At 45.7% G+C, this 72,089-nt stretch overlaps 1 protein-coding gene and 1 long non-coding RNA gene across 2 annotated transcripts; one reads left to right on the plus strand and one right to left on the minus strand.

The window, feature by feature from the left end:
- The first annotated feature begins 1,602 nt into the window (after positions 1-1,602).
- On the plus strand, positions 1,603-9,985 carry LOC122933894. The gene is made up of 4 exons (XR_006388567.1): positions 1,603-1,654; positions 5,509-5,701; positions 8,819-8,939; positions 9,868-9,985. It is a non-coding gene; the product is annotated as an uncharacterized LOC122933894 (long non-coding RNA).
- Positions 9,986-30,004: 20,019 nt separating this feature from the next.
- Positions 30,005-39,605, minus strand: LOC122928556 (olfactory receptor 6N1-like). Its single transcript, XM_044281524.1, has 2 exons — positions 39,234-39,605; positions 30,005-30,604 (listed from the first exon to the last, which is right to left on the minus strand). Exons 1-2 carry the CDS (start codon positions 39,603-39,605, stop codon positions 30,005-30,007), a joined length of 972 nt encoding a protein of 323 aa, XP_044137459.1.
- Positions 39,606-72,089: the final 32,484 nt, after the last annotated feature.

Here is a 72,089-nt window from a genome sequence, read left to right on the forward strand (position 1 = left end):
CTCTAAGACGCAGACTGTCTGTACGCAGGCGTGATGTGACCCCGGCCGGGCGCATGCGCTGAAGATTAGACGGAGGACGTGCCCAGAGGATTGAATTGGGCATGCGCAGGATCTTGAGTCGGGGAGAGTTGTAGCCGCCGCCCAGCAAAGTGAATATTGATGAGCTGGGCGGGGCTTCAGAACGGCAGTTGGGAGCGTCTGGCTGGGCGCATTTTGAGATGAAACGCCGCCCCTTGGGCAGATTGGTGAGGAGACAGGCAAGTTATAAAACTTTAGTTTTCGGTAGTTATAAGGTGGACAGGGGGGATACTTAGATGATTTTAACACACTTGATAAGACCTGTACTGTCATATATATATACCTAAATATGCTTATTGGGCCTGTCAGTGTCCCTTTAAGCTCAAAATTGTAAAACATGTGCTTTATCAATCAAAGGAGTGATAGAATTTGAAATCTCAGTGAAAACGCATGAAATACAATCCCAAAATCTGTGTCAGGGTTTCCCGAACAGTTGCTGTACATTTCTTTTGTAGGGGGCAGGGGGTTTAGAAAAATAACAGTATGTGTGTGTCTTACAATACAGAAGGTAGCGTTTTAAATCTCTGAGTAAAAATATTAAATACTAGTTTGAAATTTTTGTCAAGATATCTCTAGACAGTTAATTTTTGGGGGGAAGGGTGTTGTGAAAATCTGTAAATATATCTTACAATACAGAGGGTAGTGTTTTAAATCTCTTCACTGATAACGTGAAATACTAGTCCAAAATCCATGTCAGTGCAAGGCATCAAGGCATCTCCAGACAGTTAATTTTCTTTCTTTTTTTTTTGGGGGGGGGGGGGGGGGGAATGAAAGTATCAATATGCGTGTGTCTTTAAATACAGAGGGTACAGTTTTAATTCTTGGAGTGAAGTCGTGACATATAAAATTGATATCAAGGCAACTCCATACAGTTCTTTTTTTCCCGGTATTGAAAAATAGCAAAATACATGTTCGTTACAATGCAAAGGGTAGCATTTTAAATCTCTTAGTGAAAACTTTAAATACTAGTATGACATTTTTGTCAAGATATCTCTAGACAGTTAATTTTTTTGGGGAAGGGTGTTGTGAAAATCACAATATATGAGTTTCTTACAATACAGAGGGTAGTGTTTTAAATCTCTTCACTGATAACATGAAATACTAGTCCAAAATCCATGTCAGTGCATCTCCAGATAGTTATTTATATATATATATATATTTTTGTTGTGCAAAATATAGGCATACTAGAGTGCAATTTGAGTCTTACAGTGGGTAGTGATTGAAATCTATGAGTGAAAACTGGTGAAATAGTGACATAGTTTGTAAGGCAGAAAAGAAAAAAAAAACATTGGGGAGAACTATTACTGTGGGGGGGGGGGGGGCATCCTGGCACAGTATCAGCTTAGCACAGTAATTTTTGGGGGACATTAATCTGTCAGCGGCACAGTATTGGGAGTGGTAAGATGATTTGTCCAGAAGATGGGAGGATGATGGAAAAGTAGTAAACCAAGATTTTTATTTTGTCAAACTGCAGAGATGAGAGATGGCTGAAAAATTATCATAGTGGTCTGGTCTGAAAGGAGAGGATGAGGAAAGAGAACATCTACATCAGAAGAGACATCACTGGATGTAAGAGGTATGTGGCGCTGTATTACCCTGTGTGTTTTGTAGTGATAAATGTAATGTTAGGAGGGAAGGGGTTAGGTTGAGAATTTGGAATTAGGAGGCGCTGTTTCAATTTTCACCTCATGCAGCAGAAAAGCTAGGTGCACCCGTTTTTATATCTCCCCCTCAGTCCTCTTTTTTTCTAAACTGAATAACCCTAATTTTGATTATCTTTGTGGGTACTGTAGTTCACTCATTCTATTTATTACTTTAGTGGCCCGCCTCTGAACCCTCTCCAGCTCTGCTATGTCTTTCTTGTTCAAAGGAGCCCAGAACTGTACACAGTACTACATGTATGGTTTGAGTAGTAATGTATAAAGTGGCAGGACTATGTTCTCATCATGTTTATCTTTTCCCCTTTTGATGCACCCTATAATCTTACTGGCCTTGGCAGCAGCTGTTTTGTACTGGTTTCTACAGTTAAGTTTGCTGTCCACTAAAATCCCTTTGTCCTTTTCCATGTCAGTGTTACCAAGTGTTTTACCATTTATTGTGTACGGGTGGCTTGCATTATTCCTTCCTAAGTGCATAAACTTACATTTGCCAGTGTTAACCCTCATCTGCCACTTCTCTGCCCAAACTTCCAATCTATCCTGATCCACCTGTAGCAGTATACTGTCCTCTATCGTCTTAGGGCTCTTTCACACCTGCGTTCTTTTCTTCCGGCATAGAGTTCCGTCGTCGGAGCTCTATGCCGGAAGAATCCTGATCAGTTTTATCCTAATGCATTCTGAATGGAGTGAAATCCGTTCAGGATGCATCAGGATGTCTTCAGTTCCGTAACGGAACGTTTTTTGGCCGGAGAAAATACCGCAGCAAGCTGCGCTTTTTGCTCCGGCCAAAAATCCTGAAGACTTGCCGCAAGGCCGGATCCGGAATTAATGCCCATTGAAAGGCATTGATCCGGATCCGGCTATAAGCTAAACGCATTGCCGGATACGACGTTTAGCTTTTTCTGAATGGTTACCATGGCTGCCAGGACGCTAAAGTCCTGGCAGCCATGGTAAGGTGTAGTGGGGAGCGGGGAAGCAGCATACTTACCGTCCGTGCGGCTCCCGGGGCGCTCCAGAGTGATGTCAGGGCGCCCCACGCTCATGGATCACGTGATCGCATGGCACGTCATCCATGCGCATGGGGCGCTCTGACGTCATTCTGGAGCACCCCAGGAGCCGTAAAGACTGTAAGTATACTGCTCCCCTGCTCCCCGCTCCTACTATGGCAACCAGGACTTTAATAGCGTCCTGGCTGCCATAGTAACACTGAAAGCATTTTGAAGACGGATCCGTCTTCAAATGCTTTCAGTACACTTGCGTTTTTCCGGATCCGGCGTGTAATTCCGGCAAGTGGAGTACACGCCGGATCCGGACAACACAAGTGTGAAAGAGGCCTTAATTACACTACAGTTTAGTGTCATCTGCAGAAATTGATATTTTACTGTGCAAGCCTTCTACAGGATCATTAATAAAAATATTGAAGAGAATAAGTCCTAATACTGACCCCTGAGGTACCCCACTGGTGACTGTGACCCAATATGAGTATATAATGTTAATAACCATCCCCTGTTTTCTATCACTGAGAGAGTTGCTTACCCACATACACAGATTTTCTCCGAGTCCAAGTATTCCACAGTCAGGGCATCTCCAAACAGCTTAAATGTTGCTGGTGTGGGGTAAATAATCTCATAGTAGGTTGAAACTTGTGTTTTACACAAGAAAAACTTTTTTTTCTGAATATGCATATTTAAACCCATGTAAGACATTAGACCCAAATTTGTAACTGGCAGTGATACTGCATTATTTTCTAAGTCAATTTTCATTAGCAGTATCTTCAGTGTCTTTGTGGAAAGGGAAAGGCATTTTATTGTACCTCTTTGTCTTAAAGTTCCATAAAACATTTTCATAGATTGTGTAACTGTGCACATATATACCCAAAAATGTCAGGAATACAGAAGAGTTCCAAATGAAAGTCCCAGAGCCAGGCCTTGTTAACCCAGAGCTAAAATGTGGGTTGCAGTAGCACCAGCTATCCGGCCAGAAATAGCAGTAGTCGTACTAGTAGTCTTCAGTTGTCCCTTGTTTCGGAAAGGCAAAGCATTATCATTGAGGAAAAAGAGGATAAGATTGTGGATTGGATGGCTCACTCCTCCTCTCAGTCACAGCAGGATGATGTAGAAGTGTCTTCTGAGTCTTACACCGTGCCATAGAGCTAGGGATTCACAGTAGTCCTCCTGCTTCTCCTCCTTGCATCCCCAGAGAAGATTTCAGTGGAGTCCCCTCAGTCTTTGTGGGGTGCCTTCCTTTTTCTTAAGAAGTGTCAAGAAAATTCCACCGGGAGTTTCAGGAGGATGCTGGGGACCCCATCGATGGCTGTGGTGGTAATAGTGGCACCCGTGGGAGCTGGATCGGGGTGCTGAAGGGGAGACTGTATCAGAGGAGGAGGGTGGTGGCACAGGCAGCAATAAAGAGTTGGCATGATGTACCTCCCAATGATAGCAATGCCACTGGCCCAGTGGGTGCATTAGGCCAAAAATGTGCCAAAGCTAAACCAAGCTCAACTGCCTCTAGCTGTACATGAGTATCTCTCACCTAGCAGTTCTTCTCCATTTTGCCGGAAGACAGAAGCATTGCTATGCCCAATAGTGATGGACGAACATCAGATTTGACGGTTCACGAACGCGATCACTCGAACTCGCTCAAATGTTTGCAACCCGCAGGTTCGAGGCGGGTGCTATTCATTTTAAAGGCATGCAAACATGAGAAACCTCCAGGTCATATTTGCAGCCACAAAATAATTAGTAAATGCGCACACATAGTCCCACAACATGGACACTGACATACCAGAAGTATTAAGCGATTTTACGATCTACAAGCATTATTTTTCTATCAGCGAAATTTCGGCAAAGTATTAATCGCAAGATCACATGTTCTGAAGGCGTGGCGTACAGGAACTGGTTTACACACCAACTAGCAAATGGATGGATGCAATGGTTGGAGCGAAGTTAAACGAGGAAGAACTCCTGGTGACTAAGTAATCTTACATTAAAGTAGTGTATTTGATTACATTTCACCTGCATGTCTGAACAATCGCTTTATATGCATAAAGAGTGCTATAAAAAAAAATCGCCAGTACGAGCTTCTGCGATTCTAATTTTTCTTAAGTGCACCAAACGTCACATTTTATAAGGTCTCACTCGATATTATTGACTTTTGCACTAAGTATTCCTGTGACATTAAACCAACTATGTTAGGTGACCCTGCAGAGTGGCCGAGCGAACAGCATCATTGATTGCTAATGCTAACTCGCTATGACGCCGTGCGCTTCATGCCTCCACCACTGTACAGTAATACACTTGTATAGATCATACAAGTGTATCACAGTACAGCGGTGGTGGCCTGGAAGCGCTTGTCGTCATAGCAACCAATGCGCTTATCAACTCTGCAGGACGTCAGGACAGGTCTGTACGATCCGTAGTTTTGAAAAAAACACACCCGTGTGCGTGCGGCCTTACTGTTACGGTTAGAAGATGGGATTGTATTACGACTGTATGTGGGTGGGGTCTGAGCTATCAGATATTGTCCAGCTAAGCAGAGATGTACCTGTCTAGTAAAGTGACGGTACGGTATGATGTGTACAGCTGGTTCGTCTCCCCAGGATGCACCCTGGGTAACTGTAAATTAACCATCAAATACTGGCGGTGCATGCGGCCTAAATCTAATATTTCCACCTCAAAGCATTAAATACTTTTTGCAGTTTACTTGAGTAAATTATTTTCAATAATATTATTGTTAAAAATGGGGATTATATGCTTGCATTTTTCTCTTGCAGCGGATGTTGGTTCGGGGCTACGACCGCACCCGATCCCACGCCGAGTAACAAAGTATTGTATGGGAGTTGGCCTATGAAATTTGGAGGAAAATGGGTCGCAAACACCGCCGTCTGGCCATTATAAAGAAATGGTCAGACATGAAGAGAAGGCAGCCTCGTTTCATTAAAAGAATCCCGGACGAAAAATGCCCAGGTACATACGTAAATAACTTTTGTATGTTTTGCCAACATTCTGTAATGTATACAGTGCTAACCAAAAGTATTCACCCCCCCCCCCTTGAGTTTGTTCTTTTTTTTGTTGCCTTACCCCCTGGAATTAAACATGGATTGTTTAAGGATTTCCATCATGTAATTTGTAGAACATGCCCACAACTTAGGCCTTCTTTTATATAGGTTAATTGTAAAGCAAATAACTAATAGGACACAATAACAGAAAAGGTCAATGTGCATAACTATTCACCCCCCTAAAGTCAATACTTAGTAGAGCCACCTTTTGCGGCAATCACAGCTCCAAGTCGCTTTAGATAAGTCTCTATGAGCAACTTGCCACATCTTACCACAGGCGTTTTTGCCCATTCCTCCTTGCATTACCGATTCTGCTCCTTCAAATTTGATTGGTTTGCGCTTGTGATTGTGAACAGCAATCTTTAAGTCTGATCACAGATTTTCTATTGGATTGAGATCTGGGCTTTGACTAGGCCATTTATATGAAGTGTTGCTTCAGCAGTGTGTTTGGGGTCATTGTCCTGCTGGAAGCTAAGCCTCCGTCTTACCCTCAAATCACGCACAGAGTGGTACAGGTTTTGCTCAAGAATATTCCTGTCCATCTTTTCCTCAGCTCTGACCAGTTTCCCAGTCCCGGCTGCTCGAAAACATCCCCACAGTATGATGCTGCCACCACCATGTTTCATTGTAGGGATGATGTTCTTTGGGTGATATGATGTGTTGTTGGCTTTGTGCCAGACAAGTGATGGACTGAACCATCACTGTGTCTGCAGTAGAAGCCTGAGGCCTAGCCTCCTTCCTACAGGCTTTGTACACAAGACTATGGAGACCCCCACTCTGACATATTTGGGTTAGAAGGAACTATAAACCATGAATTTTTTGTTGAGTTTATCAGCCACATTTTTCGTATTCCCCATTAAAGTAGCATGGTGTGAATCCATAAACGGAATAAGGGTTAACTCTGCTCTGAGACTCCAAATGAATGTGTTGGTTTATTTGTCCCTTTGTCCTATTGTGTTAGTGATGGGATTAAGAAGTAGCCGTCCCTGGTGTAGAGAATTAGATCATCCTATGATACACTGAGGAGATAACCCCATCCTATGGGTCTCCTCTCACCCTATTGTTCCATCAAGACACTGTGGAGGGGATGTATTTTTTCATACTGTTAATTTTGGATTGAGTTATGCGTCATAAAGCTGGCAGCCACTGCAATTATATATAGATCCCTGCATATTGGAATATCTTTATATCAAATGTTCTTAAGATTTTGGAGTTATCTAAAATCTAAACATTTTGTGATCACAGACGTTCCTATTCCCTCCAGTCGGAGAAGGCGACCGGTGGAGGTTGTGGAGGTAGAGGAGGAAGAGGAGGTGGAAGCCGGACCATCCCACCCTATTGAGCCATAGTGTTGAGCGCAAATATTCGAATTGCGAATTTTTTCTCGAATATCGCGATTTTGAGATTTTACGAATATTTAGAATATAGTGCTATATATTCGCAAAATCTAATATTCGTTTTTTTTGTTGTTTTTTTTTAATGCTCCAGTCAGTGCCAGTTGCCGCTTCTGTCGACCTCCGTGCTCATGGAGCGTCCCCATCACCATGGGAACGTCTCAATATACTAGAACGTACTGTCGGATTTGAGAATTACATTGAAATCGCAATTCGATTAATTCAAGTTATAATAATCGAATTGCGATTTCAACTTAAGCACTGCTATATTCCATATTCGTTAATTCTAGCCTAATATGGAATATAGCAGTGCTAAGTTGAAATCGCCATGCGATTATTTCGAGTTATATTAATCGCATTGCGATTTCAACTTGGACCTGGTTTACTATGGTTGGCTTCAATGGCTTGGTAGAATTTGCGAATATGATGAATGTATTCGTCATATTCCACAAAACGAAGATAACAAATGTATTTGTCTATTCCACAAAACGAAGATATTCTCCATCTTCGTTTTAGCTACCTATTCATCAACTTTGCGAATTCTAGCAATCATATAGGAAAGTTTACTATAGAGACAGCTAAGTTTAATTCGCTATGCGATTATATTACTTAGCTTTTTTTTAAAAATAAATAGAATAATTATAATACCTGATAATTATTATAATTATTCTATTTTTTTTTTTTTTTTAAATTGCATAGCGAATTAAACTTAGCTGTCTCTATTGTCAACTTTCCTATATGATTGCTAGAATTCGCGAAGTTGATGAATAGGTAGCTAAAGCGAAGATGGAGAATATCTTCGTTTTGTGGAATAGACAAATACATTCGTTATCTTTGTTTTGTGGAATATGACGAATACATTCGTCATATTCGCAAATTCTACCAAGCCATTGAAGCCAACCATAGTAAACCAGGTCCAAGTTGAAATTGCAATGCGATTAATATAACTCGAAATAATCGCATGGCGATTTCAACTTAGCACTGCTATATTCCATATTAGGCTAGAATTAACGAATATGGAATATAGCAGTGCTCAAGTTGAAATCGCAATTCGATTATTATAACTTGAATTAATCGAATTGCAATTTCAACGTGGACCTGGTTTAGTTGAGACCCAGCAGCAGCATCAAGTTGAAATCGCAATGCGAGTAATATAACTCGAAGTAATCGCATGGCAATTTCAACTTAGTACTGCTATATTCCATATTCGTTAATTCTAGCCTAATATGGAATATAGCAGTGCTAAGTTGAAATCGCAATTCGATTATTATAACTTGAATTAATCGAATTGCGATTTCAATTTTTTACGTATATTCTTAATATTGCTCTAACTTCGTCTTTTAGAATATTCGTAATATTCTAAAAGACGAAGTTATAGCAACATAACTAATATTCTAAAAGACGAAGTTAGAACAATATTACGAATAGTCTAAAAGACGAAGTTAGAGCAATATTACGAAATGTCGTAAAATTCACAGATTGTAATTTAGCTAATATACTGCTATAGTATTTTTTTTAATAGTGTACATCTTTAACAAAACTTTAGTTCAGAAGAGGCAAAAAAAAATTAGAGAAAAAAAAAAGATTATAGCACTATATTAGCTAAATTACAATCTATATGTGTATTATAGATTGAGCCACCCCCACCAGGTGTGAGAGAAGTGAAGGAGGTGTAAAGTGCCGTACCCTCCAGCACCACCCCATCTGAGAACTCGGAGGAAGAGGGGGTGATCACCAGCCCTCGGCAGGAGGGTAAATATGAGCACATAGCAATATGATTATGTATCCATAACATGTACATAAACATTAAAAGGGCCGACAATGAGGCGATAACATACACTATAGTAATTCAAAAAAAGAACACTGGAGAAAAACTCTTTAATCTACATAAAAACTATTGATTTAACAAATAAATAATATTAAACTCAATTGTACTATCATTAACTAACAAACAAAATAAAATTATAATGTACTGAAATATCACTAACTAATAAACCATTTGATGATTATAAAGATCACTAACTAACGTATTGAGATTTAAATCGTCAAAGTGTATAAAGATTTTAATAAAAATAAAAAGGTAAACAATAGACAAACAGACATATTTTGTACCGCCGCCTTACATATCAACCATCTCTACAAAAATATCCTATGATATCATATGATCCTGAACAATTTAAATGTAAAAAAATTAAAAAATTAAACGAAAATATGAATTTATTCAACCTAACATCACTAAAAGTGCAACATCAAGCTATCAAAATAGGCATATGCCCCCCCAAATAGTCAATGCATTCTGCTAAAAATGAGACCCAATCGTTATACAATTGCCACTTAAAGTCAATAATTTGGCTCTCAAAATATGGAGACAGCTAAACATGATTTTTTTTTTGGTTCAACAATGCTTTTATTGTGTAAAAGACATTTAACTATAAAATAAGGAAAAATAGTAGGTTTGGCCTCACCTGTAACAACCAGCTGTCTAAAAATATCATACCAAATAACCCCTTAGTTGGACACCTTTAAACAAAAATTGAAAACTGTTGAAAAAGGCAATTTTATGGACAGCTTTTCTCACAAAAAGGTGTAATAGCAAGTGATCATAAAGTCATATGCACAACAAATTAAAGGTTTAATAAGAGTTGCAAATAATGTTCATTTATATATTCTTTTCATACAGGAATGAAGACATTAAAGGCAAAATTGGTGAAAATGCAAAGGGCGCATCTCAATCATATGCGGGCCGTTCATGAGCGCTTGAAGGCCATGGAGGAGAGGCAACGCCAGGCCATGAAGGGGGTGCATGAGATGATCATGCTTTTGAAAAAGTTACCATATTTTTTTAAAATTTAAATCGTTTGTACAATTATAACGTGTATTGTATTTTATTTTTTTATATTGCTCAGTTTTATTGTAATAGCTCAGCCTAAATCAGCCAGTACTGACAGCAGCCGGTAAATACATGTCAAATACATATAGGGTCCATTCACACGTCTGTTAAATGTGTCCACATACCACAATTGGGATGAATGTTTACAGACCCATTTATTTTAAATTCCAGTTTGAAAAATTTGGCATTCACAGGATACAGAAGTAAGTGTTGGCCATTACAGGCCCCAAAAATTAGCAGACAGACGTTCCCCTGACAGCAAATAACTGTGCATTCTGTTGCTGGTGGTACGTTCGGCATTCACAGAATACAGAACTAAGTTTTGGCCATTACAGGCCCCAAAAATTAGCCGACAGGCGTTCCCCTGACAGCAAATAACTTTGTATTCTGTTCCTGGTGGTACATTAGGCATTCACAGTATACATAAGTATGCGTTGGCCATTACAGGCCACAAAAATTAGGCATTCAACGGACATAAAAGGCATTTTATGCCGCTGTATTTACCGTAGACAGGGACCATAAATTGTTATGGGTGGTGGCGGATATGGGATGTCATGAGGAATTTTAAACAAACATGGTCTACTGTTCACATGTGTTGAATTCCTCCGAGATACATGCCTCATTTATTTTTAGAAATGTGAGGTAGTCAACACTGTCGTGAGCTAGGCGAGTCCACTTATCGGTCAAGATCCCCCCAGCTGCACTGAACACAGGGCCGTCTTTAATATTGATTGGACCCTGGGCAAAAATTTACTTGGGCCCCCTGGATCCCGCCTTCCCACACCTTAGCAGGCATATCACACCCTCCACCACAACACACACACAAAAAAAATCCACACATCTGGTAGAGTCCAGTGAATGACTGTAAATACTTCCAGTTCTGAAGACTCCAGCGGCTCAGGATCAGTGCTCTGGGCAGCTGGGCTCAGGCTGGAAGTGGGCACCGCTCTGCAGGAAGGAGACCATAGCACCCTATAGTATACAGCACCACACAGTATGCAGTTTAGCACCCCACACTATACAGTACCCCACAGTATATAGTAGAGCAGTATAGCAGCCCACAGTATACAGCACCTCACGGTATACAACACCTCACTGTATACAGCACCCCAAACTATACACGATACAGCCCCCCACACTATACAGTACAGCAGTATAGCACTCCCCCCCACTATACAGGCCCCCCCACACTATACAGGCCCCCCACAGTATACAGACCACCACACAGTATAGAGCCCACCACACAGTATACAGCCCACCACACAGTATGCATGCCACCCCCCCCCCCCCCACACTACAGTATACAGCCCACCACACAATATACAGCCCATTACACAATATATAGCCCACCACACAATATACAGCCCACCACACAATATACAGCCCATTACACAATATATAGCCCACCACACAATATACAGCCCACCACACAATATACAGCCCACCACACAATAAACAGCACCCCACTATACAGTAGTTTACAGTATATTAACATAACAGCCCCTGTCACCTTTTTCTGATGTAATCTTTACACAAAAAAGCTCCACAGTTAACTTCTGCAACACTCAGTAGGACCTGTGATGACCTCATAGCCATGTGACCAGTAATTGCTAGGTTACTGGTCACATGGTAATGATGTCATTAAGGTCCTAGAGCAAAACTCATTAAGGTCCTAGAATTAAGATCATTAACACAGTACGATCATGATGCCTGTGTAGCGGACAGCCTGACACCCGGGGCAGTAGCTAGCAGGGCTCAAGAGGCAGCTGCCTTGGGCCCCCCAGGAGCAACTGGGCCCAGGGCAGCTGCCCCTTTTGCCCCTTGGTAAAGACGGCCCTGACTGAACATACTTTCGGACAGGACACTTGATGAGGGGCAAGCCAACAGCCTGCCCACCCAGTAGTCTAGGGGTTCATCACTTCTCAGAGCGTCCAAATCGGCCGTTAACCCGATGCAGTCGGACACCTGCCGGTCTAGGCATTCCGTGTGGCTGGATCCGTAGGACACCTGTCGATGGGTCGGCTGAAAGAATATTCTCATTTCAGAAGTGACCGACACATCTTCAAACCGCCCTCTTCCTGCAGGCGCAGTTGGATTGGTACCCACAACAGTTTCTCTGTGAGTGGAAACTCCTCTGCCAGCGCCTAAAAAAGCAGAATGCAGCATTTCTCGTAGCAAGGCCTGGAAGTGCTGCATTCTTACAGCCCTCTGTGATGGTGGTAACATTTCCGGCATATTTTGTTTGTACCGGGGGTCTAAATACGTTACCACCCAGTACTGGTCCTTGCCCTTGATGCTTTTCAGACTGGAGCATAAAGGTCCCCATTTGCACTAAACTGAAAGCATTGTAGTGGCCTTGCTCCTGCTCATCATCCAGGATAATGTGTCCTCCTTCTCCTCCCCCCATTCACGGACAACACAAGGGATCCCAGAAAGGTTTAAAGCATGCTCTTCTTGATCCTCCTCCTCCCCGGCACCATCCTCCTCTGACTCCTCTTCAGACTCCTGTTGTTGACTTGTCTCAGGTGGAGTAGCCCCCCTGGGAATTCATCCAGCATTGCTACTTCCTCATCTTCCTACTCCTGCTCCTCGACAGCTTGATCAATGACACGGTGCAATGCACGCTCCAGAAAGAAGGCCTAAAGTCACTGATGGCGCCCTGGCTGCGACTGACCATTTTTGTGATCTCTTCAAATGGCCGCAGAAGTCTGCTTGTGTCACATATGAGCAGCCACTGGCGCAGTGGAAAAAAAACAAGCTCCCCAGAACCTGTCCTGCCGCAGAGTTCGTACAGGTAGACGTTAACTGTATACTTCTGCTGGAGCAGCCTACCGAGCATATACAAGGTTGAGTTCCACCGCGTCGGGCAGTCACAAATAAGACGTCTGACGAGCAGGTTGTGTCGCCGCTGGATTTCAGCAAGGCGAGCCATGGCCGTGTAAGATTTTCTGTAATGGCCCGCAATTTTCCTGGCCTGCCGCAAGACGTCCTGGACCCCGGCGTATTTGACAGCACACGGCGTATTCCCACACTGCGGAGCCATGTGCCAGCGTCCTGGGAGCGCCAGATGTGACTGTACATCGTTGATGGCTCATTCCTGATACATTAGTAGTCTGGTTTGTTCCTCCTGTGCAATGTAAGTTCGGCCTGCTTCTCCTCCCTATGTGCTGGTCCATCTCTCCATCTGAACTCCCCTCCTCTTGGGGCACCCATGTTGCGTCCATAGACACGTCATCATCGACGTCACCTTCCCCACCACAAACATTAGAGATCTCGGAGTAGGCAACAACAGCGGGGACCAACCTCCTTGTGCTGATCTGGGTACAGTCGTCAGAGTGCTGAGTGGTGGCTGTTGCACTTGCTACCTGCTCTTCCAGATCGGATGCCAAGAATGGCTGTGTATCGGAAATGTCTTGTGATGGATCGGAAAATAATTCCAGTGACTCAAGAGGAGGGTATAGGGTGGTGGTATTGGTAGTGGTGTCTTTGGGGGTGCACACAGCAGAGAGTAAAGAGTGTGCAGATTGAGAGGATGAGGAGGGTACAGAAGTGGAAGGCTGAGTGAGCCACTCAACCAAGTCTGGTGCGTCCTTTGACGAAATTGAACGCACCTTCTGCAACTTCCCACTTTGGCTCCGGCCTGGAGCTCCTGCCCTACCACCCCTGCGGAAGGGCCTGCCTCTTCCTCTGCCTGTTATTATTTAAATGACCCGGTGACAAAAGTGATTTTAAATTCTATCACTGTGTGTAGCAGAGGTAACACAGTAAAAGCGGATACATTTGTGCAGCACACAAATATACTATTTGAGTAGTATATTCTTGGATAACACCCCACTTCTATATGTTGTGTTGGGGGCCACTGGTCTTTCACACCAGTTTAGGTGTTCCTTTAAATTTTCTCATTGTGTGTAAGCGGATACATTTCTGCAGCACACAAATACACTATTTGAGTAGTATATTCTTAGATAACACCCCGCTTCTATATGTAGTTTTGGGGGCCACTGGTCTTTCACACCAGTTATAAAAATGTTTTCCTTTAAATTCTATCACTGTGTGTAGCAGAGGTAACGCAGTGAAAGCGGATACATTTCTGAGGCACACAAATACACTATTTGAGTAGTATATTCTTAGACAACACCTCACTTCAATCTGTTGTTTTGGGGCCACTGGTCTATCACACCAGTTATAATATTTTTTTCTAATTGCGTTTGTCACTTTTTGTAGTTGTACAATGCTGCACTATACAAATCCACTATACTATGCTTTCTATATTAGAAAGTATATTATAAGTGTATTACATCCCTCTGTACTGCACACCAATCAATAGCACACCTTTACCAGTCCTTAAAAGGACTTTTATGGACCTATTAGCTAGTGATTTGTGTCACTATTAACACTCTAATCTCCTGTCCCTGCTCCACACAGCAACCTCTCCCTACACTGACAAAAGACAGAATGTAAAATGGCAGCCAGATCAGGTCTATTTATAAGGTAGGGGTTATGTCCATGTGCTGAAACGTCTTAATTGGCTGTCCTGTACCACCTGATGGATGTGTCATCGGTCAAAGTTCTCACAATGTAAAAAAATATGGCGCCGGCGAATATCTCCATATGTTCGCATGTTTGGCGAACCGCGAATGTGTAAAGTTTGCCGCGAACCAACCGCCGGGCAAACCGCAAGGCCATCTCTAATGCCCAAGCTCTGTCATGAGCAGCCAAATGCAAATATAGGCACCACAGCTCTATTGAAGCACATGAAGAGGCATCATCCCATCCTGTGGGCAAACACAGGTGGCAGCCAGCTACCACAACATGAGTTTCCTCCTTCTACCGGTTTTCTTTGCTGAAGCCAAGTCACATCCACGGGAAGTACGGTGTCTTTGATATCATCTTCCTTTCTTTCTGCCCCTCCTGCTCCGACTCCTCCTTTCTCCACTCCATCATAAGGCATCGAAAGGAATGCGTGGCCAGCAAACTTCTTATGTATTACACATACAGAAATCTACATGCCATCGACCATCATACACTTTTAGATACTCTACACTTATCATTGTCCCCAATCTCTTCCCTCTCCTGCCCTACTCTGGTGGTAAATCACTATAATGACACCAGCAGACGCACCCTGCATTAAGTACTGTAGCGCCCTCTACCCTCAGAACCTCCAAACACAGAACAAAGCAGCCCTGTCTTACACTGCAAACTTGCTTTCTCCAGTGTTCCTCAGAAGTGCCGAACGCCTTTATTATAAATTTATGCTAAGCACCTGTAAATCTGCCCTCCATCTCACCAAACAGACCTACTTCACCACCCTAATCTCTGCACTGTCCAGAAACCCCCAAAAAACTCTTTGATACCTTTAACTCCCTTCTCAGTCCTTAAGTGCAGGCATCTATCACAGACCTCTGTGCTGATGATCTGGCCTTCTACTTCACAGAAAAATAGAAAACATTCAGCATGGAATAGGTACCCAGCCACTAAGTGTCATCAATCTGCCTCCCCCAGCATCACCTCTGGTTTATCGCCCACATTTGAACCAGTCACGGAAGAAGTCTCCAGGCTCCTCTATTCTTCTCATCTTACCACATGCACTTTTCACCCCATTCCGTCACACCTACTACAGTCTCTATCTCTGGCTGTCACCACTTACCTAACAAAAATCTTCAACCCCTCTCTCTTCTGGTATATTCCCCTCCTCTTTCAAACACTCTATCATTACTCCATTATAAAAATAAAAATAAAAATTAATTTGACTTGTCTTGCACAACTAACTACAGACCAGTCTGCACTCTTCTCTTTATCTTTAAAATCCTGGAGCATTTGGTCTACTCTTGCCTCTTCCGCTATCTCTCTCTCACTCTGCTCACTCTCTCCTCGATCCATTAAAATATGGTTTCCGCACCCTACATTCTCCAGAAACTGCCCTCATCAAAGTGACAAATGATCTACTGACAGCAAAATGCAATGGCGACTACTCTATGCTCATCCTCCTTGACCATTCTGCAGCCTTTGACACTTTAGACTACCATCTACTACTCGCCATGCTCCAATCTATTGGCCTAAAAAAAGTAATAGAAAGGGCTAGAGGGCTGCAAAAAGATCCAAAATGGGGGTAAGAGCAGTATAATTGCCCTGCAAACAAATGTAGATAGGGAAATTACTTAAAACAACATAAAATACATAAAAAATAAAAATAAAAAACCCTTGATCGATTTGGCATGTCGCGACCCGGCGGGTAGGGACCCTCGCTCGGCCGGACTTTGGAGTCCGTGCCGGCATACGGCGAGCGTGTCCTCTCTCCCTTCTAGCCCGGGTCCGACGCTGCGTTTTCGCAGCTCTCGTGGCGGTCCCCTCACCCGTTCGACCCCGTCGCCCAGCTCCTGCTGCCGGCGGTGGGTGCTTGGGGGGGAACCCCTCTGGCTGTCCTGTCGAGCTTGCTCCGAACGGGCAGAAAAAAGGTGTCTGAAGTCGCGCGGTCTCGCCACGGGAGGACCTTCCGGGCCTAAGGGACGCGTGGGTCGTATGCCCTCCGCCGCTCCCCAGCGACCCGATTTGTTTCGGGCCTAAGGGATGCGTGGGGTGTCTGCCCTCTGCCTCTCCCCAGTAACGCGAGTCGTTCCATTCCTGCGGTGTGCCCTGCGCGGCGGCACATCTTCTATTATTTTTTTCTAAAAAAAAAATGTATAAAAAATAAAAACTTAAATTTACAAAAAAAAAAAAAAAAAAAAAAAAAAAAAAATATATGAATCAGGAGGTCCAAGTGAAGTAGGACATTGAGGAGGCTGTGGACATGGCGGTGTAGGTGGAAGAGGTGGAGGAGGTAGAGGAAGAAGCCAACACTGTTTCTTTTTATTATTATTTTTTTAAATGTGTGTGTTATTTCTGTGTGTGACTTTTAGCGATTTTTTGAGGGCATGACAGATACACTTCTCTACTCTGCCAATATAAGATATATCAATCTTGAGCCAGTAGGTGGAGGACCAAGTGGAGGAGGAGGCGGACATGGCGGTGAAGGCGGAAGAGGCTGAGGTGGGGTGGGGGGGGTGAGCCAACACTGTCTCAGTTTTTTAATTTTTTATTTGTGTCTGTATGCAACCGTTAGCCAGTTTTTGGGGTGCGGCAAGTATACCTCTCTACTCTGCCATTATAAGGCATAATATTCTTGAGCCAGGAGGTGGAGGTCTGAGTGGAGGAGTGGAGGAGGAGGCGAACATTGCGGTTCAGGAGGAGGAGATGGAAATGCAGCTGCAGGAGGAAGAGGCGGATGAGATCACCAACCTTTTTTTTTTCCGATTTTTCTGTTGTTTCTTAGTTTTTTGGTTTGTGGAGGCCCCAAAACATTGGGAAATAGCAAAGAGAATGCACAAACTGTGCTGGAGTATAACAATAGATTGGTCTGGCTGGGATACTTCTCTACTCTGCCAATATAAATCATAATAATCTTGAGTCAGGAGGCGGAGGTCCAAGTGGAGGAGGATTAGGCAGAAGAGGTGGATGAGACGGAGGAGGTCACCAACCTTTTCTTTTTTGGTTTGTGGAGGCGCCAAAAGATTGAGAAATGGCAAAGAGAACGCAAAACAATGGCTGGGTGTGGCCGGTATACCATTCTTCTCTGCCCAAGGTGCGGACAAGTCCTGTGGGATCCATGCCTGGTCCATTTTAATGAATGTGAGATTGTCCACATTGTCGGATGAGCCTGTCCATTATCAACCCCCCACCGTGCTAAACAAACGTTCAAACAATACACTTGCCGCAGGGATGGTCAGCACTTTCAAGGCATCAAGGCCAAGCTCAGGCCATTTGCCTAGTTTGGAGACCCAGAAGTTAAATGGGGCAGACCTATCAGTCAGTACGTTCAAATGTGTGGACACGTACTGTTCCACCATGTTGCGGAAATGCTGCCTCCTGTCCTCATCAGATGGTGATGCTAAAAATTGCGGTGTGCTGACACAGCTTTTCCACAATTTAGCCATGCTAACCCTCCCTTCTGAGGTGCTGACGGTGCCTCATCTGCATTGGCCAGAAAAGGTATGAGATCTGCACACCCTAGATGTTGGGTGCTCGTGAAGGACAACGTCAATTGATTCACAGAGGAAATCCACAACACACCATTGTAATTTCATCAATTAATGTTTTTTTAATTCATGATAGTTCATACATCAACTTTTTGTTCCATCCAGAGTAATCATTCAAGCATTATAATTGATTAAGTAGTACACCCAACGTTTCGGTCGATGTCAACCTTTATCAAGGGATCTGTGACTTGGATATGTAAGGGATGCTCTGGAGGTGCAGGTATTGTGATCACATGATGAGGAGGTGGTTAGGGTGGAACAGGAGGAGGAACAGGAGTAAGAGGCAACAGGAGGCACTGATAAACATCCAGCAATACTTGGTAGTGATGGTAGTTATGGACGAACATCTGCCGGGACGGTTCGCAAATGCGATCGCGCAAGCGCGATCAAATGTTCACGAACCGCAAGTTTGCGGTGAGTCCCATTTATTTTAATGGCAGGTGAACCTAAAAAACCTTTAGCTCATATTTGCAGCCAAGAAATAATTACTAGAAGTGCACAAATAGTCCCACAACATGGACAGTGACATACCAGATGTATTATTCGAATTTGCGATCTCCATTCATTAATTTTTTCCAATGCGAAATATCGGAAATGCACTATACAGTACCCAAATGCACTATAAAGAAAGTATATTGGTATATAACACCCCACTTCAATCAGTTTTTTTGGTGGGCGACTGGTATATCACACCAGTAGAAATGATTTGTTCCAATAACGCTTGTCCCTCTATATACTTGCAGTATCGCAGCAGAACCGCACACAACTGCCACACAATACAGATGCACTATAATATACTTTCTAGCATAGAAACACGGAAGGTAATCCATTAGAATATACATAAAGATAAAATGTAACCTTAAATAATGTTACTATGAGGGTCCATTCACACGTCCGTAAGCGTTTTGAGAATCCGCAAAACACAGACATGGGCAATGTGCATTCTGCAATTTGCGGACCACACATCGCCGGCACTATTATAGAAAATGCCTAATCTTGTCTGCAATTGTATGCAAGAATAGGACATGTTCTATTTTTTGGGGGGAAATGGAAGCACAGATGCGGAAGTGCGGATCCGCAAATGCAGTTGCGGACAGCACATTACGGCCCCATTGAAAATGGGTGGGGCTGCACCCGTTCCGCAAAATTGCGGAACGTATGCGGACCCATTTTGCAGACGTGTGAATGGAAAAGATCCCTCAAAATGAAAATATCCCTCAAAATGAAAAAAAATAAAATTATTAAAGTTAAGCAAAAAACATATATGTGGTAGGAAATAACAAGTGCTCGGTGGCACCAAATCAGAAATCATATGTCCTACCACAATCCGGGAGGTTCCAGTGCACATCCATGAATCCCGGAGGGAAAGCAAAAAACATCTATCCCTGGGCTAGATGATGATGTGGTATTGAAGGACAGGGTGGGCAAAGAACTGTCCCTGATATTGCCCTACAGGGGAGTGCTATTCTGACCCTGATAGCCTAACCACAGACCACCCGCCCTGATAAAAGCGACCCCGTCCGGAACCTTACCCTATATAAAAATGGCGCTAGTAAGCCCCTAGCCCCCTGATTTCCAGGTGATCACTATATAGATCTATGTGTTTTTGACTCACTATAAAAGTATATTATAAGTATACCGCACCCCTCTGTGTATCACACCTATCGATAGCACACCTATACCTGTCCTTAAAATGACTTTTGTGGCCCAATTACCTAGCGTTTGGTGCCCCTAACAGTTTGTACCTGCTCCACACAGCAACCTCTCCTTACACTGGCAAAACACTGAATGTAAAATGGCGGCCAGATCAGGTTTATTTATAAGGTAGGGGGTAGGGTACGTCCATGTGCTGAAATGTCTCAATTGGCTGTCCTGTACCACCTGATGGATGTGTCATGGGTCAAAGTTCTTTACAATGTAAAAGAATATGGCAGGCGCAAATATCTTCATATGTTCGCATGTTCGGCGAATCACGAACACGCAAAGTTCGCCGCGAAACGACCGCCGGGCAAACCGCAAGGCCATCTCTAATCCTTAGATGTAGGACATTTACCTAGTGGGCAGTTATGGAGATAAAGAACCAGATTTGTGTCCCTATAGGGCCCTCAGGAGATTGTAACAAAAAACTAAAACTCCTTTTAGGGGTCCTATCTATATGTTAAAACTTTAACCTTTATTATTTACTTTTAAAACAAAAATACTCCAAAAAATAAATACTACAAGGTAATTTAAAAATATCAGGTTGCAGTTACGGGCTAAGTCAGTTAATTTATGCATTTTTTGGGCCGCTGTCGCTTGCTCTACATTCTATTTAAGAGGTGGTTTACCTCATGGATACTGTGTGGCCATGTATCACCACAGATACATGGCCACACAGTATCCATGAGGTAAACCTCCTCTTAAATAGAATGTAGAGTGAGCGACAGAGGCCCAAAAAAGACAAAAATTAACTGACTTAGCCCATAACTGCAACCTGATATCAGTTATGGAGATACAATTTCCCTGCCCTTACTTACTGGTCCATGTCTCGGTGGTTATGTGGACATTGCCACTGATGGTGTGTCGCAGCATGTGCCTGATTTTTTTCTGCCACTTGTTCATGCAGAGCAAGAACGGCCTGCCTGGAAAAGTAGTGGTGGCTGGGAACCACGCACCGAGGGACAGCTCCCGTCATGCCGTTTTTCAAACTGTTAATCTCCACCAGACGGAATGGCAGCATTTCAAAGGCCAGCAATTTTTAAATGCTGGCATTCAGGACCAGGGCTCGATGGTGGGTAGGGGAAGTACTTCCTCTTTATCTCCAGTGTTTGGGGGATGGACAGCTGAATGCTTCCATGTAACAGTGTGGAGAAGCTCGCTAACAGTGGTGGTGGTGGTGTTGTTGTGATATCCTCTCTTTATGGGATGGCAGGTGCTCCTGTTACTCCAGAGGGGGAAGAAGAGGCCAAGACCGCAACAGAAGAGGAAGCCTCTGATCTTTTGTGGTTCTTAAGGTGTCTACTTCACTGCAGCTCGTGCTTTGCAGTTAGATGCCGAGTCATGTAGGTGGTGCTCAGGTTTAGAACATTTATGCCTCACTTCAGGCTTTGATTGCACAGTGTGCAAACCACCTGTGTCTTGTAATCAGCCCACTGCCTGAAGATCTGCCACGCCAGGGAACTCTTTTGTGATAGCTTTGGTGTGCACTGTCTCTTAGAGCATTGGGCAGTAGCAGGCATACTGGCTGGGGGGACCTGCCGCTCTGCTTTTGCACCCTGCTACCTCTTTTGCTGTGAGGCTGCTGCTGTGTGACCCCCATCTCTTCCTCCGAACTGCACACGTCACTGGCAATACCTGGATGTGAGGTCTAGGACCTCATCATCCTACCCATCATCTTCCACTCCCTCCTCACCCCTGCCCTCCTGTCCGGTCTGTACACTGCAGAAAGCCATAGCAGTTGACACCTGTGTTTCGTCATTGTCATCAGAGACGTGCTGCAGTGGTTCTTCCACGTCCTCATCCTCAAACATAAGTGGGTGGGCATCAGTGCACTCAACCTCTTTCTTTTCTGGGGCAGGACTAGGTGGATGTCCCACGAAAACCCCACCAGCAGAGTCATCACAAAGCATACGGTAAGTGACTGCTGCATGACTTGGGTAGCTCAGAGTGCTACTAACGCCTCTACTTGCTCTGTCCTCACCATTCTTCGAGCAGTATTCAGGCCTCCAAAGTGACGCAGAATGTCCTGTTGCCAGCATGCATCAGAGGAAGGTGTTTCATTTGGACTTGTAGCTGGCACAGATCGACAACGCCCTCTCTCTGCAGCAGAAACTCCACCACCACCACCAGCAGCACCATGACCATGGCCACATCCCCGAGTTCATGTTCCTCTCATGTTTTTACGGTCACCCACAAAATTGGCTGACAGATGAACAGTTGTTTATCTGTGTCACAGATGCAAAGGATGCAAAGAATAGGATTATGTCACCCACAGAATTAGCAGAGAGATTAACTATTGGATTTCAGTGTAATTGATGCAAAGGATGTGTTTAGCACCACAAAAAAATAGGTATGTCTCACTGACACAAATAATAGACTGATTAATTATTGGATTTCCCTGTGACAGTGGCAATTAAAGGGTTTTGCACCCCAAAAAAATAGGTATGTCTCATCGACAGCATTAACAGAGTAATTAACTATTATACTTCCCTGTGATGGTGGCAACTAAAGGGTTTTGCAGCAAAAATAAAGGTATGTCACACCGACACAATTAACAGAGTGATTAACTATTATATTTCCCTGTGACGGTGGCATAGTAGTAGGATTGCACCAAGCAAATATGCCTACAGGTCACCCACAGACTGAAGAGCCCTATTAAGTCTTCTATTTCTGTGTCACTAGTGCAAATGCAATACGGACGGGAGCACTACTGGGGGGCCCTTAAAGTGAAAGTTATTGCTGTTATGCCAGTTGCAGTGAAGCAACAGGGGCAGAGGGCCCCTTTTTGTAGATGGTGGTTGGTGATGGGTACCCAGGGTAGGAATGCCAGAGTGGTGTGGAATGGCCTAATGTCCCTGAATGGTGTTGGACTTGTACCCGTCCGTTGAAGAAAAAGGGGTGGTTGAATGGCGGATGATGAAATAAATTGAGTCCAGACCTTGTGATAAACTTGACAACAGCTTTACTTGAATAAACTTTCATCAGAGAAGCAATCTTCCAACTTTGTCTTGGTTATCAGCAGGCTTTGGTATGAATTCTGGCAGGCAAACACATTCAGCACTGCTACATCTGTTGCTCTCAGGCTTGCTGTGCTAACAGGGTTAAATAGGAACTTTTTCTTTCTTCTGTACTTAGATTTCTGTAGTCTGACTCTCTCTCTCTTTATCTTTATCCAGGGAACTTTTACTCCTACCTCCTGAGGCTTATAGCTTGGGCCTCCAGGTCCAGCAGAGCTGATGGTGCTCTGTTTGATTTAGCAGGGCTCGTCTGGCAGGGACGAGCTCCTGCAGCACAACCTCCCTTGGCAGGGGGTAGGCTAGACACTGACCTTCACTAACTAAACTCCTCCCTCACTAGAGAGGGCTAAAATGGAAAGAAAGGCTCCATTCCAGGTAAACTAGCTCTACCATTACTACCGCCATCTGCTGGTGCACCAGGCACATTACATCATAACAATTGCATAGAAATAAATATATAAGGGTGCTGCATGGAAATATACTGACATACGTGGACTAACATATAATACGGCTGCCACTAGGTTCCTGGGTAGGGTGTCTTTCAACGGTTCTCCCTCTCGCAGTGAACCAAACCAAATACATGTACTTCACTAAGTACTACTTTATTGCACTAAGCGCTCAATACTCCGCAACTTGGCCATAGTCACATATGGAGCATGGAGGGTGCTATATACTGTAATCCCTCCTCATTCTTTGATACGCCCGCAAAAAGAAGGGTGGATTCATACTGTAATCCCTTCCAAGCACCAAGGTCTGAAAATAGCTTTTCACACGTTCACCTTGATGACCAAACTCGTAGCTAAAGACACATTTTCCATAAAGCAGGACACCTTGCTTTAGGACACACTAAACAAGAAGGAGGAGCAGATTCTCTCTCCATACACATAATAGCAGTGGGACCATCCTTCACGATGTTAGACCTGCTTTTGACGTATGTTAACTTCCTCAGAGGCAGTCTATAATGAGCATCAGCGTTGTTAGATCTGCTTGTGACATATGCTGACATCCTCAGGGGCAGTCCATAATAACTAAGCAATACATAAGATGCTGACTATCTGGTTAACTATGTACAGTGCAGAGTCCATACAAAAAATGCGTTTGGTGCTCTGCTGGTTTTACACAAACCAAAATGAAATGTGTAATGAATCTAAAATATATGAAAGTCTAATGTTTATCAGTACATTACAGAAAATAATGAACTTTATCACAATATGCTAATTTTTTGAGAAGGACCTGTATACACAAACCAAAAAAGACAAGGTGGCATTAGCAGGAGGTGCTCAAACCCACATGCAGTCGTGCATACATATAGGGGAGCAAATCCTGCACTTATGGCCCGTTGCTAATGGCGATCCCCAGCAAAATGCATACGGTGGAGGATGCCCGCGGCGAACCACAAGTACCACAATAGACATCTCACACAAGGTAACAAGTGCGGATGTAATAATCAATATAACAATATAACAAAACAACAACAAATACAGGTGCACTCTGCGGTCTCACTAAACCCTCAAACTGATTTTAAAATTGAGAGATTAGTCAACATGTCCTACGGTGTAGAACATGTCTAAGCCCGGGCACCACGTCAAGGTTTCTCAAGTAGCCCGGGACCTAACGCTCTCCTACCTGCGCCGTATGGGCGATACCAGGAGCCAGTGGGCAAATTACAGGAGCATGAGGCCGACTCGCAAACAGCTCACCAGTTACCTCCAGCATGTAACCAACAATGGGAGGCGGGAGGAGTCTGTGAGTCCCACTCAAGACTGACTGATATGGCCCAGGCCTCACAGGTGCACCTAAATGTGGCCTGTAGATGGAAAACAGGCACATTTAAATTGGAGTTTATACACCTCCAGGAATCTATATATACACAAACCAAAAAAGACAAGGTGGCATTAGCAGGTGGTGCTCAAACCCACATGCAGTCGTGCATATATATAGGGGAGCAAATCCTGCACTTGTGGCCCGTTGCTAATGGTGTGAGTCCCACTCAGTCAGTCTTGAGTGGGACTCACAGACTTCTCCCTCCTCCCATTGTAAGCATGGTTACATGCTGGAGGTAACTGGTGAGCTGTTTGCGAGTCGGCCTCATGCTCCTGTAATTTGCCCACTGGCTCCTGGTATCGCCCATACGGCGCAGGTAGGAGAGCGTTAGGTCCCGGGCTACTTGAGAAACCTTGACGTGGTGCCCGGGCTTAGACATGTTCTACACCGTAGGACATGTTGACTAATCTCTCAATTTTAAAATCAGTTTGAGGGTTTAGTGAGACCGCAGAGTGCACCTGTATTTGTTGTTGTTTTGTTATATTGTTATATTGATTATTACATCCGCACTTGTTACCTTGTGTGAGATGTCTATTGTGGTACTTGTGGTTCGCCGCGGGCATCCTCCACCGTATGCATTTTGCTGGGGATCGCCATTAGCAACGGGCCACAAGTGCAGGATTTGCTCCCCTATATATATGCACGACTGCATGTGGGTTTGAGCACCTCCTGCTAATGCCACCTTGTCTTTTTTGGTTTGTGTATATATAGATTCCTGGAGGTGTATAAACTCCAATTTAAATGTGCCTGTTTTCCATCTACAGGCCACATTTAGGTGCACCTGTGAGGCCTGGGCCATATCAGTCAGTCTTGAGTGGGACTCACAGACTCCTCCCTCCTCCCATTGTAAGCATGGTTACATGCTGGAGGTAACTGGTGAGCTGTTTGCGAGTCGGCCTCATGCTCCTGTAATTTGCCCACTGGCTCCTGGTATCGCCCATACGGCGCAGATAGGAGAGCGTTAGGTCCCGGGCTACTTGAGAAACCTTGACGTGGTGCCCGGGCTTAGACATGTTCTACACCGTAGGACATGTTGACTAATCTCTCAATTTTAAAATCAGTTTGAGGGTTTAGTGAGACCGCAGAGTGCACCTGTATTTGTTGTTTTACTCTGCTGGTTTTAGCAGGGCTCGTCCAGCTCGGACGAGCTCCTGTAGCACAACCTTCCTTTGGCAGGGGGTAGGCTAGACACTGACCTTCACTAACTAAACTCTTCCCTCAATAGAAAAGGCTAGAATGGAAAGAAAGGCTCCATTCCAGGTAAACTAGCTCTGTCATTACTACCACCATCTTCTGGTGAACCAGACACATTACATCATAACATAACAGTTGCATAGAAATAAATATACACATTTTGCAGGATCTGGAATAAATATGTATGATGACCTGCATTGCAGCCTTTCAAAAAGCTTTATTTAAACTTTGAACAGCGGAAACAGACTTTGGCATAATGTTTGTTACAGTCCCGAATGTGGCGGTCCGGGTTCGCTTATCACTAGTCCTGATCTATTCCTGCCTTGATTACTTTAACACACTATTAATTGGCCTCCCCTTTACCAGACTTTCCCCTTTCCAATCTATCCTTAATACAGCAGCCAGTGTCACCTGTCCAACCGCTACTCCGATGCCTTTGCACTGGTTGCCCATATAGTATAGAATCAAAATTAAACTGCTCGTCCTCACCCACAAAGCTCTCCACAGTGCTTCACCCCTATATCTCTTTCCTGATCTTTGTCAACCACTTTCCCCACGCTCTGTGCTCTGCTAACAATTTACGACTGACATCTACCATAATACAAACTTCTCACTCCCGGCTCCAAGACTTCTCCTGAACTGCACCAGTTCTCTGGAATTCCCTACCCCAAGTAATTAGGTTAAATCACAACATACACAGATTTAGGCGCTCCCTAAAAACAGATCTCTTTAGGGTGGCCTATCACATACCCTGATCTAACTCCTCCCTATATATAGCCCACATATCATTTTCTGAACCTGATCCTACACCAAACTCTAATCTCCACCGCACCCATGCACCCAAAAGCATTACAGATATTGACTGGTGACTGGCTCATGCAGCTTTATATCTACTCACCTATTTTCCCAAGATGGCTGGACCATTGAACAAAACATGCACTTTTACCTGTTGTGTCACCCCTTTCTCCTCATAGATTGAAAGTTCTTGTGAGCAGGGCCCTCATTCCTTTTGTTTGAATTATTGACTTGTCTGTTGCTATTGTATTTATGACCGTTTGTTCATGAAACCCTGAATTATAAAGTGCAGTGTTATAATAATAAAGTGAAGTTCTGGTCCCCATTGACTTTAATGGGGTCCGGGTTCAAGTTTGGGTCCCGAACCCAAACTTTGACTTGAAGTTCGGCTGAACCCAGCGAACCCAAACCTCCACGGGTTCGCTAATCCCTGTGAGAGACATGAGACCGAACAATGAAGAAGAGCTTAAGACTGCTATTTAAGCATTCTGGTCTTCCATAACACCTCAGCAGTGCCATAGGCTGATAGCATCCGTGCCACGATGCATGGAGGCAGTAAGGCTGGTTTCACACGTGCGTTGCGGGAAAAGGTGCGGGTGCGTTGCAGGAACAAGCGCGATTTTTCCGCGTGAGTGCAAAACATTGTAATGCGTTTTGCATGCGTGTGAGAAAAATCGGCATGTTTGGTACCCAAACCCGAACTTCTTCACAGAAGATTGTATTATTTTCCCTTATAACATGGTTATAAGGGAGAATAATAATAATAATAGCATTCTGAATACAGAATGCAAAGTACAATAGCGCTAAAGGGGTTCCATTTTTTTTAAATAATAATAATTTAACTCACCTTAATCCACTTGCTTGCGTAGCCGGCATCTCTTTTGTCTCTTTCTTTGCTGATTGCAGTCAAAGGACCTGTGGTGACGTCACTGCGGTCATCACATGGTCCGTCACATGATCTTTTACCATGGTGATGGATCATGTGATGGATCATGTGATGACCGTAGTGATGTCACCACAGGTCCTTTGACTGCAATCAGCAAAGAAAGAGACAGAAAAGATGCCGGCTGCGCGAGCAAGTGGATTAAAGTGAGTTATTTTTTTATTTTATTTTTTTAACCCCTCCAGTGCTATTGTACTATGCATTCTGTATTCAGAATGGTATTATTTTCCCTTATAACCATGTTATAAGGGAAAATAATAATGATCAGGTCTCCATCCCGATCGTCCCCTAGAAACCGTGCGTGAAAATCGCACCGCATCCGCACTTGCTTGTGGATGCTTGTGATTTTCACGCAGCCCCATTCACTTATATGGGCCCTGCGTTGCGTGGAAAACAATATAGAACATGCTGCGATTTTCATGCAACGCACAAGTGATACGTGAAAATCACTGCTCATGTACAAAGCACCATATTAATTGGTCAGGATTCAGTGCAGGTGCAATGCGTTCATGTCACGCATTGCACCCGCGCGGAAATCACGCTCGTGTGAAAGGGACCTAATTGATGCAAAAGGGGCCCAAACCAAGTACATATGCATGATTATACTTTTCAGAGGTCTTATACATATATCAATTTAACATTCTTTTTTATTGATTTCATGTAATATTCTAATTTTCTGGGAATGTGAATTTGGGGTTTTCATAAGCTGTAAGCCATAATCATCCAAATTATAACAAATAAAGGCTTGAAATATCTCGCTTTGCATGTAATGAGTCTATCTCATATATTAGTTTCACCTTTTAAGTTGCATTACTGAAATAAAAGAATTTCTGCATAATTTTTTGAGTTTCACCTGTATATATATCAATGTCATCCTTATTAGCTATTGCTCTCATTGCATTAAAGAGATTAACCCCATTTGCCCCGGAGGGTTTTTTATTTTTAAGTTTTCCTTTTTCACTCTCTGCCTTTCCAGGACTAAAAGTCATACAAATTCCAAAATAGTATCACTGAACACTACAGGTTGCCGCACACAAAAAAATGAGCCATAGCACCGCTTTAAGCCCTCATTAGAAATTACCCCTCACACAACATAGACTTAAATATATAAATACTGTGATAGACAGAATATGGCGATGAAAAGAAACAACATATTTTTCCAAAGTTTTTTTTTGTTTTAAGAATTAAAACACAAGAAAAAACTATACAATTTTGACATTGCTGTAATTGTACTGACCTTGAGAGTGAAGAGCACAGGTCAGTTTTAACAAAACTCATACAAAACCTATAAAACTGTGTCAGAATTGCATTTTTCTCTGAATTCCACCCTATTTGGAATTTTTCTCTAGCTTCCTACCACATTGAATGCAATATTAAATAGTACCATTTGAAATTACAACTTGTCCCACAAATAAAAAAAGAAATAAAACAAAAAAAGCTCTCATATGGCTATGTGAATGAAAAATAAAAAAAAGTTATAGCTCCCCGAAGACAGAGAATCACCATGTCCAAAAAAACAAAGCTGTTCCTGCCACTGCTAGCAGCTACTTTTTCCGATACTACCCTATGTGTATAAACCGCAACAGGCATCTGGCCACTGATAAGGGACACTTTTTGGAACATTTTTTTATTTTAAAAAGGGAAAACAAAGTTGACAATGTAGTGTGTTTTTAAACTGGCTGTTTGTTAACACAGTCAGACCTCATGCACACGGCCGTGTGCACCTCGCATCACGGATGCGGACCCATTCACTTGAATGGGTCCGCAATTCCGGAAATGCGGAACAGAGTCAAGGAACGGAACACCGGAAGCACTACAGAGTGCTTCCGTGGTGTTTCTTTCCGTGGTTCCACACCGCAAAAAAATATGACATGTCGTAATTTTTTTGTGGTGCGGACAGATCACGGACCCATTCAAGTTGAATGGGTTCGGCCCGCTGCACAGATGTTGTCCGTGCATTGGGGACTGCAATTGCGGTCCTCAATGCACGGAATAGCCGCACAATGGCTGTGTGCATGAGGCCTCAATCATACCCATGACTATTTATTCCACTGTGTCATTGTGATGTTACTAATGCTGCTTGAAAGGGGAGAGAAAGAGAGAGATACATTTGCAAAAAAAAAAAGAGAGAGAGAAGAGGTATGACTCCAAGGAGATCTGAATGTTATACATACATTTTTAGGCCAATTGGAGCACTTTTGATTTTGGTATTATTTTTTGGTACCCAAATCAAATAATTCAACTGATTTGTCAGATTCCAACCAAAAAACATTTCAAGAAATTCACTCTGCTGTAACAGGTATTTTAAAAATTGTCCTGGTTCTCAATAAATGCATTCTTTTATGATTCATATAATAATGCAGTAACACTGAAATCATGAAAAATCATGAAACATCTTTCTGGTATCTCCAGCACCACACGTTGAAAATATTCCATGTATATAATTTTATAGCTTCTCTGATGTTTTTGTTCTTTAAACTATAAATTATAGGATTTAGGAATGGAGTTACAACTGCATAGAATACTGAAAGGCATTTGTCAAATACAAAAGTGTATCCATGATCCGGCCTTACATACATTGCTATAACCGAGCCATAATACATAATGACCACAGTGAAGTGAGATCCACATGTAGAAAACACTTTTTTACGACCACTATTAGAAGGTATCTTTAAGATAATGAAAATGATTTGTAAGTAAGATAAAATAATAAAGAATAAACAACTAAAAACAATAATCCACACAAGGCTGAAAAAGTAGCCTTTTAGAATTGATGTGTCAGTACAAGAGAGACTAAAAAATGGAGCTGCATCACAGAAGAAATTATCAATCTCATTTCGACCACAAAAAGACAATTTACTTAAGAGATAAATGGGAACCAATGATCCTATAAAACTGATCAGCCAAGACATCAAGGCCAAGCGAAGACAAAATCTGTTAGTCATAATTGTCATATATCTCAGTGGATTACAGATTGCTAGATACTAGGGATGAGCGAACTCGAACTGTATAGTTCGGGTTCGTACCGAATTTTGGGGTGTCCGTGACACGGACCCGAACCCGGACATTTTCGTAAAAGTCCGGGTTCGGGTTCGGTGTTCGTCGCTTTCTTCGCGCTTTTGTGACGCTTTCTTGGCGCTTTTTGAAAGGCTGCAAAGCAGCCAATCAGCAAGCGTCATACTACTTGCCCCAAGAGGCCATCACAGCCATGCCTACTATTGGCATGGCTGTGATTGGCCAGAGCACCATGTGACCCAGCCTCTATTTAAGCTGGAGTCACATAGCGCCGCCCGTCACTCTGCTCTGATTAGCGTAGGGAGAGGTTGCGGCTGCGACAGTAGGGCGAGATTAGGCAGATTAACTCCTCCAAAGGACTTGATTAACTGATCGATCTGCAGCTGTGGATCATTGAGCTGCTGATCCTCAATTGCTCACTGTTTTTAGGCTGCCCAGACCGTTTGTCAGTCACATTGTGGTGCGCCAGCACAAGCTGCGACCAAGTGCATTTAACCCTCAATGGTGTGGTTGTTTTTTGGCTAAAGCCTACATCAGGGTGAAGCTGTCACACCAAGTGCATTTAACCAGCAATAGTCTGTTCATTTTTTGGCCATATACAAAATCAGGGGCAAGCTGCGCCTGTCACCAAGTGCATTTAACCCTCAATGGTGTGGTTGTTTTTTGGCTAAAGCCTACATCAGGGTGAAGCTGTCACACCAAGTGCATTTAACCAGCAATAGTCTGTTCATTTTTTGGCCATATACTAAATCAGGGGCAAGCTGCGCCTGTCACCAAGTGCATTTAACCCTCAATGGTGTGGTTGTTTTTTGGCTAAAGCCTACATCAGGGTGAAGCTGTCACACCAAGTGCATTTAACCAGCAATAGTCTGTTCATTTTTTGGCCATATACTAAATCAGGGGCAAGCTGCGCCTGTCACCAAGTGCATTTAACCCTCAATGGTGTGGTTGTTTTTTGGCTAAAGCCTACATCAGGGTGAAGCTGTCACACCAAGTGCATTTAACCAGCAATAGTCTGTTTATTTTTTGGCCATATCCCAGTCTAATTCTGTCACTAAATCCATACCGGTCACCCAGCGCCTAAATACTAGGCCTCAAATATATATCCCGCTAAATCTGTCCTTAGTGCTGTAGCTGGGCGAGTTATTTAGTGTCCGTTCAAGCACATTTCTTGTTCTGGGTTGAAATACAATTCCCAATTTAGCAATTTCATAATTTAGTGGTTTCTGCTATATCAGAGCTATTTGAAATCTATCCCTAAAAGGGTATATAATATTCAAGGTGCACATTGGGTCATTCAGAATAACTTCACACACACCCGCTACTGTGTATTTCCAAGTCTAATTCTGGCACTAAACCCATACCTGTCACCCAGCGCCTAAATACTAGGCCTCAAATTTATATCCCGCTAAATCTGTCCTTAGTGCTGTAGCTGGGCGAGTTATTTAGTGTCCGTTCAAGCACATTTCTTGTTCTGGGTTGAAATACAATTCCCAATTTAGCAATTTCATAATTTAGTGGTTTCTGCTATATCAGAGCTATTTGAAATCTATCCCTAAAAGGGTATATAATATTCAAGGTGCACATTGGGTCATTCAGAATAACTTCACACACACCCGCTACTGTGTATTTCCAAGTCTAATTCTGGCACTAAACCCATACCTGTCACCCAGCGCCTAAATACTAGGCCTCAAATTTATATCCCGCTAAATCTGTCCCTAGTGCTGTAGCTGGGCGAGTTATTTAGTGTCCGTTCAAGCACATTTCTTGTTCTGGGTTGAAATACAATTCCCAATTTAGCAATTTCATAATTTAGTGGTTTCTGCTATATCAGAGCTATTTGAAATCTATCCCTAAAAGGGTATATAATATTCAAGGTGCACATTGGGTCATTCAGAATAACTTCACACACACCCGCTACTGTGTATTTCCAAGTCTAATTCTGGCACTAAACCCATACCTGTCACCCAGCGCCTAAATACTAGGCCTCAAATTTATATCCAGCTAAATCTGTCCCTAGTGCTGTAGCTGGGCGAGTTATTTAGTGTCCGTTCAAGCACATTTCTTGTTCTGGGTTGAAATACAATTCCCAATTTAGCAATTTCATAATTTAGTGGTTTCTGCTATATCAGAGCTATTTGAAATCTATCCCTAAAAGGGTATATAATATTCAAGGTGCACATTGGGTCATTCAGAATAACTTCACACACACCCGCTACTGTGTATTTCCAAGTCTAATTCTGTCACTAAACCCATACCTGTCACCCAGCGCCTAAATACTAGGCCTCAAATTTATATCCCGCTAAATCTGTCCCTAGTGCTGTAGCTGGGCGAGTTATTTAGTGTCCGTTCAAGCACATTTCTTGTTCTGGGTTGAAATACAATTCCCAATTTAGCAATTTCATAATTTAGTGGTTTATGCTATATCAGAGCTATTTGAAATCTATCCCTAAAAGGGTATATAATATTCAAGGTGCACATAGGGTCATTCAGAATAACTTCACACACCCGCTACTGTGCATTTCCAAATCTAATTCTGTCACTAAACCCATACCTGTCACCCAGCGCCTAAATACTAGGCCTCAAATTTATATCCCGCTAAATCTCTCGTTACCGCTGTCCTGTTGTGGCTGGAAAAGTTATTTAGTGTCCGTCAAAGCACATTTTTTGTTCTGGGTTGAAATACAATTCCCAATTTAGCAATTTCATAATTTAGTCGTTTCTGCTATATCAGAGCTATTTGAAATCTATCCCTAAAAGGGTAGATCATATTGAAGGTGCACATAGGGTCATTCAGAATAACTTCACACACACGCTTCTGTGCATTTCCAAGTCTAATTCTGTCACTAAATCCATACCGGTCACCCAGCGCCTAAATACTAGGCCTCAAATTTATATCCCGCTGAATTTGAATACAATACATTGGGCCAAATAATATATTTGTTGTTGTGGTGAACCATAACAATGAGAAAAACATCTAGTAAGGGACGCGGACGTGGACATGGTCGTGGTGGTGTTAGTGGACCCTCTGGTGCTGGGAGAGGACGTGGCCGTTCTGCCACATCCACACGTCCTAGTGTACCAACTACCTCAGGTCCCAGTAGCCGCCAGAATTTACAGCGATATATGGTGGGGCCCAATGCCGTTCTAAGGATGGTAAGGCCTGAGCAGGTACAGGCATTAGTCAATTGGGTGGCCGACAGTGGATCCAGCACGTTCACATTATCTCCCACCCAGTCTTCTGCAGAAAGCGCACAGATGGCGCCTGAAAACCAACCCCATCAGTCTGTCACATCACCCCCATGCATACCAGGGAAACTGTCTCAGCCTCAAGTTATGCAGCAGTCTCTTATGCTGTTTGAAGACTCCGCTGGCAGGGTTTCCCAAGGGCATCCACCTAGCCCTTCCCCAGCGGTGAAAGACATAGAATGCACTGACGCACAACCACTTATGTTTCCTGATGATGAGGACATGGGAATACCACCTCAGCATGTCTCTGATGATGACGAAACACAGGTGCCAACTGCTGCGTCTTTCTGCAGTGTGCAGACTGAACAGGAGGTCAGGGATCAAGACTGGGTGGAAGACGATGCAGGGGACGATGAGGTCCTAGACCCCACATGGAATGAAGGTCGTGCCACTGACTTTCACAGTTCGGAGGAAGAGGCAGTGGTGAGACCGAGCCAACAGCGTAGCAAAAGAGGGAGCAGTGGGCAAAAGCAGAACACCCGCCGCCAAGAGACTCCGCCTGCTACTGACCGCCGCCATCTGGGACCGAGCACCCCAAAGGCAGCTTCAAGGAGTTCCCTGGCATGGCACTTCTTCAAACAATGTGCTGACGACAAGACCCGAGTGGTTTGCACGCTGTGCCATCAGAGCCTGAAGCGAGGCATTAACGTTCTGAACCTGAGCACAACCTGCATGACCAGGCACCTGCATGCAAAGCATGAACTGCAGTGGAGTAAACACCTTAAAACCAAGGAAGTCACTCAGGCTCCCCCTGCTACCTCTTCTGCTGCTGCCGCCTCGGCCTATTCTGCTGCTGCCGCCTCGGCCTCTTCCTCCGCCTCTGGAGGAACGTTGGCACCTGCCGCCCAGCAAACAGGGGATGTACCACCAACACCACCACCACCACCTCCGTCACCAAGCGTCTCAACCATGTCACACACCAGCGTTCAGCTCTCCATCTCACAAACATTTGATAGAAAGCGTAAATTCCCACCTAGCCACCCTCGATCCCTGGCCCTGAATGCCAGCATTTCTAAACTACTGGCCTATGAAATGCTGTCATTTAGGCTGGTGGACACAGACAGCTTCAAACAGCTCATGTCGCTTGCTGTCCCACAGTATGTTGTTCCCAGCCGGCACTACTTCTCCAAGAGAGCCGTGCCTTCCCTGCACAACCAAGTATCCGATAAAATCAAGTGTGCACTGCGCAACGCCATCTGTGGCAAGGTCCACCTAACCACAGATACGTGGACCAGTAAGCACGGCCAGGGACGCTATATCTCCCTAACTGCACACTGGGTAAATGTAGTGGCAGCTGGGCCCCAGGCGGAGAGCTGTTTGGCGCACGTCCTTCCGCCGCCAAGGATCGCAGGGCAACATTCTTTGCCTCCTGTTGCCACCTCCTCCTTCTCGGCTTCCTCCTCCTCTTCTTCCACCTGCTCATCCAGTCAGCCACACACCTTCACCACCAACTTCAGCACAGCCCGGGGTAAACGTCAGCAGGCCATTCTGAAACTCATATGTTTGGGGGACAGGCCCCACACCGCACAGGAGTTGTGGCGGGGTATAGAACAACAGACCGACGAGTGGTTGCTGCCGGTGAGCCTCAAGCCCGGCCTGGTGGTGTGTGATAATGGGCGAAATCTCGTTGCAGCTCTGGGACTAGCCAATTTGACGCACATCCCTTGCTTGGCGCATGTGCTGAATTTGGTGGTGCAGAAGTTCATTCACAACTACCCCGACATGTCAGAGCTGCTGCATAAAGTGCGGGCCGTCTGTTCGCGCTTCCGGCGTTCACATCCTGCTGCTGCTCGCCTGTCTGCGCTACAGCGTAACTTCGGCCTTCCCGCTCACCGCCTCATATGCGACGTGCCCACCAGGTGGAACTCCACCTTGCACATGCTGGACAGACTGTGCGAGCAGCAGCAGGCCATAGTGGAGTTTCAGCTGCAGCACGCACGGGTCAGTCGCACTACAGAACAGCACCACTTCACCACCAATGACTGGGCCTCCATGCGAGACCTGTGTGCCCTGTTGCGCTGTTTCGAGTACTCCACCAACATGGCCAGTGGCGATGACACCGTTATCAGCGTTACAATACCACTTCTATGTCTCCTTGAGAAAACACTTAGGGCGATGATGGAAGAGGAGGTGGCCCAGGAGGAGGAGGAGGAGGAGGAGGAAGAGGGGTCATTTTTAGCACTTTCAGGCCAGTCTCTTCGAAGTGACTCAGAGGGAGGTTTTTGGCAACAGCAGAGGCCAGGTACAAATGTGGCCAGCCAGGGCCCACTACTGGAGGACGAGGAGGACGAGGATGAGGAGGAGGTGGAGGAGGATGAGGATGAAGCATGGTCACAGCGGGGTGGCACCCAACGCAGCTCGGGTCCATCACTGGTGCGTGGCTGGGGGGAAAGGCAGGACGATGACGATACGCCTCCCACAGAGGACAGCTTGTCCTTACCCCTGGGCAGCCTGGCACACATGAGCGACTACATGCTGCAGTGCCTGCGCAACGACAGCAGAGTTGCCCACATTTTAACCTGTGCGGACTACTGGGTTGCCACCCTGCTGGATCCACGCTACAAAGACAATGTGCCCACCTTACTTCCTGCACTGGAGCGTGATAGGAAGATGCGCGAGTACAAGCGCACGTTGGTAGACGCGCTACTGAGAGCATTCCCAAATGTCACAGGGGAACAAGTGGAAGCCCAAGGCCAAGGCAGAGGAGGAGCAAGAGGTCGCCAAGGCAGCTGTGTCACGGCCAGCTCCTCTGAGGGCAGGGTTAGCATGGCAGAGATGTGGAAAACTTTTGTCAACACGCCACAGCTAACTGCACCACCACCTGATACGCAACGTGTTAGCAGGAGGCAACATTTCACTAACATGGTGGAACAGTACGTGTGCACACCCCTCCACGTACTGACTGATGGTTCGGCCCCATTCAACTTCTGGGTCTCTAAATTGTCCACGTGGCCAGAGCTAGCCTTTTATGCCTTGGAGGTGCTGGCCTGCCCGGCAGCCAGCGTTTTGTCTGAACGTGTATTCAGCACGGCAGGGGGCGTCATTACAGACAAACGCAGCCGCCTGTCTACAGCCAATGTGGACAAGCTGACGTTCATAAAAATGAACCAGGCATGGATCCCACAGGACCTGTCCGTCCCTTGTCCAGATTAGACATTAACTACCTCCCCATAACCATATATTATTGGACTCCAGGGCACTTCCTCATTCAATCCTATTTTTATTTTCATTTTACCATTATATTGCGAGGCTACCCAAAGTTGAATGAACCTCTCCTCTGCCTGTGTGCTAGGCCTAAATATATGCCAATGGACTGTTGCAGTGGTGGCTGACGTGAAGCCTCATTCTCTGCTATGACATGCAGACTGATTCTCTGCTGACATGAAGACAGATTCTCTGTTACGGGACCTCCCTCCTCTGCCTGGGTGCTGGGCCTAAATATATGCCAATGGACTGTTGCAGTGGTGGCTGACATGAAGCCTGATTCTCTGCTATGACATGCAGACTAATTCTCTGCTGACATAAAGCCAGATTGTCTGTTACGGGACCTCTCTCCTCTGCCTGGGTGCTGGGCCTAAATTTATGACAATGGACTGTTGCAGTGGTGGCTGACGTGAAGCCTGATTCTCTGCTATGACATGCAGACTGATTCTCTGCTGACATGAAGCCAGATTGTCTGTTACGGGACCTCTCTGCTCTGCCTGTGTGCCAGGCCTAAATATATGCCAATGGACTGTTGCAGTGGTGGCTGACGTGAAGCCTCATTCTCTGCTATGACATGCAGACTGATTCTCTGCTGACATGAAGCCAGATTGTCTGTTACGGGACCTCTCTGCTCTGCCTGTGTGCTAGGCCTAAATATATGCCAATGGACTGTTGCAGTGGTGGCTGACGTGAAGCCTGATTCTCTGCTATGACATGCAGACTGATTCTCTGCTGACATGAAGCCAGATTGTCTGTTACGGGACCTCTCTGCTCTGCCTGTGTGCTAGGCCTAAATATATGCCAATGGACTGTTGCAGTGGTGGGTGACGTGAAGCCTCATTCTCTGCTATGACATGCAGACTGATTCTCTGCTGACATGAAGACAGATTCTCTGTTACGGGACCTCCCTCCTCTGCCTGGGTGCTGGGCCTAAATATATGCCAATGGACTGTTGCAGTGGTGGCTGACATGAAGCCTGATTCTCTGCTATGACATGCAGACTAATTCTCTGCTGACATGAAGCCAGATTGTCTGTTACGGGACCTCTCTCCTCTGCCTGGGTGCTGGGCCTAAATTTATGACAATGGACTGTTGCAGTGGTGGCTGACGTGAAGCCTGATTCTCTGCTATGACATGCAGACTGATTCTCTGCTGACATGAAGCCAGATTGTCTGTTACGGGACCTCTCTGCTCTGCCTGTGTGCTAGGCCTAAATATATGCCAATGGACTGTTGCAGTGGTGGCTGACGTGAAGCCTCATTCTCTGCTATGACATGCAGACTGATTCTCTGCTGACATGAAGCCAGATTGTCTGTTACGGGACCTCTCTGCTCTGCCTGTGTGCTAGGCCTAAATATATGCCAATGGACTGTTGCAGTGGTGGGTGACGTGAAGCCTCATTCTCTGCTATGACATGCAGACTGATTCTCTGCTGACATGAAGCCAGATTCTCTGTTACGGGACCTCTCTCCTCTGCCTGTGTGTGTGCTGGGCCTAAATATATGCCAATGGACTGTTGCAGTGGTGGCTGACGTGAAGCCTGATTCTCTGCTATGACATGCAGACTGATTCTCTGCTGACATGAAGCCAGATTGTCTGTTACGGGACCTCTCTCCTCTGCCTGTGTGTGTGCTGGGCCTAAATATATGCCAATGGACTGTTGCAGTGGTGGCTGACGTGAAGCCTCATTCTCTGCTATGACATGCAGACTAATTCTCTGCTGACATGAAGACAGATTCTCTGTTACGGGACCTCTCTCCTCTGCCTGGGTGCCGGGGCCTAAATATCTGAGAATGGACTGTTCCAGTGGTGGGTGACAGGAAGCCAGATTCTCTGCTATGGAACCTCTCTCCAATTGATTTTGGTTAATTTTTATTTATTTAATTTTTATTTTAATTCATTTCCCTATCCACATTTGTTTGCAGGGGATTTACCTACATGTTGCTGCCTTTTGCAGCCCTCTAGCTCTTTCCTGGGCTGTTTTACAGCCTTTTTAGTGCCGAAAAGTTCGGGTCCCCATTGACTTCAATGGGGTTCGGGTTCGGGACGAAGTTCGGATCGGGTTCGGATCCCGAACCCGAACATTTCCGGGATGTTCGGCCGAACTTCTCGAACCCGAACATCCAGGTGTTCGCTCAACTCTACTAGATACCGATCATAAGCCAATACTGCCAGGAAATAATTTTCAATGGCACCCAGAACAAAGAAGAAATAAAGCTGAGTAATACAGCCAAGAATTGATATGTGTTTATTGCCAGATACCAAACCTATTAGCATTTTTGGTGTAGTAACTGTTGAGTAACACATTTCCATAAAAGCAAAATTTCCAAGAAATAAGTACATTGGACTGTGAAGTTTAGAACTCTGGTGGATGACAGTAATGATGATTGTGTTTCCAGTTATGGTTGATATGTACATCACGAAAAAGAGGAAAAAGAGAAGGAGTTCCAGATTCTGGTTGACATGAAATCCAAGAAGGTAAAATATTTTTATTGTGACATTACTTTCAGGTTTCATACTTGTTCATTCTGCTTTCCTGAAAACCCACAAATAACATTGTCACAATGAAAATGGTGAATATAACTTAAAGTGGTAATCCTGAAAAAAAAAATATTGATGACCCATCCTCTGGACATCAGTCACATAGCCTAATTGCAATGAATTGAATGGGGCTGAGCTGCAATACTAAGCACAGCCGCTATAATATGTACGGCACTGTGCTTGAGAGTCCACAGCACTCACCAGAGCTCCAGGCCTCCCTAAATAGCTGATTGGCGGGGTTGCCAAGACTAGGACATGTTCTTTAATTTGTGAAAAAGGGCATACAGATATGGACAGCACAGGGATGACATTCATGCGCTGAATGAGTCTGCATAGAATCCAAAAAATATATACAAAAAATAGGGTTTGGACATATATACAAAATACATTCATGTACACAAGCCCTTATGTTATTGTTGTGTTAGTGTTGATATTATTACTATTGACTAGTATAAAGCTACATTACACAACACGTTTTTTCTTACATTTAAATTATGTTGGAAGTAAGCCAATATGTGACCATATAGTACACACATTTTTTGACTTTCAGAAAAAATATATATACCGTATTTTTCGCCGTATAAGACGCACCGGCGTATAAGACGCACCTAGGTTTTTGGGGAGGAAAATAAGAAAAAAAATATTTTTAACCAAAAGGTGTGCTGTGGGTTTGGTGGGTTTGGAACTAGGTGGTCTGTGGATGGCACTATTACTGGGGATCTGTGGATGACGGACACTGTTATGGGGGGATCTGTGGATGACGGACACTGTTATGGGGGGATCTGTGGATGACGGACACTGTTATGGGGGGATCTGTAGATGACGGACACTGTTATGGGGGGATCTGTGGATGACTGACACTGTTATGGGGGGATCTGTGGATGACGGACACTTATGGGGGGATCTGTGGATGAAGGACACTGTTATGGGGGGAACTGTGGATGACGGACACTGTTAGGGGGGAACTGTGGATGACAGACACTGTTATGGGGGGATCTGTGGCTTTCACTGTTACAGGGGGATCTGTGGCTGGCACTGTTACAGGGGGGGATCTGTGGATGGCACTGTTATACATGTGTCATCCACAGACCCTCCCAGCCCATAACTGTGCCATCCACAGATCCCCCGCCGCTCCTGTATACTAATATAATATGTCTTATTCAATTAATAGTTATTAAATATGCCTCTTTATTCCTAAAAGTACCTTAAATCCTAAGCGCTTCAGTACAATGCCGGCAGGCCGGGCAGCCAGCGCGGCGCGTCACTCACTGACGTCACTTGCCTGCGCCGCCTGCTTCATTCATAAAGTAGGCGGCGCAGGCACGTGACATCAGGGAGTAACGCTGCCGCCCGCCCGGCCTGCATTGTACGGATGAGCTTAGGATTTAAGGTACTTTTAGGCATAAAGGGGCATATTTAATAACCATTCATTGAATATGACATATTTTATTAGTATACAGGAGCGGCGGGGCGGGCCTTTAGTACAGTGACTGCACCGCCCCGCCGCTATTGCCGGCCCCAGCTCCTCCTCCCAGTCCCTCCCCGAGTCCTCGCTCTCTTTACATCGCTGCCAGCGATGTAAAACTGACTGCATTCGCCGTATAAGACGCAGGGGCATTTCTCCCCCATTTTGGGGGAAGAAAAAGTGCGTCTTATACGGCGAAAAATACGGTAACTTGTATTTCCCCTTCTAGATATTGATGACCTAGCCTATTTATAGGTAATCAGGATTCAATCAATGGGGATGGAAGATCCAGCACCCCCACAAATGAACTGTTTGCTATAATAGTACACAGAGCAGAAGCAGAAAGCTCCATCTACTGTGTAATGGCCAAGCCAGGTTACTGCAATCAAGCTCACATTCAAGCAAATGGACAGAGGCTTCTGCTCTTACCTGTGTCCACTATAATGTTTCCGGTGCTAGTGCCTGCCGCAAACTGCTGATCAGTTGGATTGATGGGTGTCAGACTCCCACTGACCAGATATTGATGGCCAGAGTATAGGTAGAAAACTACTTAAGGCTAAAAGTAGTAGTGCATGCAAAAAAAGTCATAGATTAATATAATCCTGCTACTGTTTGTAGGTCCCACTCTTGGTTGACTTGAATATATGGCTGCAAATTACTGATTAATACAAAAAATACTAAAAACGAAAATCCTAAGATTTTAAAATAGTCTACCTATTTTGCTTTATTTTTTTCTATTCTATGCTATGCTATAATTTAGGATAACTGAATATATTTGAATCCTTCTCAGGTAAACCCAAAGGACCAGATTTACTAATATGTCTGCCCCTACAAAAGTGGCACAAACGGATGTAATTTGGCGCATATGGTTCTCAGATTTATTTCTGACTCACTCAAAAAGGCATGGAGCTTAGCTTGAAGACAAATTGCTTTGTGGGAATGTAGTATGGTCTAGGATGTGACGCTGTGAGTCAAAATTGCACGGACAAGACTAGGACATGTTCTATTTTTTGCGGGGCTGTGAAATGGACTTACGGATGTGGACAACGCACGGGTGTACTGTCCGCATCTTTTGCGACCCCATTGAGATGAGTGAGTCTGCATCTGAGCTGCAAAAAATGCAGGTCGGATGTAGACCAAAACCATAGTAGTGTGCATGAGCCCTTAAACCTCATTGTAACATCACCTGTGGCATTAGTAAATCAGCCATATTTTCTCTTCTATATGTACACTACATTTTCTGTAAAAATGCACTTTATATTAAGACAATATATTCCCATTTGAAAACGTTACATTAGTAAATACATACAGAATACTTACAACATAATCTTAATAATTTCTGAAAATGTTCTCCTTATATACTTCAATATAAAGCCTTCATTGTTATTTTATACCCTTGCTATTTTACTATTTTAAATCCCAAAAGCAATTCTAATTGCAATTCTGATTTAAAAATGATAGATTATTGTGTGTTTAATAACAAGGGGATACTACCATGTATACCCAATTAATCAGATTTAATGGGATTTTCCATGACTAAAACATTATCTATCTATGCTAAGAATAGGTAATTAATGTTTGATTTATAGGAATTTCACCCCCACTATAAATGTATTTAATAATCTACCTGGCCTCTTCATTCTTTATTATTCATCCAGTGTCAATGCTTTATTTGTGGGGCTAAGCTGCACCATTCTCACTGACGTTGCTGGATTCAGAATACAAGAATAATTATCCTATTCCAAACCTACACTGTATACATACGGCAGAAGTTGGAAAAGACTGCATGCTGCAGCTTCAGGAAGTGAACTCACTCTACATATATGCACCTACTGCCATATAGACTATAGAGATGACTCCCACCTGCAATAGCCAGTTATTAGAGTTAGAGAAGACCCCTGAGATGAGACCACAGCGTCGGCGCGCATGAAGGAGACGGAAACTGAGGGCTCAGTAGAAGATAGCGAACGCTGCGCCACAGCTGAAGAACAGGATCCGACACCAGTGTCCAAATCCTTCCTCACTAAAGTGCTCAGCCAAGCGCTAGACAAAGCGCTAAGACCGGTCCTAACTGAATTGGCGGACATTAAAACAGAAATATCTCAAGTGGGACACAGAGTAGAGGCTCTGGAGCAAGCAACGCAAGACCTAAGATCGCATGCAAATGGGGTGACAGAGTGCCTCAACGGTCACGCCGAAGAGCTTAATAGAGCCTTCTTGTTATTAGAAGACCTAGAAAACCGTAGCAGACGGCGCAACATTCGCATAAAAGGTCTCCCCGAATCTTGGGCGACTGAATCTCTGCGTACAGTAGCCATGGAGATATTTGCAGACATATTGGAGCCCGACTCTGTTGCATCAATCGTCATTGAGCGCATCCACAGGACGCTAAGGCCCCAGCCGAAACCAAATGAGAGGCCAAGAGATGTGGTCTGTGGCCTGCTGTCCTTTGTGGACACGGCGCGGGTCATGGAAGCGGCTCGTGCTAAGGGTCGGATTACATATGGCAACACAGAAATCGCCCTATTTCAGGACATTGCTCCATCGACACTGGCGAAAAGGCGTATACTGAAGCCCTTGCTGGATTTGCTGCGAAGGAAAAAGGTCCCATATAACTGGATGTACCCGTTCGGACTCTCCATAAATAAGAATGGGAAGTGCATCGTCATCCATACGCCGGAGGATTTGGACAAGGCGTGGGAGCACATAGATATACAGCCCATGGACATACCTACCTGGCTGCCGGTGAACTACCCGACGATGCTTCAGAAACTGCCGCAGCTGGAGCCCTGGAAAAGGGTTCATCGTCTCAAGCCCGGAAAAATGTCCAAACACTTGACGGGAATCTGCTGATCTCCCACCCTGATGACTTCCACGCCGAGTTTGGGTCCAGTATTAATGGGACATGGGAGGGCTCTTGAAGTAGCCCTATCATGTTAATGATATGTACACCCTGATATGTATGTCGCACACTCTAGTGGAATATTCCACTCCTTAAGGAGTAGGCCATGCAACTAAGTCGCGGTATATATCATGGGCTCAAGATAACCACTGTTTCATTTAAATGTTCTGGTACACTTTATACCCTGTTTAGCTATAGCTTTAAGTTAAAGTTTTGCGGCGAATGTTTGTATTACCTTTATGCTGCCTGTTGTTCTGAAAAGTTGCATACATGGAGTCTGGACACTGTATTCCAGACAGTAACTTCTGAAAGATCGCGAGCAGGGAACTGACTAAGCTTTCCATCGTACCTAGGCTCCATGTCTCCGGCTTATTTAATATTTCTAGAGGCTTCACCGCATTAAATTTACCTATTGTGTTCAGTATAACAGGTGTAGCCCGCAAAAGCAGTCTGTAGGATATGCAATTGCTTGATATTAATGCTATTGTCTTTATCCTACCTGAGAAACTGACCTAGAAGATCATCAGTGATAAGTTCTTATTTAATGCCTCTCAAGTGCAGTCATCCGAAAATAATAAGCTGATGAGAAACCTTCTTTAATCGCGCTTACTGTCTCTCTCAGAGAAACATATCTGAGGAATTACGTATAAAGTATTCGCTGAGCAATCGGTCATATCCGATCTTGGTCTCTCCCTAATTAATGCGCTCAGCACACTTACACTTACTGAAAATAAGTTCCCCCCCCCTCCCCTCCCTCTCACCCACTGGCCCTTAGCTCTTATTCCATTTACTTGCCTGTCCACGCAAATGCAATTGCAATAAGGACACACCTTAGATCAGTGCGTTCAGCACTCTCTGGAAAGATCTTGATGAGCGGGTTTAATGAACAATAGGCTATGTATATGTATATGCATGGAACCCCCCCTCCCCCCTTCACCTACACTGCAATACCTCCGCCCATACGGTCTAGAAATCAAGTAAAGGTTATAGGTCACCAAATGTAGTGTTATGTTCTTTGGCTGTGATGTTTAGATAACACGTCCAGGCTAGAGATATATTTGTGTTCTACCCCCCCCCCCCCCTGCTATCTACACACATAACTGTTCGCTCCTGTTGTGATAGTTAATTCACTGGATTTAATCCAGTAACAGTTTGGTTTACTGATTGTTGCTCTTTTTTTTGTTGTTCTTCCTCCTCTCTTTTACTTTTTCTTTATTTATTTTTCTCTTTAGTCTTTCCCTCCCACCTCCTCCCTCTTCTCCCTCCCCATTGATATTCCTTTTAGACTCATAAAAAGTCTCATCAGTAGATACCTCAGGCTGCAGCTCTACTTTAGAAGGAAATAACTTATCTGCAAGGATAACTGATATAAAGGTCTCGACATTCAATGTAAAAGGCTTAAACTCGCCACAGAAACGAGGCCAAGTCATGCTGGCTCTTAGGAAAATGGTCTCTCAGATAGTGTTTCTCCAGGAAACCCACCTACGCCAGAAGAAAATGCCAAGGTTACCAAAACGTCCATTTGTCCACTAGTTTCAGAGCGTGCAACCAGCCTCTGCCTCCAAAGGAGTAGCTATAGCGGTCCACCAATCCATTCCATTCACCGTATTGCAGCAACACACAGATGCGGATTGTCGCCTTCTGCTAGTCAAAGGCTTAATAGCAACCCGCAAATTCACTTTAGCAAACCTATATGTGCCAAATAAGTCCCCTGTACATTGGCTTTTGAAAGCCCTAGACACACTTAAAGTCTTTGCCGAAGGGCAGATAATTCTAGGTGCTGATTTGAACTTAGTATTGGACCCCGCCATTGACTCATCTTCAGCTAAATCCCGAGTAACACAAAAACTTCTCAGCAAACTACATAAGAAACTTCACGAGTTGCGCTTGATAGATGTATGGCGTAGTCTTCATCCTACAGTTAAGGACTTCTCTTTCTACTCAGTTCCGCATGGAACGTACCAACGGCTAGATCACATTTTGACATCTGCATCTCTTCTTCCCTCCTTTAGATCAGCAGAAATAGGAAATATCACCCTATCTGACCACGCTCCATGCTTGGTGACCTTTACCCTGGCCTCCCTACCACAAAGTAACTGGAGTTGGAAGTTAAACGAATCCCTGCTGAACAACCAATTACACTTGGATCAGGTCAGGACTCAGTTGACAGAGTACTTTGCACTTAACTCCTTCACGCACAGCTCACAACCTATTGTCTGGGAGGCTCAAAAAGCATTTATTAGAGGTTGCTTCATCTCCTTGGGTACCAGAGTTAAAAAGGAACAGCAACAGGCAGTAGATATGCTCTTAGCTGATATAGCGATAATTGAGAGAAAACATAAGGCTTCATGACGCAATGAGCATCAAAAAGCACTCAGACTTAAACTTCGAGACCTTCTTAGCCATGGGGTAGCGAAGCAAATGATGAATTTTCAACATAAAGTTTACGCTAGGGATGAGCGAACTCGAACTGTATAGTTCGGGTTCGTACCGAATTTTGGGGTGTCCGTGACACGGACCCGAACCCGGACATTTTCGTAAAATTCCGGGTTCGGGTTCGGTGTTCGTCGCTTTCTTGGCGCTTTTGTGAAGCTTTCTTGGCGCTTTTTGAAAGGCTGCAAAGCAGCCAATCAACAAGCGTCATACTACTTGCCCCTACTTGCTCACTGTTTTTAGGCTGCCCAGACCGTTTGTCAGTCACTTTTTTCTGGGGTGATCGGCGGCCATTTTGTGTCTTGTGCGGTGCTGCGACCAAGTGCATCCAAGCTGCGACCAAGTGCATTTAACCCTCAATGGTGTGGTTGTTTTTTGGCTAAAGCCTACATCAGGGTGAAGCTGTCACACCAAGTGCATTTAACCAGCAATAGTCTGTTTATTTTTTGGCCATAAACTACATCAGGGGCAAGCTGCGCCTGTCACCAAGTGCATTTAACCCTCAATGGTGTGGTTGTTTTTTGGCTAAAGCCTACATCAGGGTGAAGCTGTGACACCAAGTGCATTTAACCAGCAATAGTCTGTTCATTTTTTGGCCATATACTAAATCAGGGGCAAGCTGCGCCCGTCACCAAGTGCATTTAACCAGCAATAGTCTGTTCATTTTTTGGCCATATACTACATCAGGGGCAAGCTGCGCCCGTCACCAAGTGCATTTAACCCTCAGTAGTGTGGTTGGTCAAGCTGTGACACCAAGTGCATTTAACCAGCAATAGTCTGTTCATTTTTTGGCCATATACTACATCAGGGGCAAGCTGCGCCCGTCACCAAGTGCATTTAACCCTCAGTAGTGTGGTTGGTCAAGCTGTCACACCAAGTGCATTTAACCAGCAATAGTGCAGTGTCCCAGGGGGTCAGTAGTGTATGCTGGGCGTTGTAGTGCAGATTAACCCACTAACCTGGGATCCACTGTCGTCTTCAATCGGGGCAAATACTGGAACAGGCAGGTATTTAATGTTCGTGACGCCAGTGTCAATTAAACGGTGACACGCCGTGTAAAGTAATGTGGAATAACGGAACAGCCACGGGTTAGCCAACCAAAACTGGAACTTTACTGAATGTCAGTGATAATCATACATGGACGCAGTTGGAAGCGCAGTTCCATGGAAGACAGTTGGTTTCTATTTGAATACAGTTGGTTCTTAGAAGTACAGACTGGCCGGTTATAGCAATGTTCTTTACAGAGTGTTAATTACAGGAGATGCAGTACAGGCGGCTTGCACACTATTCCTGACTGGTCCTGAAACATGTGACTTATTCTCCAAGGTCTAATGCCCTCTATCTGGCGTATCCTTGAAGCTGTCCTTATCTAGTACCTCCTCTGTTATCTTGAGTACCTCTTGCTTTAGACTGATCGGCCTCTGTTGTATTCTGTGTCCCGGCTGGTTGCTTATGATGTTTCAGCTAAAACGGATGATGACTCAGGAGGGGAACCTTTTCCTTGGATCCGGAACCCGGTTGCAGGGCCTTTACTACCCTCTCCTAGTCGGCAGGCTTCAGGCCTGCACTACTCTCACAGGCCCATAGCCTGGCCTTGACTCAGACACAGGATCATCTCTGACTCCTTTTCCCACTGTCTGCCTGCTTACTACTTCCTGACTGGGCCTTATATAAACTAGGGTTCCCTAGCTCCCTCTAGTGTCTCAGAGCTGGAATGACACCCTAGCCGGCCTGCACATGCACCTTTCACAGTAACAGGAAGTACATAGCATTACATTTACAAGATGTTTTATACCAACCTCCCCATAAATACAGGGGGAACGACAGTACCCAAGTGACCCTTCTGTAGTGACGGGGTATTACTCTCCCGTACACTACATACCCCGCTGCTTTAAGCTGAGTACGACCTCGTACTCCATCAGGGCCCGCCCAACTGGAATCATTACCTGAAACAGAGAAAGACACATGCATGCATACATATATGTCATTTACACTCATAACAGACCCAATTGGCAAGGGTGAAGTGCGGTGACAAGGGGCGTCAATCTCTTCTTCTCAGGATAGTGAGTGGAACTGGGGCGCTGACCTGGCACAGCGGATGTTTAAAGAACCAGGATAGTCCATGACAATAAATAAGTCCATAATAAAATTAACCTCTCAGAGGCTTGCACATAGGAAGTCCATCTCTGGGCACATAGGCGTGAATAAAAACCGGTTATTAAATACTGTCAGCAGCACAGATATAAAATGACAATACAGGACTCTGACAATACCAGGGCCATGTTATCCTGGCAAGTCCTGCTTACCCTTTAAAATAGTGCTGACATAAAAATGTCTTTTCAACCTGAAATGGGGGTAAAAAGGGGAAAAATGGTGCAAACTTTAAGGCACAACTGGGATATTAGCAGCAGGCCGGGTGTCCCAAGCACAACATGGGCAGCTGGAAGCTGTGGTATGCAGTGGCACTATCATTCGGTTAGAATGCCACCGGCCGTTTATAACTGGCAGCGAGCTTCACCAGCTCTGCCAACCGGAGGGACAACTCGGCCATTATGGAGAAAAACATGTAGCAAGGCCTACTCACAGACGGGTGTCGTACTCCTCATCTGATGAAGACTCGATAAACGGTTCCTGCAGCAACTGTTCTGGCCTAGCCGGCCATATCTGGAATCCATCTCCTCTGACGATCTTTAAAGGAGGAGGCTTGTCTTTCATGGCCTCTATATCTGCATCAGTTCTGGGAAATGGGATACATTGCACGCATCCTGCATACCCGAGGTCCTCCACCCAGTAAATTCTCTTGCGCAGAGCCTCTATGTCGGCCTTTGTGCTGGTCAGCGGTGCTACCGGGGGTCCGGTAACAGTGGCCTCTAGGGTAACTGTGGCAGCCCCTGCTAGACGTCGGGCCTCAGCGCATTCTTCCGCCCGCCGGCAGCTGTCCAGCCGCTCTCTCTCCTCTTCTCGCCTCACCGCATCGGGAGGGGGGTATCGTTCTTCCAGCCCCTGCAAAACGATGGGCTCCCAAAAGACATCGGGGCTTAGATAAACCTGACTATGCAGGTGAGTGGTTCGGGCCGGCCCAACTCTCGCTTCCTCTGCCTCACTCGGGTCTGTCTCTTCTTTTTCTGCGTCCCAAGTTTCAGCCGGCGCCTTCGGGCGAGCGACGGCGGTAGCATAGGGGCCCCGTAAGCTTTCTGCTGGGGTATCTTCCACTATCTCCCCCATTGTCAAGTTGTGAAGATGCTCTGGAAGGTAGTGATGCTTCACCGACCGCCGGTTAACATAAAAGTCCCGGCCAGTTCCCAACTCCTGGATGAACCCGTACCCCCTCTCCTTATCAAAGGCCACCACGATCCCGCGGCGCCTTTCCAGCTGGGGCTTACCCGGGAAGGAGTCCCCTTGAAAGGACTTGGCCATTTCTTCGAATCTTTTCTTCCGGCTGGTATTTTTCTTGGCGACCGCGGCTTTCAATTCGGCCATTATGGTCGGCCATTGCGCGTGCCGGCGACGGATCGGTGGGGACCGGGGACGAGTTATGCTCAGATCCATGGCTTGTCCCCAGGAACTGGCCGTCCAGGCTAGAGGGTCCCATGCCTCCAAATCGGGAAAGTCAGGTGGAGTGGCGCCCCACTCACACGTGGCATCAACTTCAAACTCCTCAGCACCCGCCATTGCCATCTCCTCTCTCACTGTCTGCAGAGTCGACACTGGCTCCTCCCTCGGCCCGGGCCGGTCTACCTCCATCTCAAGCCCGCCTCCTGGGCGTAACTCTCCAGGGAAATCAGCCACAACATGCCTCACCAAGGTGGGTGGCGCTCCAGGGCAATCTCCTCCTCCTTCTTGGAGGGTTTTGGCGCCAAATATTCGCGCCTCTGTACATCGTGATGGCGCAGCAAAAAGCCTCATGGCGTCGGCGGCCATTTTGGATGTCCTGATGCTGCAATTCAATGACAGCAAGCAGGTTGATGAAAAGTCCAATAAATCACAGTCCATAAATACGATTTTCTCTCTGGGGGTAGCGCAACACAGTACAACGGCTCCAATTCCTCCCAGGCACAATTGTAATCCACCGGCTTGGAAATAAAGGGTACAGTCCTCGCAACACGGTGGTGGAATAGCCAAAGCACACAGTTCACACTTCTCTGCACTTCAGAAGCATGCGGATCCTGTTCGTGACGCCAAAAAGAGCGATGCAGTGTCCCAGGGGGTCAGTAGTGTATGCTGGGCGTTGTAGTGCAGATTAACCCACTAACCTGGGATCCACTGTCGTCTTCAATCGGGGCAAATACTGGAACAGGCAGGTATTTAATGTTCGTGACGCCAGTGTCAATTAAACGGTGACACGCCGTGTAAAGTAATGTGGAATAACGGAACAGCCACGGGTTAGCCAACCAAAACTGGAACTTTACTGAATGTCAGTGATAATCATACATGGACGCAGTTGGAAGCGCAGTTCCATGGAAGACAGTTGGTTTCTATTTGAATACAGTTGGTTCTTAGAAGTACAGACTGGCCGGTTATAGCAATGTTCTTTACAGAGTGTTAATTACAGGAGATGCAGTACAGGCGGCTTGCACACTATTCCTGACTGGTCCTGAAACATGTGACTTATTCTCCAAGGTCTAATGCCCTCTATCTGGCGTATCCTTGAAGCTGTCCTTATCTAGTACCTCCTCTGTTATCTTGAGTACCTCTTGCTTTAGACTGATCGGCCTCTGTTGTATTCTGTGTCCCGGCTGGTTGCTTATGATGTTTCAGCTAAAACGGATGATGACTCAGGAGGGGAACCTTTTCCTTGGATCCGGAACCCGGTTGCAGGGCCCTTACTACCCTCTCCTAGTCGGCAGGCTTCAGGCCTGCACTACTCTCACAGGCCCATAGCCTGGCCTTGACTCAGACACAGGATCATCTCTGACTCCTTTTCCCACTGTCTGCCTGCTTACTACTTCCTGACTGGGCCTTATATAAACTAGGGTTCCCTAGCTCCCTCTAGTGTCTCAGAGCTGGAATGACACCCTAGCCGGCCTGCACATGCACCTTTCACAGTAACAGGAAGTACATAGCATTACATTTACAAGATGTTTTATACCAACCTCCCCATAAATAAAGGGGGAACGACAGTACCCAAGTGACCCTTCTGTAGTGACGGGGTATTACTCTCCCGTACACTACAATAGTCTGTTCATTTTTTGGCCATATACTACATCAGGGGCAAGCTGCGCCTGTCACCAAGTGCATTTAACCCTCAATAGTGTGGTTGTTTTTTGGCTAAAGCCTACATCAGGGTGAAGCTGTCACACCAAGTGCATTTAACCAGCAATAGTCTGTTCATTTTTTGGCCATATACTAAATAAGGGGCAAGCTGCACCCATCACCAAGTGCATTTAACCAGCAATAGTCTGTTCATTTTTTGGCCATATACTACATCAGGGGCAAGCTGCGCCTGTCACCAAGTGCATTTAACCCTCAATGGTGTGGTTGTTTTTTGGCTAAAGCCTACATCAGGGTGAAGCTGTCACACCAAGTGCATTTAACCAGCAATAGTCTGTTCATTTTTTGGCCATATATATACTACATCAGGGGCAAGCTGCGCCCGTCACCAAGTGCATTTAACCCTCAGTAGTGTGGTTGGTCAAGCTGTCACACCAAGTGCATTTAACCAGCAATAGTGTGGTTATTTTTTGGCCATATCCCAGTCTAATTCTGTCACTAAATCCATACCGGTCACCCAGCGCCTAAATACTAGGCCTCAAATTTATATCCCGCTAAATCTGTCGTTACCGCTGTCCTGTTGTGGCTGGGCAAGTTATTTAGTGTCCGTCAAAGCACATTTTTTGTTCAGGGTTGAAATACAATTCCCAATTTAGCAATTTCATAATTTAGTGGTTTCTGCTATATCAGAGCTATTTGAAATCTATCCCTAAAAGGGTATATAATATTCAAGGTGCACATAGGGTCATTCAGAATAACTTCACACACACGCTACTGTGCATTTCCAAGTCTAATTCTGTCACTAAATCCATACCGGTCACCCAGCGCCTAAATAGTAGGCCTCAAATGTATATCCCGCTAAATCTGTCGTTACCGCTGTCCTGTTGTGCATGGGCAAGTTATTTAGTGTCCGCCAAAGCACATTTTTTGTTCTGGGTTGAAATACAATTCCCAATTTAGCAATTTCATAATTTAGTGGTTTCTGCTATATCAGAGCTATTTGAAATCCTTCCCTAAAAGGGTATATAATATTCAAGGTGCACATAGGGTCATTCAGAATAACTTCACACACACGCTACTGTGCATTTCCAAGTCTAATTCTGTCACTAAATCCATACCGGTCACCCAGCGCCTAAATACTAGGCCTTAAATTTATATCCCGCTAAATCTGTCGTTACCGCTGTCCTGTTGTGGATGGGCAAGTTATTAAGTGTCCGTCAAAGCACATTTTTTGTTCTGGGTTGAAATACAATTCCCAAATTAGCAATTTCATAATTTAGTGGTTTCTGCTATATCAGAGCTATTTGAAATCTATCCCTAAAAGGGTATATAATATTCAAGGTGCACATAGGGTCATTCAGAATAACTTCACACACACGCTACTGTGCATTTCCAAGTCTAATTCTGTCACTAAATCCATACCGGTCACCCAGCGCCTAAATACTAGGCCTCAAATTTATATCCCGCTGAATTTGAATAGAATACATCGGGCCAAATAATATTTTTGTTGTTGTGGTGAACCATAACAATGAGGAAAACATCTAGTAAGGGACGCGGACGTGGACATGGTCGTGGTGGTGTTAGTGGACCCTCTGGTGCTGGGAGAGGACGTGGCCGTTCTGCCACATCCACACGTCCTAGTGTACCAACTACCTCAGGTCCCAGTAGCCGCCAGAATTTACAGCGATATATGGTGGGGCCCAATGCCGTTCTAAGGATGGTAAGGCCTGAGCAGGTACAGGCATTAGTTAATTGGGTGGCCGACAGTGGATCCAGCACGTTCACATTATCTCCCACCCAGTCTTCTGCAGAAAGCGCACAGATGGCGCCTGAAAACCAACCCCATCAGTCTGTCACATCACCCCCATGCATACCAGGGAAACTGTCTGAGCCTCAAGTTATGCAGCAGTCTCTTATGCTGTTTGAAGACTCCGCTGGCAGGGTTTCCCAAGGGCATCCACCTAGCCCTTCCCCAGCGGTGAAAGACATAGAATGCACTGACGCACAACCACTTATGTTTCCTGATGATGAGGACATGGGAATACCACCTCAGCATGTCTCTGATGATGACGAAACACAGGTGCCAACTGCTGCGTCTTTCTGCAGTGTGCAGACTGAACAGGAGGTCAGGGATCAAGACTGGGTGGAAGACGATGCAGGGGACGATGAGGTCCTAGACCCCACATGGAATGAAGGTCGTGCCACTGACTTTCACAGTTCGAGGAAGAGGCAGTGGTGAGACCGAGCCAACAGCGTAGCAAAAGAGGGAGCAGTGGGCAAAAGCAGAACAACCGCCGCCAAGAGACTCCGCCTGCTACTGACCTACCGAGCACCCCAAAGGCAGCTTCAAGGAGTTCCCTGGCATGGCACTTCTTCAAACAATGTGCTGACGACAAGACCCGAGTGGTTTGCACGCTGTGCCATCAGAGCCTGAAGCGAGGCTTTAACGTTCTGAACCTGAGCACAACCTGCATGACCAGGCACCTGCATGCAAAGCATGAACTGCAGTGGAGTAAACACCTTAAAACCAAGGAAGTCACTCAGGCTCCCCCTGCTACCTCTTCTGCTGCTGCCGCCTCGGCCTATTCTGCTGCTGCCTCGGCCTCTTCCTCCGCCTCTGGAGGAACGTTGGCACCTGCCGCCCAGCAAACAGGGGATGTACCACCAACACCACCACCACCACCTCCGTCACCAAGCGTCTCAACCATGTCACACGCCAGCGTTCAGCTCTCCATCTCACAAACATTTGATAGAAAGCGTAAATTCCCACCTAGCCACCCTCGATCCCTGGCCCTGAATGCCAGCATTTCTAAACTACTGGCCTATGAAATGCTGTCATTTAGGCTGGTGGACACAGACAGCTTCAAACAGCTCATGTCGCTTGCTGTCCCACAGTATGTTGTTCCCAGCCGCCACTACTTCTCCAAGAGAGCCGTGCCTTCCCTGCACAACCTAGTATCCAATAAAATCAAGTGTGCACTGCACAACGCCATCTGTAGCAAGGTCCACCTAACCACAGATACGTGGACCAGTAAGCACGGCCAGGGACGCTATATCTCCCTAACTGCACACTGGGTAAATGTAGTGGCAGCTGGGCCCCAGGCGGAGAGCTGTTTAGCGCACGTCCTTCCGCCGCCAAGGATCGCAGGGCAACATTCTTTGCCTCCTGTTGCCACCTCCTCCTTCTCGGCTTCCTCCTCCTCTTCTTCCACCTGCTCATCCAGTCAGCCACACACCTTCACCACCAACTTCAGCACAGCCCGGGGTAAACGTCAGCAGGCCATTCTGAAACTCATATGTTTGGGGGACAGGCCCCACACCGCACAGGAGTTGTGGCGTGGTAAAGAACAACAGACCGACGAGTGGTTGCTGCCGGTGAGCCTCAAGCCCGGCCTGGTGGTGTGTGATAATGGGCGAAATCTCGTAGCAGCTCTGGGACTAGCCAATTTGACGCACATCCCTTGCTTGGCGCATGTGCTGAATTTGGTGGTGCAGAAGTTCATTCACAACTACCCCGACATGTCAGAGCTGCTGCATAAAGTGCGGGCCGTCTGTTCGCGCTTCCGGCGTTCACATCCTGCTGCTGCTCGCCTGTCTGCGCTACAGCGTAACTTTGGCCTTCCCGCTCACCGCCTCATATGCGACGTGCCCACCAGGTGGAACTCCACCTTGCACATGCTGGACAGACTGTGCGAGCAGCAGCAGGCCATAGTGGAGTTTCAGCTGCAGCACGGGTCAGTCGCACTACAGAACAGCACCACTTCACCACCAATGACTGGGCCTCCATGCGAGACCTGTGTGCCCTGTTGCGCTGTTTCGAGTACTCCACCAACATGGCCAGTGGCGATGACGCTGTTATCAGCGTTACAATACCACTTCTATGTCTCCTTGAGAAAACACTTAGGGCGATGATGGAAGAGGAGGTGGCCCAGGAGGAGGAGGAGGAGGAGGAGGAGGAAGAGGGGTCATTTTTAGCACTTTCAGGCCAGTCTCTTCGAAGTGACTCAGAGGGAGGTTTTTGTCAACAGCAGAGGCCAGGTACAAATGTGGCCAGCCAGGGCCCACTACTGGAGGACGAGGAGGACGAGGATGAGGAGGAGGTGGAGGAGGATGAGGATGAAGCATGGTCACAGCGGGGTGGCACCCAACGCAGCTCGGGTCCATCACTGGTGCGTGGCTGGGGGGAAAGGCAGGACAATGACGATACGCCTCCCACAGAGGACAGCTTGTCCTTACCCCTGGGCAGCCTGGCACACATGAGCGACTACATGCTGCAGTGCCTGCGCAACGACAGCAGAGTTGCCCACATTTTAACCTGTGCGGACTACTGGGTTGCCACCCTGCTGGATCCACGCTACAAAGACAATGTGCCCACCTTACTTCCTGCACTGGAGCGTGATAGGAAGATGCGCGAGTACAAGCGCACGTTGGTAGACGCGCTACTGAGAGCATTCCCAAATGTCACAGGGGAACAAGTGGAAGCCCAAGGCCAAGGCAGAGGAGGAGCAAGAGGTCGCCAAGGCAGCTGTGTCACGGCCAGCTCCTCTGAGGGCAGGGTTAGCATGGCAGAGATGTGGAAAACTTTTGTCAACACGCCACAGCTAACTGCACCACCACCTGATACGCAACGTGTTAGCAGGAGGCAACATTTCACTAACATGGTGGAACAGTACCTGTGCACACCCCTCCACGTACTGACTGATGGTTCGGCCCCATTCAACTTCTGGGTCTCTAAATTGTCCACGTGGCCAGAGCTAGCCTTTTATGCCTTGGAGGTGCTGGCCTGCCCGGCGGCCAGCATTTTGTCTGAACTTGTATTCAGCACGGCAGGGGGCGTCATTACAGACAAACGCAGCCGCCTGTCTACAGCCAATGTGGACAAGCTGACGTTCATAAAAATGAACCAGGCATGGATCCCACAGGACCTGTCCGTCCCTTGTCCAGATTAGACATTAACTACCTCCCCTTAACCATATATTATTGTACTCCAGGGCACTTCCTCATTCAATCCTATTTTTATTTTCATTTTACCATTATATTGCGAGGTTACCCAAAGTTGAATGAACCTCTCCTCTGTCTGGGTGCCGGGGCCTAAATATATGCCAATGGACTGTTGCAGTGGTGGCTGACGTGAAGCCTGATTTTCTGCTATGACATGCAGACTGATTCTCTGCTGACATGAAGCCAGATCCTCTGTTACGGGACCTCTCTCCTCTGCCTGGGTGCTGGGCCTAAATTTATGACAATGGACTGTTGCAGTGGTGGCTGACGTGAAGCCTGATTCTCTGCTATGACATGCAGACTGATTCTCTGCTGACATGAAGCCAGATCCTCTGTTACGGGACCTCTCTCCTCTGCCTGGGTGCTGGGCCTAAATTTATGACAATGGACTGTTGCAGTGGTGGGTGACGTGAAGCCTGATTCTCTGCTATGACATGAAGACTGATTCTCTGCTGACATGAAGCCAGATTGTCTGTTACGGGACCTCTCTCCTCTGCCTGGGTGCTGGGCCTAAATATATGCCAATGGACTGTTGCAGTGGTGGCTGAAATAGGGTATAATTTTTTTGTGGGATGAGGTGACGGTTTGATTGGTACTATTTTGTGGGTCATAAGCCTTTTTAATTGCTTGCTGTTGCACTTTTTGTGATGTAAGGTGACAAAAATGGCATTTTTTACAGTTTTATTTATGGTGTTTATCGGACGGGGTCTATCATGTGATATATTTATAGAGACTGTCGTTACGGACGCGTTGATACCTAATATGTGTATTTTTTTTCTTTTTTTTTATAGGAAAAGGCAATTTAGTTTTTTAATTTAACATTTTTTACTTTTATTATTTTCACTTTTTTTTTTTAAATGGTGTCACGGCCAATATTGAGGGACAGGAGGCAGGAGAAAAGCTGAAATGGGGGCAGGAGGAATGTATGGGGCTGGGAGGGGGCGGACCGCACCAGGGCAGGAGGCAGGAGATAAACTTCAGCGGTGGCAGGCGGACACAAGGAAGTGCTTGGAGGGGCACGAGGACACTACCTGATTTCAGGTTCTGATCTGCATGGCGCAGATCAGAGCCTGAAACCGGCATTTTTTCACTGCCGCGATCCGATTGGTTAGTCTGCACAGACTAACTAATCGGATCGATTGTCGGCAAGGGGCCACTCTGATTCGTTACTTGCCGGCATGACTGGACTGTATGCTGTCCGTGACAGCAGCAGGACAGGGGCAGAAGCTTTAATTCAAGCGCTTTTCAGCGCTTGGATTAAAGAGCTGCCATGACCTCTATACACGTGGTAGCTGCACAGAGTATGTGCAGCTATCACGTGTATATACAGATTGCAGGCGTGAAGGGGTTAAGCATTATTTATTGAAGGTGAAATATAATAAGTCGTATCAATACAAAGTAAAAGATGGAATGTGGAACACACATAAATAAAATCATTATTGGGTAATATTCCTAACGTAGCATATACACTGCCACCAAAAAAAAGCCTTTAGCTTTGATTACGGCATGCATTTGCTGTGGCATTGTTTCAATTAGCTTCTGCAATGTCACAAGGATTATTTCCATCAAGTGTTAGGCTACTTTCACACTAGCGTTCGATCGGATCCGTTCTGAACGGATCCGATCATATTAATGCAGACGGAGGCTCCGTTCAGAACGGATCCGTCTGCATTAAAATGGCAAAAAAAAGCTAAGTGTGAAAATAGCCTCGGACGGATCCGTCCAGACTTTCAATGTAAAGTCAATGGGGGACGGATCCGCTTGAAGATTGAGCCATATTGTGGTATCTTCAAACGGATCCGTCCCCATTGACTTACATTGTAAGTCTGGACGGATCCGCACGCCTCCGCACGGCCAGGCGGACACCCGAACGCTGCAAGCAGCGTTCAGCTGTCCGCCTGTCCGTGCGGAGGCGAGCGGAGCGGAGGCTGAACGCCGCCAGACTGATGCAGTCTGAGCGGATCCGCTCCATTCAGACTGCATCAGGGCTGGACGGAGGCGTTCGGGTCCGCTCGTGAGCCCCTTCAAACGGAGCTCACGAGCGGACAGCCGAACGCTAGTGTGAAAGCAGCCTTAGATTAATTTTTCACCAAGATCTTGCATTGATGATGGTAGAGTTGGACTGCTGCGCAAAGCCTTCCCCAGCACATCTCAAAGATTCTCAATGGGGTTAAGTTCTGGACTCTGTGGTGGCCAATCCATGTGCGAAAATGATTTCTCATGCTCCCTGAACCACTCTTTCACAATTTAAGCCCGATGAATCCTGGCACTGTCATCTTGGAATATGCTCTTGCCATCAGGGAAAAAACAAAACAAATCCATTGATGGAATAACCTGGTCATTTATTATGTTCAGGTTGTCAGCTGACCTCATTCTTGGAGCACATACTGTTGCTGAACCTAGACCTGACCAACTGCAGCAACCCCAGATCATAGTTCTGCCCCCACAGGCCTGTACAGTAGGCACAAAGCATGATGGATGCATCACTTCATCCGCCTCTCTTCTTCCTGGTGCATCCATCACTCTGGAACAGGGTAAATCTGGACTCATCAGACCACATGATCTTCGTCCATTGCTCCAGAGTCCAATCTTTATGCTCCCTAGCTAGTCTTCTACCTGTCGGTCGAGTCGTTCTCTAAGACTGAAAAAGCTCTGCATGTCCTTCATCAACAACACATTTGTAAAGCGTCCTGTCCTTGCCGTCGTGGTCGTGGTAGGAGGAGGATTACTTTCCCCTCTTCCCCTATTAGATTCCCGTTGTGCTGTGACATCCACTTATAAGCTGTGTAAAGCATATTTTTTTGTTTGGTTTTGAACTGCTGCATCCTTTCTGACTTCTGGTAATTTGGTAACATTTCCGCCACTTTCTGCTTATACCAGGGGGTCTAGTAGCGTGGCCACCCAGTACAGGTCATTCTCCTTCATCCTTTTTATACGAGGGTCCCTCAACAGACATGACAGCATGAAAGACCCTATTTGCACAAGGTTGGATGCCGAGCTACTCATTTCCCGTTCCTCCTCCTCACTGATGTCATTGACTGTCTGTTCTTCCCCCCAGCCACGTACAACACCACGGGTCCCAGATAGGTGACAACAACGAGCACCCTGGGATGCTTGCTGTGGTTGGTCTTCCTCCTCCTCAAAGCCACATTCCTCCTCTGACTCCTCTTCCTCATAGTCTTCTTGCAGCGTTGCCGCAGGTCCGGCAAGCGATGATGACAAGACTGTTTATGGTGGTGATGGTGACCACAACTCTTCCTCTTCACGCTCATCTACAGCCTGATCCAGCACTCTTCGCAGGGCATGCTCCAGTAAGAAAACAAATGGGATGAGGTCGCTGATGGTGCCTTCGGTGCGACTGACTAGGTTTGTCACCTCAAAAGGACGCATGAGCCTACAGGCATTGCGCATGAGCGTCCAGTAACGTGGCAAAAAAATTCCCAGCTCCGCAGAGGCTGTCCTAGCACCCCATTCATACAAATACTCGTTGATGGCTTTTTCTTGTTGGAGCAGGCGGTCAAACATTAGGAGTGTTGAATTCCAACGTGTCGGGCTGTCGCAAATCAAGCGCCTCACTGGCATGCTGTTTCAGCACTGAATGTCTGAAAAGTGCACCATGGCCATGTAGGAACGCCTGAAATGGCCACACACCTTCCTGGCCTGCTTGAGGACGTCCTGTAAGCCTGGGTACTTAGACACAAAGCGTTGTACAATGAGATTCAACACATGTGCCATGCACGGCACATGTGACAACTTGCCCAAATTCAATGCCGCCAACAAATTGCTTCCACTGTCACACACCACTTTGCCGATCTCCAGTTGGTGCGGAGTCAGCCACTGATCCATCTGTGTGTTCAGGGCGGACAGGAGTGCTGGTCCGGTGTGGCTCTCTGCTTTCAGGCAAGTCAACCCCAAGACAGCGTGACACTGTCGTATCCGGGATGTGGAATAGCCCCTGGGGAGCTGGGGGGATTCAGTTGATGTGCAGCCTCAGCAGAAGAGGACTCAGCAGAGGAGGTTATGGAAAAGGATGGAGTCGGAGGAGTAGAGGAGGTGGCAGTAGGCCTGCCTGCAAGTCGTGGCGGTGTCACCAACTGCGCTGCAGAGCCACGCATTTTATGCTTGGCAGCAGTCAGCAGGTTGACCCAATGCGCAGTGTAGGTGATATACCTGCCCTGACCGTGCTTTGCAGACCAGGTATCAGTTGTCAGATGGACCCTTGCCCCAACATTGTATGCCAGAGATGCCATGACTTCCTTTTCAATCACTGAGTAGAGGTTTGGGATTGCCTTATTTGAAAACAAAATTCGTCCGGGTACCTTCCACTGTGGTGTTCCAATATCGACACATTTTTTTAAGGCCTCAGACTCCACCAGCTGGTATGGTAAAAGCTGGCGGGCTAAGAGTTCTGTCAAGCCAGCTGTCAGACGCCGGGCAAGGGGTGACTCTGTGACATTGGCTTCTTACACGCAAACATTTGCTTTACAGACACCTGACTATGGGCAGATGAGATGGAACTGCTGAAGGTGAGAGGCGGAGTGGCGGGTGGTTGAGAGGGGGCAAGGAGGACAGCAGTGGTTGACGTGGCTGAAGATGCTGGACCAGGAGGAGGATGGTGGCTTTGAGCTTGTGTGCTGCTTCTACTCGTCATAATGTGTTGATCCCATAGGCGTTTGTGATGTGCGATCATGTGCCTTCGCAAAGCGGTTATACCTAGGTGGGTGTTGGATTTCCCACAACTTAGTTTCTTTTGGCACAGGTTGCAAATGGCATCGCTGTTGTCAGAGGCAGACACACAAAAAAAAATTCACACTGCTGAGCTTTGCAATGACGGCATTCTGGTGGTGGCAACAGCATGCGTTGATTGGCGTGCTGTCTGGCGGACCCCGGGTGCCGATACATGCTGTCTGACTGTGCCACTAGCTCCTTGCGACGACCTGCCCCTGCTTCCAACTCGTCTCCTCCTTCTCTCTGTCTCTCCTTCTGAACTTTCCCCCTCTTCTTCTTCTCTTCGAGAAGGCACCCACATGGCATCCATGGACACATCGACATCATCAACCACTTCACTTGTATCTGACACCTCAGCAAAGGAAGCAGCAGCGGGTTCAACATCGTCATCATCATCACACTGTACGTCCATGTGTGTAATGCTGCCTGACTGAGACATATCCCTGTTATCTACATCCCCTGGCAATAATGGTTGTGCATCACTAATTTCATCCAACTGATGTGTAAATAACTCCTCTGAGGGATCAAGTGAAGCAGCTGTGGTGGCTGTGGTGGTAGTGGTGGTGGTGGCGGTGGGCGGGAGAGTGGTAACTTGAGAGCCGGTGACCAAAGCTGAGCTTGAGGAGGATGGTGCGTCAAGGTTCTTAGCGGAAGCTGTTGAAGATTGGGTGTCCATTGTAAGCCAGTCAACTATTTTCTCCCAATTTTTTGGGTTCAGGGTATGTGGCCTCTGAACACTGGGCATTATTCCAGGGCCAGTGGAAATCACAGCACCACGACCACGACGGCCCCTGCAGGGTGGCCTGCCTCTGCCTGTCTTTTTTTATTTTTATGTGAAATGGTACTATGCGTGCAAGGTACTGTGCCAACCTATATAAGTGGTGGGCAGTGGGCACAGTACAGTCTGTGTGGGCCTGACACACACGGGCTTGCAAATGTGATTATATCACAGAAAAATGTTAAATAAAATTTTTTTATCTGCAAGGTATTTGAGTGAATGACACCCTGTAACGGTATGAGTGGAGGCCTAGCAACTATACAGTATGTGTAGGCCTAACACACACGGGCTTGCAAATGTGATTATATCACTGAAAAATTTAAATATAATTTTTTTTTATCTGCAAGGTATTTGAGTGAATGACACCCTATAACGGTATGAGTGGAGGCCTAGCAACTAGCCACTAGCCAGTATACAGTATGTGTTTGACTGACACACACGGGCTTGCAAATGTGATTATATAACAGAAAAAAATTTAATAGAATTTTATTTTATCTGCAAGGTATTTTCTGTCACACCCTGTATGAATGGTGTGCAGTGCACAGTTCTGTCTGTGACTGAGCCTGCAACCTCTCACACACGGCAGCCAGGCAACTGCAATATATATATATATATATATATATATATATATATATATTAATATAAAAAAATAAAAAAATAATCACACTGATGTACCAGCCCTGAAAAGGGCTTTTTGGGGTGCTGTCAGGACGCTGTCCTTACAGCAGATGAGTCTGTGGACACAGAACAATGCCCTAGCTAACGCTTTCCCTATTGAATCAGCAGCAGCTACACTCTCCCTCCTCTCACTATGAATGCAGCTTCCGAATGAATCTAAAATGGATGCTGTCCAGGAGGTGGGAGGGTCTGGGAGGGAGGGTCTGCTGCCAATTGGCTGGAATGTGTCTGCTGACTGTGAGGTACAGGGTCAAAGTTTACTCAATGATGATGTATAGGGGGCGGACCGAACATCGCATATGTTCGCCCGCAGCGGCGAACCCGAACAAGCTATGTTCTCTGCTTGATGCATGCCAATGATTAGACCCTTCTCAAATAGACCAACATCTTTTCCATGACCACGAGATGTGTCTTTCGACATGGTTGTTTAAGAAGTGAGAAGCAACTCATTGCACCAGTTGGGGTTAAATAACTTTTTGCCAGATGAAAGATAATCGCCCATGTAGTAATTATCCAATAGGAGGCTCATAGCTATTTGCTTAGTTAAATCCAGGTGGCAACTTTTTTTTTGGACAGGCAATGTATATCAGTCAGTTATACAGAAATATGTCCAAAGCACAGTTTAAACCGACATCATTACTTTACAGTAGCCCCCAGTGTGTTCCTAATCATGTTTTTCATTCCTCAACTGGTTGCTGTATACTTTATAAAAACACAGTTTTAATCTGTGTTTTTGCTATCCTCAACACTCCGCGACTTGACCATAGTCATATATGGTGAGTGGAGGGTGTCATATACTGTAATCCCTCCTCATTCTTTGATACGCCCGCAAACAGAAGGGTGGATTCATCCTGTAATCCTTTCCAAGCACCAAGGTCTGAAAATAGCTTTTCACACGTTCACCTTGATGACTAAACTGGTAGCTAAAGACACATTTTTAATGCAATAAACAGTGCAATTTCACATTAGAGACTTTTTTTTTTTTTTTTTTTTTTAAGGTAAAGTGCACCTGATGGGAACAAAACTACAAAAAAGTTTTTTTAAGTGCAAAAGAGTCTCTTGTAATCCATAGGAAATAGGATCATGTCACTATTTGTAATCCATATGAGACACTATTTCTAATCCATGGGAAATAATGTCATTTGTAATCCAAATGGGTAGTAAAAGTCACTTGCAATCCACATAAGGCAACAATATCACTTGTAATCCACATGGTTATGATGTAAAATATAGCAGCACAGGCCATGAGAACCGTTAGGCAAAGGGGGCTCTCAACCTGAAAAGGGGGAAACATGAATTTTACAACTGGGAGATAAATGAAGAAGGGATGAGTCCTGACTCACATGGCCATCCAGATGAGGGTTAAAAACAAGGCAACCCAAAACATAAAAACATAGATAAAACGGCAACAAGTTCTCACCTTCCAGACACAGTCCACAAAGTGTCTCTCAAATGTCACTGTACTTTTACAGATGAGGCTGGATGAGGCTCCTTAGGGGAAGGGCCTCAGGTCCTCCTCGCTGCTACTGCTGGAGAAACTCATTAGTGTTCTGTCTCTGCTCTGATAATTCACTCTGGCTTGAGTGGTGGAGCGCCACTGCCCTCCTCTGGCTGAACTTGGTGATGACTGGGTGGTCAAATTTTTTACTGCAGCAGCCATCTTCTGCTTTATAGGAGCTGCGGCTCGTGCCATCAAAAAAGGGGTCCAGTATTTCTGTCTGTAGGGGTGCCGGCAAATAGTCCTCCTCTCTGGGGGGTGAATCTTCTGCTCCTGCACTCCTGAGTGTGGCCTCCAATTTCCAAGGTAGCTGGTAGGTAACTATCATTGGGCTTATGGTCACTGAGGTGGTGGACATGCATCCCTGCGGGAGAGTGCTGGGGGTGCTGGCAGGCCTGGTATGAGTGGCTTTGGCTCTGGTTGGGGTTTCTCTCTAAAACGGAGCACGCCATCTGCTGACTCCGGGAGACAGCGCATTTTACCGGCGGCACTAGGATCATCTGACCATTCCTCATGTGCGGTCAAAGGCACTAGGGGTTTCGGTAGGCAGACCACCGCCACAGCAAACGGGCCCTGAAGAGACTCCATGGGAATGAATTCCACGGTGTCCCCAAGATAAAGATTATGGTGGGCTTGTGGTAAGTAAGGACGCTTTACAGAGCATCTGTTGATGTAGAGCTCCCAGCCAGTCTCATTATCTTGGACAAATCCGGACCCCATAAAACGCTTCCGGTTCTTCTGTCAAATATGGGGTCCCAGGGTTGTGGTCTGTCCCAGACCCTGATAGCCTAGTCTTCAAACTCCGACCACCTCTGTTGCGCCAGCTGGCACTGGCACCTCTTTAGCTGTTCACTGTACTTGCTGAGGTAGATCTCCTCATGCGCCGATTTCTCTTAGGGGCCTTCACCACCCCACATAATGCCGTCCCAGTCCGGTTGAAGATGTTGCACCATGCTGCTTTTATTTGTGCGGGCAGGAACTGGAGATGAAGGTGGGGCTTCCAGGTAGGAGCTTCCACTTTCGCTCTTCACACAGTAACATCACTTCTGGTGGGCAGGGCTAGACTTTTTTGCTCTAAGCAGTTCCTGGATTTTCCCACTCTATCTGCTCATGAAGAAGTTGCACCATTACATGCAAAAATGGCGATTCTGGTGCAATGTGGTTTTGTAAATCAAATAGGCTCTAAAGTTTAAGGGTACACAGATTTAACTGATTCAGATACTGTTCTTGATGCCAAATGCAATGCTGAACGGGGGCACTACTGGGGGTCCCTTAAAGTGAAAGTTTTTGTTGTGATGCCAGTTGCAGTAAAGCAACAGGGGCAGAGGCCCCCTTTTTACAGATGGTGGTTGGTGATGGGTACCCAGGGTAGGAATGCCAGAGTGGTGTGGGATGGCTTAATGTTCCTGAATGGTGTTGTCACGGTGCTCCTACATGGATACGCTGTAACCCCAACTGTAGCCATCCATTGCAGAAAAAGGAGTGGTTGAATAGGGGATGATGAAAAAAATTGAGTACAGACCTTGTGATAAACTTGACAACAGCTTTATTTGAATAAACTTTCATCAGAGAAACAATCTTCCATCTTACCAGCAGGCTTTGGTATGAATTCTGACAGGCAAACACATTCAGCTTTGCTACATCTGCTGCTCTCTGGCGCTGCTGTGCTAACAGGATTAAATAGGAACGTTTTCTTTCTTCTGTACTTAGATTTCTGTAGTCTGACTCTCTCAATTTTTCTTTATCCAGGGAACTTTTACTCCTGGCTCCTGAGGCTTGAAGCTTGGGCCTTCAGGTCCAGCAGAGCTGATGGTGCTCTGCTGGATTTAGCTGGGCTCGCCCAGGAGGGACGAGCTCCTGCAGCACAACCTCCCTTGGCAGGGGGTAGGCTAGACACTGACCTTCACTAACTAAACTCCTCCCTCAATAGAGAGGGCTAGAATGGAAAGAAAGTCTCCATTCCAGGTAAACTAGCTGTGTCATTACTACCGCCATCTGCTGGTGAACCAGGCACATTACATCATAACATAACAGTTGCATAGAAATAAATATACACATTTTGCAGGATCTGGAATAAATACATATGATGACCGGGAGTTAACCATATGAGATAGTGAGGAGGTGTAAAAGGTGGTAATCCACCTCTGGGATGTTACACAAAGATGTTGGATTGCACCCACATAAAATAATAAACGCCTAACACTGTCCCTCAGTGCAGCAGCATCCTGTCCCAACACTAGTTAGAGCAGAATGGTGATGCACCATGTGATCTGGCATTTATGCAAGCAAGGTCACATGGTGCGCCGGCCAATCACAGCTATGCCAATACTAGGCATGACTGTGTTGGCTTCCAAGTGCCTAAAAGGCTTGTTAATTGGCTGTGCTGCAGCCTTTCAAAATGCTTTATTTAAACTACGAACAATGGAAACAGACTTTGGCATTAAAAAAAAAATCACTTTTACCAGACTTTCCCCTCTCCAATCTATCCTTAATACAGTAGCCAGTGTCACCTGTACAACCGCTACTCCGATGCCTTTGCACTGGTTGCCCATATAGTATAGATATCCAAATTAAACTGCTCATCCTCACCCACAAAGCTCTCCACATTGCTGCACCCCCTACATCTCTTCGCTCATCTTTGTCTACCACTTTCCCCGCACTCTGTGCTCTGCTAACAATTTACGACTGGCATCAACCATAATACAAACCTCTCACTCCCGGCTCCAAGACTTTTCCTGAACTGCACCAGTTCTCTGGAATGCCCTACCCCAAGAAATTAGGTTAAATCACAACTTACACAGATTTAGGCGCTCTTTAAAAACAGATCTCTTTAGGGTGGCCTATCACATCCCCTGATCTAACTCCTCTCTATATATTGCTCACGTACCATTTTCTCAACCTGATCCTACACCAAAGTATAATCTCCACCGCACCCATGCACCCAAAAGCATTACAGATATCGACTGGTGACTGGCTCATGCAGCTTTATATCTACTCACCTATTTTCCCAAGATGGCTGGACCATTGAACAAAACATGCACTTTTACCTGTTGTGTGACCCCTTTCCCCTCATAGATTGAAAGTGCTTGTGAGCAGGGCACTCATTCCTCTTGTTTGAATTATTTACTTGTCTGTTGCTATGGTATTTATGACTGTTTGTTCATGAACCCCTGAATTGTAAAGTGCAGGGTTATAACAGAAAAATAATAAAGTAGGGGGCGGAGCTTGCGCCGGATGAAGATGGTCGCATAGCTCTCTGCTCTGTGAGGAGAACCGTCCCTAACGCCAGCTAAAATAAGCTAACAAAGGCAAGAATGGTCAAGATCGGGAACGCTAGACACGGTGACCCTCCTGCTCCCTCCAAGAACCAAGTTTCAAGTGGAGAGATGGATAAATTTCTCAAAAAGGCTGCCAGCACGATCGCTGCTAAAGAACCTAAGATGGCGCCGACGCCGCAGCCTAAAGCTCCGAAGCGCGCTCCTGCAGAGTCAGATGGTGAGAGCGACTCAGAGGCCTGCCAACCCGGCACTGAGCTGCCGATCACAAGAAAGTACCTCGACCGTGCTCTAAACAGAGTAATGGAGCCGATTCTTGCGGAACTGTCGGCATGCAGACACAAGGTGAGACATATTGGGGAGCGTGTGGAGTCCTTAGAAACGCATCAGGTGGAAATACTGAACCACCAGTCAGCGGTGTCAGACTCCTTTCTCCGCTGCGCCCTATACCTGAATGATCTCCATAACTCACTGGAAGACCAGGAAAACAGGGGGCGCAGAAACAATCTGAGATTTAGAGGAGTGCCGGAATCAGTCCCCCCGGGTGAAATTTCTGCTGCCATCATTGAAATCTGCAGATCCCTGTAGGGCCCTGATCACCCGCAAGAAATCGTCATAGAACGAGCGCACAGAGCCCTGAGACCCAAGCCCAAACCAACCGAACCTCCCAGGGACATCATCTGTAGGTTCCTCAATTTCCAAGTAAAAACTGCCATTCTGGAGTCCGCACGCACACATCGCGATCTGCTATACGAAGATTCCAAGGTCGACATATATCAGGACCTAGCCCCTTCGACTCTAAAGAAACGCAGAGCCCTCAAGCCCCTGACGGATTGGCTCCGGTCCAACAAGGTCTTGTATCGTTGGTCCTATCCCTTTGGCCTATCCTTTTCATATGCGGGCAAGAGGGTTAACATCTCATCATTCACAGATCTCATAGCAGTATACGAGCTATTGAATGTGCCTCCTATGCCGATCGAAAATTGGGAACTTTTTCAAGATCTAAGCACCCTGCCTGATGTCCCCAAGGCAGTCCCTTTTGAAGTGCTCCGTACACCGAAGTCCTCCCGTTCCAAGAAAAGAGGCCAGCATCTTACCCCAAGAAGTCTCTCGCAAGAACATTAAATGGACTCATGTGACCTTCACCTGATCGTTATAGGCTATGATGGTACCTGAAGTCACAACCTTTGCTTCACCTAAAGCCAGGGTTCCATTGATACAATGACTTTAAGAGGTCTATTCTCTAAATGGGCTCTCCCCCTTTCTTGCCTAATTACGGCCATTCTCGAGGCGTTATACGGTCTCCTAACCGGTCAAAAGACCAAATAACCCCCTCCTGAGTATGACATATTCCATTATGTCTGTTTTTTCATTTACTGTTTGCTTAACTAGTTATGTTATGTTCCCCTTCCCTATTTCTATCCCAAGGTATCTGTTTCTCGCACTGATATGGAGTAGGCTCCTCCTCTACTCAACTTCTACGACACACAGGACAGTGGACCCACACAAACTTGCTATGCTCTATTGGGGGAGATCACACCGGCTACGAGGTAATTTCATGCACATCACACTCAATGGCTGACCTTTCGATAGCTTCTTATAATGTCAAGAGACACATTATCGTTTTAATCACTACCCCGACATGCGATTCTCTCACTACTCCAACTGGTATCACTGTGGGGGTAGTTCTTCAGCTTCTAGTGGGGTCAGTATAGGACTACAAAGGAAGATTCCCTTTAAATTTGTCAGTCAAATCTTAGATCCAGATGGAAGGTATCTGTTACTTAAGGGTACTATAGGGACACAGACTTACACCTTTATCAACTTATATGCCCCAAACTCAAATCAAGCCTGTTGGTTCTATGACATTTTCCCCATAGTAGAATCCTTCAAAGAGGGTATAGTGATCGTAGGGGGCGACTTCAATGTGGCTCTCCTACCACAATTTGATGTCTCCACTCACAAGTCATCCCATTCTAACAAGTCTCTAAAAGCAATTAGGAACTCTCTTTGGGAACTACACCTGATTGATGTGTGGCGTTCTCACCACCCCAACGACTTAGACTTTACGTTCTATTCATCCCTGCATGGTACATACCACAGAATAGATTACCTATTTATATCTAAGGAACACATACATTTATGTCGGAAGTCATCTATAGGCTCAATCCACTTGTCAGACCATTCCCCTGTTTTTATGACAGTTCTGGCCCCTAATGAAACCCCCTCGTGCTTCAACTGGCGCCTAAACGAATCCCTCTTGGGACACCAAGAGTCAGTTGAGAAGATATCCAAGCTCATCACAGAATATTTTTCCCTAAACAAAAGCCCGGAACTCCAGATTAATACTATTTGGGACGCTCACAAACCGGTAATTAGGGGACAGTTCATCAGCATTGGCTCGCACGAAAAGAAAGCTAGAGAAAAAGAAATTGACAAAACTCTAAAAAACATCCAGAGGCTCGAGTCCCTACACAAAGTTAAACCCTCCGACCCTCAATTTTGTGAACTATCAAGATATAGAGCTACACTCAGATCTCTTCTAACCGCTAGAGCAGCCAAGTATTACATGAGCTCCCTAACATTTCTCTAGAACAGAAATTAAGTCTGGAAGTCCCTTTTTCCCTAAATGAGCTTAAAAAAGCAATGAACCAAATGCCGCCAGGAAAAAGCCCAGGCCCTGATGGTCTTCCGTTAGCTTATTACAAAACATTCCATGAACTTCTTCTACCTCACCTCCTAGAAGTCTGTAATCAGGCCTTTCGGGGAATCCCTCTCTCAAGAGACATGACTGCGGCCAACATCACTCTCATTCCTAAAGAAGGGAAAGATACTAAATTATGTTCCAATTATAGGCCTATTTCCCTCCTAAACATAGACCTCAAACTCCTGGCCAAGATGTTGGCCAATAGGTTAGCTACCCTTCTCCCTCAACTGATTCATGGAGACCAAGTCGGCTTTATCCGTAGCAGGGAAGGCAAAGATAACACCACAAGGGTGATCAATACTCTGTGCCATGCCAAACGAATTTCCTCTCCATTGCTTTTACTCAGCACGGATGCCGAAAAAGCATTCGATAGGATCAATTGGTCATATTTAAGGCACGTCTTACGGAATTTTGGCCTACCTGACTCCTTCGCTCAAGCAACCTTTGCGATGTATGAGCATGCAACAGCTTCAGTCCTAGTCAATGGCACATTATCTTCTCCATTTTCCATTAGAAATGGAACACGCCAGGGTTGTCCCCTATCACTCCTCCTCTTTATTTTGGCCCTTGAGCCCCTACTTGCAACCATAAGATTGGACCAGGAGGTAGTAGGTCTATGTTTGGGAGGCAGGGAACAGAAATTAGCCGCCTTTGCAGATGACGTCCTGATGATGACGGTCAACCCAAAGACTTCCCTACCCCGAATCCAGTCCCACCTAACTGAGTATAGCATCTTGTCAGATTTCAAAATCAATGCCAGTAAATCGCTAGTCCTCTGCCTAGGCGTTCCCCAGGCAACTAAACATCAACTGATGATGAACTCCCCTTTTAATTGGTCTTCTCCCACTATCACTTACCTGGGGGTCAAGATCAGCCCTGAAATATCTGAACTCTTTTCCCTCAATTATACCCCACTGAAACAATCACTTTTTGAAGCTATCGATAACCTAGCCCGAACCAACCCCACGTTGTCCTGGTTTGGTCGTAAAAACCTTCTCTCATCCTTAATACTTCCCCGACTCACATACTTACAACAAGTTCTCCCCATTTCGGTCCCCAAGCACTATTATGATTCAATCATGCAAAAATTCAGATTCTTCATCTGGAGCGGAAGGAAAGCGAGACTATCTTGCGCCCTCCTCACCAAGCCCAGACTAGCAGGGGGAATAGGTTTGCCAAACCCTGAAATATACGGGAGAGCCATCCAACTCTCACGTGCACTAGCCTGGCTTCGCCCTTCCCCACCACCCATAGTGGTACAGATGGAATTAGACATCTTGAACAGCCCAGCCAGAGCGCTCCTTTTAGGTCACAAACTAGTCTTTCCGGGCCCCATGTCTCACTACCCAATCCTTAAAGCTACGTTGGAAGCTTGGAAGTGGCTATCTTCCACACATTGCTCGATTCCATTCCCCTCTCCAACTTTATCCGTAGCAGATGTCCTAAACACGGCCCCCTCCACACTAAGAGGGGCTACCTCCCCAGGACTCTTGTCCTCCAAGATCCCTATAATCTCCCTAGCCCTCCCAACTGGAGAGTGGATGGATCTGAAAGACACAAATGTCTTGCTAAACCCTCACTTGCGAGATTTTCTCTCAGTTGCTTACATCAGGGCTTACCTGAAACAGCATATCAAAATAGGAGACCTTCTTCACCCGTGGGTCTGGCTAGAATCTCTGATGTCTCTGTGCTCAATACCCAAAAAACTCATATCACAGATCTACAGCAAACTGCGGCTACCTCCTATGATAGCTAAGCAATCCTTTATCTCACAATGGGAATTA

Source organism: Bufo gargarizans, chromosome 1 (assembly GCF_014858855.1).
Source record: "Bufo gargarizans isolate SCDJY-AF-19 chromosome 1, ASM1485885v1, whole genome shotgun sequence".
Taxonomy (NCBI): Eukaryota; Metazoa; Chordata; class Amphibia; order Anura; family Bufonidae; genus Bufo; species Bufo gargarizans.

What these genes read in the sequence shown, in the direction of transcription:
- LOC122928556 (XM_044281524.1), bottom strand. Translation starts at nt 39,605, where the DNA reads ATGAAACCTGAAAGTAATGTCACAATAAAAATATTTTACCTTCTTGGA. An exon ending in TGGCTTATGATCGGTATCTA is followed by an intron (nt 30,605 to 39,233) that starts GTAGAGTTGAGC and finishes GCTCATCCCTAG; the next exon opens with TATCTAGCAATCTGTAATCC.